At 32.2% G+C, this 71222-nt stretch overlaps 7 protein-coding genes across 11 annotated transcripts; 2 read left to right on the top strand and 5 right to left on the bottom strand.

Annotated features, from left to right (window-relative positions):
- Positions 1–3377: 3377 nt before the first annotated feature.
- On the bottom strand, positions 3378–15000 carry LOC107646887 (sugar transporter ERD6-like 6). Its single transcript, XM_016351030.3, has 18 exons — positions 14866–15000; positions 14012–14074; positions 13810–13899; positions 12470–12529; positions 12295–12360; positions 10777–10842; positions 10590–10665; positions 10355–10419; positions 10184–10276; positions 8939–9019; positions 8699–8783; positions 7827–7873; positions 6986–7048; positions 6823–6882; positions 6171–6236; positions 6007–6066; positions 3690–3804; positions 3378–3493 (listed from the first exon to the last, which is right to left on the bottom strand). The coding sequence occupies exons 1-18, from the start codon at positions 14998–15000 to the stop codon at positions 3378–3380; spliced, it is 1407 nt and encodes a 468-aa protein (XP_016206516.1).
- Positions 15001–23926: 8926 nt separating this feature from the next.
- Positions 23927–29946, bottom strand: LOC107625760 (sugar transporter ERD6-like 6). The gene is made up of 18 exons (XM_016328468.3): positions 29260–29946; positions 29095–29157; positions 28916–29005; positions 28390–28449; positions 28201–28266; positions 28054–28119; positions 27756–27831; positions 27177–27241; positions 26916–27008; positions 26699–26779; positions 26500–26584; positions 25361–25407; positions 25210–25272; positions 25054–25113; positions 24908–24973; positions 24746–24805; positions 24272–24386; positions 23927–24186 (listed from the first exon to the last, which is right to left on the bottom strand). Exons 1-18 carry the CDS (start codon positions 29452–29454, stop codon positions 24074–24076), a joined length of 1464 nt encoding a protein of 487 aa, XP_016183954.1. The 5' UTR covers positions 29455–29946; the 3' UTR covers positions 23927–24073.
- Positions 29947–33137: 3191 nt separating this feature from the next.
- LOC107646870 (uncharacterized) lies at positions 33138–34589 on the bottom strand. Its single transcript, XM_016351016.3, has 3 exons — positions 34343–34589; positions 33665–33831; positions 33138–33539 (listed from the first exon to the last, which is right to left on the bottom strand). Exons 1-3 carry the CDS (start codon positions 34543–34545, stop codon positions 33238–33240), a joined length of 672 nt encoding a protein of 223 aa, XP_016206502.1. The 5' UTR covers positions 34546–34589; the 3' UTR covers positions 33138–33237.
- A 1509-nt stretch (positions 34590–36098) lies between these two features.
- On the bottom strand, positions 36099–41475 carry LOC107625749 (alpha/beta-Hydrolases superfamily protein). Its single transcript, XM_016328457.3, has 7 exons — positions 41123–41475; positions 40916–41023; positions 40338–40476; positions 38620–38790; positions 37953–38193; positions 37633–37724; positions 36099–36733 (listed from the first exon to the last, which is right to left on the bottom strand). Exons 1-7 carry the CDS (start codon positions 41208–41210, stop codon positions 36457–36459), a joined length of 1116 nt encoding a protein of 371 aa, XP_016183943.1. The 5' UTR covers positions 41211–41475; the 3' UTR covers positions 36099–36456.
- Positions 41476–44000: 2525 nt separating this feature from the next.
- LOC107625720 (suppressor of mec-8 and unc-52 protein homolog 1) lies at positions 44001–55814 on the bottom strand. 3 transcript variants are annotated; one of them, XM_021117799.2, is made up of 18 exons: positions 55342–55802; positions 54133–54180; positions 53352–53420; positions 53003–53213; positions 52660–52812; positions 51355–51403; positions 50207–50290; positions 49946–50049; positions 48975–49061; positions 48807–48860; positions 47870–47965; positions 47399–47526; positions 46965–47091; positions 46824–46883; positions 46608–46715; positions 45101–45201; positions 44762–44813; positions 44001–44325 (listed from the first exon to the last, which is right to left on the bottom strand). In XM_021117799.2, the coding sequence occupies exons 3-18, from the start codon at positions 53378–53380 to the stop codon at positions 44227–44229; spliced, it is 1542 nt and encodes a 513-aa protein (XP_020973458.1). In that variant the 5' UTR covers positions 53381–53420; positions 54133–54180; positions 55342–55802; the 3' UTR covers positions 44001–44226. The 3 variants fall into 3 exon arrangements, with proteins under 3 accessions (XP_020973458.1, XP_088357232.1, XP_016183910.1); XM_088501106.1 differs by lacking the exon at positions 54133–54180 and adding an exon at positions 53547–53654 and having other exon boundaries at positions 55342–55785; XM_016328424.3 differs by lacking the exon at positions 54133–54180 and having other exon boundaries at positions 55342–55814.
- Positions 55815–58063: 2249 nt separating this feature from the next.
- On the top strand, positions 58064–60843 carry LOC107625713 (uncharacterized). Of its 3 annotated transcripts, XM_016328412.3 has the most exons (4): positions 58066–58877; positions 59029–60113; positions 60204–60233; positions 60639–60843. In XM_016328412.3, the coding sequence occupies exons 1-3, from the start codon at positions 58176–58178 to the stop codon at positions 60229–60231; spliced, it is 1815 nt and encodes a 604-aa protein (XP_016183898.1). In that variant the 5' UTR covers positions 58066–58175; the 3' UTR covers positions 60232–60233; positions 60639–60843. The 3 variants fall into 3 exon arrangements, with proteins under 3 accessions (XP_088357230.1, XP_016183898.1, XP_088357229.1); XM_088501104.1 differs by lacking the exon at positions 60204–60233 and having other exon boundaries at positions 58064–58877; XM_088501103.1 differs by lacking the exon at positions 60639–60843 and having other exon boundaries at positions 58070–58877; positions 60204–60467.
- A 143-nt stretch (positions 60844–60986) lies between these two features.
- On the top strand, positions 60987–63055 carry LOC148575792 (uncharacterized). Its single transcript, XM_088501105.1, has 3 exons — positions 60987–61347; positions 61658–61920; positions 62697–63055. The coding sequence occupies exons 2-3, from the start codon at positions 61810–61812 to the stop codon at positions 62910–62912; spliced, it is 327 nt and encodes a 108-aa protein (XP_088357231.1). The 5' UTR covers positions 60987–61347; positions 61658–61809; the 3' UTR covers positions 62913–63055.
- The last annotated feature ends 8167 nt before the right edge of the window (positions 63056–71222 follow it).

Raw genomic sequence — 71222 nt, 5'->3', positions numbered from 1 at the left:
GCTGAACAAACCCAATTATTGGAAACAATGATAAAACGAATGGAAGAACTGGTGCTACGTTCACAGCAACCAACACCCGAAGCCGAAGGTGGACAATCACGCAACGACGATCCTGGAGGCAGACGTCGACGACATCCCATTCCGAACAGGGGCGACGGCAATTGCTCTGTGGACATCCCTTCCTTTGATGGGTTGGACCCGAGCGGATGGCTAGTGCAAATGGATCGCTATTTTCGCATCTCGGAAATTCCGGTGGGGGACAAGCTTGAATACGCGGTGCTAGCACTTCATGGAGAAACTTTGACGTGGTTCGAATGGTGGGAATCTCAATCCACTTTTCACACGTGGATCCGCTTCAAACAAGACTTGCTTAAGCGCTTTGAACCTGGCGCGGCGGCCAACCCACTCGCTCCATTACTGCGGGTGAAGCAAACAGGTTCAGCAATGGCATACCGCCGCGATTTCGAACTAGCGGCGCGCTCTCACCGTAGGAGGTGACACCTTATTGTGCATGTTTCATGAAGGTCTCAAATCGACCATCAAATCGGAGTTGAAAGTGGAGGATTTTGAGAACCTCCAGGAGTTAATAGATCGAGCAATGGTTATTGAAGCCAGGAATTTAGCATGGGAAGCAGAAGGAATGCAACCAGGGGGTAGAAAGCAAGATACAACATTACGTTCAGGGTGGGGGGTTTCTAAACACTCTAATTGGGTCAGGCCTAATACTCACTCTCCTCCGGTAGACCAGAGTAAACCCACCATTGTTACTACTTCCAAATCAGACTCAAAGAATGACACTGGCCCCTCTATTGCTTCAAATTCTAGTGGATCCAAGCCTACTTCCCGTTGGATTTTTCATGAAGAATGGAGTGAGCAACAACGGCGAGGACTATGTTTTCGATGTGGTGACAAGTGGAATCCTAGTCACACATGCAAATTCCGCCACCAACAGCTGATCCTTTTGGGTGAGGATGACAACGAACCACAAGACCTTGAGGCAGCTCCTACCATGGCAGAACCTGATATAGTTCTTCGCACACTGTCTCTACACCTCTCGTCCCTTAGCTACTAGGGTCTCACATCCCATCAAACTCTGAAAGTTCGTGGGGTCATCAATGGTAGAAAGGTGGTTATTTTGGTCGACCCAGGTGCTGAGGCTAATTTCATTTCCTCTACTCTAGTCTCCACTTTGGGTTTACCACTGATACGGCTACCTCCGTTCCACATCGAGGTGGGAAATGGCGCGATTGAGCAGGGGTTAGGTGGATGCGAGAACGTCAAAATTCTGGTTCAAGGAATTTCCATCATTGCAAACTTCTTGGTTATGGACTTAGGATGATCCGAAGTAGTTTTGGGTGCTGATTGGGTTGCCAGTCTTGAAAAATTTGAAGGCGACTACAACACTTTATCGCTTAGCTGGGTACAAGATGGTTCGAAGGTTACATTACAGGGTGATCCAATCTTGGAAAGGACTCATGCCAGTAGTAAGGTGACTCTACAAGCCCTGCGAAATGCTAAAGAGGGATTTTTGGTTACTTTGTTATTTCGCCCTGATGCCGATGAAGATTCTGTCACCATCTCTTTCGAGACCACTAAACTCTTGAGCCAATTCGATTATCTATTCCAGTCCCCATCTGGTCTTCCTCCTCAGAGATCACATGACCATGCCATAGTATTAAAAGAGAATTCAGATATTCCCAACATACGCCCTTATCAGTATCCTCACTATCAGAAGGAGGAAATTGAGAAGATAATTGAGGAAATGCTTCAAATAGGAATTATCAGACCTAGTACTAGTCCATTCTCTAGTCCAGTAATTCTTGTGAAGAAAAAGGATGGCGGATGGCGATTTTGTGTTGATTATCGGGCGCTCAATAAAATCATCGTTTCGGACAAATTTTCGATTCCTATAATCGAAGAGTTGTTGGACGAATTGGAGGGGGTTGCGGTTTTCTCCAAACTCGATTTGAAATCAGGATACCATCAGATCCGAATGAAAGAGGAAGATATCCACAAGACCACTTTCCGCACGCACGAGGGGCATTACGAATTCCTAGTAATGCCATTTGGGCTTTCCAACGCACCATCTACTTTTCAGGTGCTAATGAACAATATCCTCAAACCCTTTCTGCGCAAGTTTACATTGGTTTTTTTTTATGACATCCTAATTTACAGCTAGGATGTGGACAGCCATCGCAGACATCTGCTACAAGTGTTGGAACTGTTACGACAAAATCAATTGTTGGTCAACAAAAAGAAATGTTGCTTTGAAAGATCTTGCATTGAATATTTGGGCCACATCATATCATCAAAAGGTGTGGCAGCCGATCCCAAAAAACTCCAGGTTATGTTAGATTGGCCGCGACCTAAGGACTTTAAAGGCTTACGTGGTTTTCTTGGCCTGACGGGATATTATTGAAGATTCGTCAAAGGATATGGTGGCATTGCGTGGCCACTGACCCAGCTACTAAAGAAAGATTGTTTCCACTTGACTGATGAGGCGGAAGGTGCATTTCAACAGCTTAAACAAGCAATGGTTTCAGTACCTGTGTTGGCAGTTCCATGCTTTTCCAAACTACACCATTGCAAGAGTTTAAATTTTTTATTTTTGATTTTGAATGTGTTTTAGAAATATTTTGTGTATCACTTCATAATTTTTAATTGATTATATGTATTACAATTGTTTTTTAATGTTAGATGTGTTACAATTATTTTTTAATGTTTAAATTTAAATTTTAAATTTATGATTTTGGATATGTTTCAAAAATATTTTCTGTATAAGTTAATAATTTTATGTGTTACAATTGAAAAAAAATTACGGCCACTATAAGAAAGAAGCGGAAAAAAAATAGAAAAATAGAAGAAAGAAGAAAATCGTGTTACAGAGAGAAAATAAACGTAAAAAAAAGAATAACTAACTATGAAATGGGTAAAAAGTTAGAGAAATTTTAGTTTTTAAAATTTAAATTAATCTTAATTATAAATGTGTATCTAAAAAATAGAAATATGTTTTAATTAAAAATTAATTAAATAATATTAAAGACTAACCAAACAAGTACAAGTAGCATTTTCCTTTTGCTTAATATGTTAAGTATTTATTTTTGCATTGTTACCATATTGTGATAAAGCTAAGTTAAATTAAACTAGCATCTCAAATAAAATCCACATGTTATGTTAAAAGTTAAAACCTCATGTGTTTTTTTGGAAACAAAATAGAAAGGCTTACCACTAGCAAGTATAACGTTTTTTTTTTTATGTCATAAAGCATAGAAATTTTACTATTCTGTCTAGAATCTCCGGTGCATATAAAATTGAAGCTTACTATACAATAAACAATTAAAATACCATGTATATGTATTTTGTAGTCATCAACATAATTATATATTAAATGATGCCTGAATTTCTTCCAATGTTTTGCCCTTGGTCTCAGGAACCCATAGTATTGCAAAAGCAAGGGTGATGGCAGAAAAGGTTGCATAAATTGTGAATGTTCCTGGTTCAAACAAGATTCTATTAAAAAGTTGTAGCCTCTTCATAAAAAAAGAAATTAAACTTTCCTTCTTTATTATACGAAGGCAACTTAAAAAGAAATGGCCATCGATTATTAAAACGTACATGATTAAAAAGTGAGTTGCAAATAAAGAAAGAAGAAATGTTAAAGTGGGGAAGGGAGGAAAGAGAGAAAATACCTGGATTACTCCATTCTAGAAGCATGTTAGCAGTCAAGGTTACTAGTGAGGCAGTGAACCAATTCATAAACGTAGCTACACTTCCAGCAAGCCCTTTAATATTACTTGGTAGTATCTGAAAAGTACTTTATTTCTTATATTACTTCTTTTTTACAATAGAAACTAATGATGCATGTTGGTGACTAGGACTGAGTTTGTTTTAGCCCAGATTTGACCCTAGATTTTGATCAATTTATTTTATAGATTTGTATTTAGCTCGATGAAATATGACGATTTTGAGGCCAATTTTTTTTTTTATCTACGGCATCTTCCAACCAAATAGGTTAAAGTCTAATCTGTCGCGAATTTAAGCTCAATTTAAGAGTCTGTCGCTACCCAATGAAAACTCCTAAGAAGAGTTATTATAATTTATCTGTAAACTAAGTTAAATCTTTGTTTTATATATTAGATTAGCAAACACAATTTAAGTAGTGCTATATACCTATATACAGCTTGGAACAAGAATCTTATATTTGGAAAAGTTTGTAATTTCATAAAACATACCTATTTACCTTTCAACTTCGTTTCTCAAGCATTTTTAAGCCATTTGATATATTTTATAGATTGTCTCTAAAAAATTTAATATTACTCCGTAGCAAACTCAAACTTCTTGTATCTTTCTCTCAGAGCTTGCGTCAAGCCCTATATACTCTTCTTCAATTAGCACGTATGATCTTTTTGCATTTTTCATGAAACTTTTAGGTTTTTTCATATAAATTTTATCTTTAAGATTATTATTAAAAAATGTAATTTTTATTTTCATATGCTTTATCTCTAAAATAAAACTTGTGATTAGATTCAAAATAGTCCTATTTTTTTATTATTGGTGAAAAAATTTCATTATAGTTAATATCCCTTTTCTTGCATATATAGCCCTTGATCACCAACCTAGTCTTTTATCTTGGAGATAAAAATATTTCAGGTTTTAACCTCTATACCCACTTATTCTACAAAGTATTATTATATTGTTCTCTTTTGGTAACATCCCAAGCTTAATTGTTTGGTTATCATTATACAAGGATTGCATTTTATCTTGTATTGCATCAAATTATTTTTTTTTGTTTTAATTATTTTCTAAATCTACATAACACTCTAATTATCCCTCATCAGTTATAGTCACATACTCATTAAGATCGAGGATACTTAGTTGAAAGTCATCCGTCTTTAATAAATCTCCCAGAATGAAAACCCAATAGATCTTTAAGTAATTCAAGAGCATCAATGTCATCATCAAATGGAGCATCAAACTGTTCTCCATCGTGTGGTCGTCAAGAACTAAATGCTTATTTTGTTACATATAACCCTAAACTTGATTTTATGCTCTTGTAATTGACTCTTCTCAAGTTTGATTTATCATGTTTTGAACGGTCAAGTTTTTAAATAATTTCACATCATAACTTCTTACAAGCTTCTTTATAGTTAGATAAAAAAACCTATAGTCAAACTTAACATGGGTAGGTATACTCCATAAAAATATACTACCTATTCTATCATATATCTTTTGAAACATGAACAAATGTTTAGTGTCTAAAAACTCTCAAATTATCATACGATACATATTTGTCAAAATGAACATTATCTGAAATATCATTATTTAAAACAATTAGGCTGTATATGTTTTGAGGTATTGGGACTAAAAAATTAAAACTCAGAAATGTATCTAGTGACCAAATGTTGAAACTGAAATTTCAATATTAGAACACAAAATTTTAATCTCTTTAATATTTTTAGAAAGTGGGGACACAAAAATTAAAATTTTTGAAAACAAAAACTGAAATTTTATTAATATTTCTTTTCAAAAGAGTAAATCATCAAATTTGTATACGAAATTTTATGAAACTGATAAACATACTCCCGAAAGACGTAAAAAAATAAATTAGCTCCTAAAAAATTTAAAAATTTGACAAAAACATTCAAACACTAATTGATCACGTCCGATCCCTGTTAACAAAAAATGCTTATGTGACTAACAGAATTATTGACTTGATTAACTTCATAGTTACCTCGCATTATTAATTATTTTGAATGGTTGTTTCACAAAATGTTAGATCATATGCATAAGTGGTTTTCATTTGTGAAAAAAACTGATGGTTTTTTTGGTTGTTTTTCCCAAATTAATACTATATTTTTGCATCTTTTTATTATTTTTATTGGGCTTATTTGTGCATTTTTCGGGGTTTTAAGTTTTTGGCTTTTTTGTTAAGAGTAAACTATATTTACTTCAAAAATACGCGCTATGACTTAAGATGAAATGTACTCAATCATTTTTTCTGCATACCTCAGACATTATGATCCAAGGAATTGGTCCAGTGCCTAGTGAGAAACCGATGATCATAGCCTAAACAAAAAAGTTGATAACTAAGCTAATATATGTACCAACTAAATAAATAAATTAAGGCATAAACAAGCATGAAGAAAAATGAAAAGTAAATAAAATGATACCACAATACTAGCAACTGATAGCAGTTCCAAGGTTGTATGAAGATTTGAATCAAATGATACTACTTCCTACGTGGATTCAAACCAACAAAAAATTTCCATATATATTAGTTATGCATATAATGATATAAATAAAATATTGAGATTAAAATGTCTAATTTTAAAAATTTCAGGAATTAATTTGAGTAATTACTTTATAAATAAAGAATTAATAAATTAAATAAGTAAAGAATAATATTCTGGTAATGTTACTACTTTGAATTAAGTGAATATGTCTTTTAAGAAATTCACGTTGAGTATTTTTGTCCTCAAAAAATTTTATTATATTAAGGTTCTTAAATTTTACAAAAGTAAGACATATAAGTCTCTATTTTAGTCAGAGATCTCTCTTGTTTTCACTCTAACAAATAGGTATTTAAAAGTGTGACAAAATGACATATATGTCTTATTTTTATAAAATTTAGGAACCTCAATTAACGTAATAATTTTTTTTAATTTAGGGACAAAAATATTTGACGCAAAATTTTTTAAGAATCTATTTGAATATATACTCTTAAATTAATTGGAGTTTTCTTTCTTTTACTCAAAAATAAAGCAAAAATTGGGTACTAATAACAAACTTAGTTGTTATAATAAATAAAGTTATCTGACTAACCTCTAAATAAAATGTTGTTGCAACAAGGAGTAGGCTAATTGTCATTATAGAGGTTGAGACCTAGAGAAATAAAATCAAGGAAAATTCAACCTCAAATGTTATATATTTCTAAAAGGATTACATTAGGGATATTGGAAAAAAATCATATTCAATTGGTGCTTACTATCAAAAGTAATTTGCGGCCACTTCTATCCAACAACCACACTGTGATTCCAGTCATTGAAACCTTTAAAGTAACACAGTTATCAGTGAGATGAAATTTAATATTTTTTATGTTTACAAAAAATGAATATATTCAGAACTATTATTTGTACACAGCTAATTTTACAAGTACACTTTACATCCATTTATATTTTCTCTCTTTTCAATTTTTCTTCCCACTTTCTTCTCTCTCCCCCACCAACCCACTTTTTTTTTTTTTTTTATCACAATATCCTTCTCAATTTTATAAGTTACCACAATAATTTGTAAAAAATGTACACCGCATTTGGGTCCGACAAAAGAGTGTACATATATATACCAAATACTCATATCTCTACATGGCAAATTATAATGATCTATCGTAAAGATTATTTATACCAAATTTTGTAAAAGCTAAACATCAATAAGATTACAATAATTTGCAAATAAGATTAGCAATAAGATTATTTAATATGTCACGTTAGTAAATTTTAATATCAATAATTTAATATTAGCAAATTTAACATGTCATGCTAACAAATTTTAATATTGTTAGCAAGAGAAATAGCGAAAAGACTAATAAATTAAAATTAACTTAAATTTTTTTAAAGACACATTTAATTAATTTTTTTAAAAAAAATAATTGGAGAGTGAGTAATTTTTTATGAACGAATTTAATTATTTACTCTAATTAAATATATAATTATTTATGTAATTTGTTATAACTTAAACTTTTGAAATAACTAGTTTATAATAATTTATACTTAATGTAAAAGAATTTCTTTATTTATATATAACACTTTAGAACAAGATAGTTTTCTAACCTGGATAGCTCCAAGACCAAATGTAGCTGCATTACTGGAAGATATTCCTATTAAATTTAGATACAAAATTATATAACTTTGTAACTTAAACAAGGTTGATGATAATAAGTAACAAATAGTTTATATGAACATAGCGACTCAAAAATTAATAGTTAATTAATGCAAAATAATGAAGATTTTTGAGCTTTAAAATCTAGAGGTATAGCAAGTTTGCATGGTTTCTATTATTTTTTCCTGTTTTTTCTTTAGTTTGAAAAGCTGAGAAGATTATCTAAAAAAGGTCTCAATCTTTAGTATAGTTTAAGATTGGATTTGGATCTTTGATATAATTTTATTCTAATACTGGCATAAATAAAGAACACGATACGATATTAAACATTCAGACACATAAATTTAAATTTATATATATATATATATATATATATATAAAATGTATTTTTTAGATAAATTATAATGATATTTTGATAATTTATTAATATTAAAAATATAAATTAATTTTTAAACTATTTTTAATGCCTTTTTTATTATATAATTTAAAATATATTGTATTTTAACAAATAATATTATATATTATTTCTAAATTTATTTTAAAAATACATATTAAGAATAATAACATTGGACACACTGGCATGTAGTATTTAAGTATATTTAAACATATTCGGAGAAGAATTTTTTTTTATTAAAACACAGTTAGAGAAGACACACGTGTCAGACGAATGTCGATGAGTGTCATGTCTAAAATGTATCCAATATACAAATACGATAACTCATCAAAGAGTCCGTAACTTCGCAGATTTTATTTCTCTAGTTTGAAGGTTTATTTGTTATTACTTACGGAAAGAAAACTAATGTAAAATTATTTGATCACCTACCTGCCTTATTAAAGATCTCACTAGAATAGAAAAGAACTCCATTGATACCAGAAAGTTGTTGAAGGACGAGTAATCCAATTCCTATCTTCATGATGCATACACAAGATTATTTAATAGAAATAATTAGAATTTAACTCAAACTAGTGTCCAATTAAATAAATGAAAGTTGAATAAATAATGAAAAAGAAGAGAAAATAATGATTAGATGAATTTATTGTATTAATTAAAGGAGAAACATACCCCTAAAGGGAACCAATATCTTCTCCTCTTCAAATCTGCAAATTGTATAGTATCTGATTTGTTGTTTGACATCAAAGAACCCTACATTATGAATATATCACATTTGTTAAACCATATAATCAAATAGTAGCTAGCTATAGAGAATGTTTATATCTATAACAAAGAGATAGAGAAATTGAATGCTTTTGGACATTAAAAGTAGGAGTGAGCACGGGTCGGTTTGGTTTGGGTTTATGGTAAAATTAGAATCGAACCGATCAAAATGTAATTGGTTCGGTTTGGTTCGAATTTGTATTTTTTTGTACATGTATCCGAACCAAACCAAACCGATTAAGAATGGATTGGTTCGGTTCGGGTAATTGGGTACCCGATGACTTTGAAATTCATAAAAAAAAACCAAATTTTTATCTTAAAAATTCAACAAGTACAATAAACATGTAACATCAATAGAAATAATTCAAATATGTTAAACACCAAATACATTAAAAACTAAACTCATTAAAATCCAAACATATTAATAATGAATAATCATTGTCTAGTGGAAAAGTCATATATTTTTTATTTTTTATTTAATTAATATATGATCGGGTTTGCGGGTTGGTTCAGGTTACGCACCCCCAAAACTGATACCCGAACCAATTACTAACAAAAGTCATCGGTTTGGTTTGGGTTGGACCCGATTACCCGTTGGTTTCAGAACCAATTTAATTGGTTCGGTTCGGATTCGGACGGGTAATCGAGTACCCGCTACCCGTGCTCACCCCTAATTAAAAGTTTATGTAGATGGTAAAATTTCATGAACTACCAAATGCAATGATAAATATATTGAGTAATGCTATACATCTAAATTTTTTTATGAAGCAACTCCAATCAAATTAAATAATAGGACTTCAAATAATATTAATTATAACTAATTTTTATTATGTTAAACCAACTTGATTAGATTTGGTTAACAAAAAATTCAGTCGTGTACCATTATTCAAATAGAATTAGGTAAGTGAAAAATTCTTATTTACTAAATTTAAAATTTCAGCATGTAAATCAATGTTTGATATCTTTAAATTTAAAATAGAGAACATAAACTACTATTAGCTACATAATAATCTACATGTTGATCAATGTTTCTTCTTCTTCTTCTTCTTCTTCTTTTTTTTTTTTTTTTTTTGTTATGCAAAGGTGGAAATCCAAACCTAGCTAGAACTTGTTATGATTATATAACATATATATATCGATAAAATGAAATACTTGTATTTCTTGGGCTTCCAATGTTATATCGGTGTTGGGTCCTCGTAAAGCTTGTAAGGAAGTTTCGAATTTTGCTATCATCCCCATTTCAGCCTAAACAAAATAAAAAATAAAATGAATCATATAAAATAGCACATTTAAAAAGCACGTTATTGATATTATGATACATACCAACCATCTTGGGGATTCTGGAATGAAAAATAGTCCTGGTATTAACATTGCACAAGGAATAACTCCTATAAAGAAACCAAAACATATTTTAGTATCTAATTATAAATTTATTTTAATTCATCAGGCTTCTAAACTATAATTATCTTTTAAATGGCAGTTATGTATGTATATATTGAGGCAAAAGTTTTGAATTGTTAAGAGAAAAACTATGAGATAGATGTAGTTAAGACTTTACCTAAAATTGCTAGCATTCTCCATTTAACAAAAAGTGCAGCCAAATAAGCCAACATGATTCCAATGGTGATTGTGAGCTAAAAAAAATAGTGAAATAACTTTACATGTTAGTTGATGTGTATATATAGAAAATTGAAAAAACAAATAACACATGTAAATTAAAGATGTTAAGTAATAACAACACTAACTTGGTTCACTGATCCAAGACTACCTCTCATATCTCGAGGTGATACTTCTGCTATGTAAACGGGCACCTATATGTATATTAAGAAAATTATTATGATGAAAAAATGAATTAAAGAGCATTATGAGAGAATAGCAAAAGGTATATCTTATCGTATTATTGTATGGCCACAAAAAAAGACACTTGAAAGGAAAGCTAATTAATTTGCCACCTAAGCTAATTGAATAAATCAAATTATTATTCATGCATATAGAACTTACTTCACAATAATATTGAACATGAATTTTTATTTCCCTGACTTCAAAGTTCTAGAAAAATCACAACTATATTGAATTTTCATATACTATTTCCCAAATTATTTTAAGCTTACATTGGTGTCATTTTAGGAATAATAGATAATTACAATATTTCATAGCTATATATAATACAATTTTCATTCATTCAGTTGGTAGTTTGAGCGAGGTTGATTATAGTTTGGAGTGTTTATAAAAAAATTCTTAAGTGTAAAATATTATTTTTGTTTCTAATTATTTGGGTAAGTTTTATTTGTGTCCTTAACATTTAAATCGTTTTATTTGTATCTTTAACGTTTATAAAAGTAATTTAATGTTATTCTGCCGTCAATTATATTAATAGATGAGATTGTATTTTTCAATTATTCTCACTTGAATGTATTCATTCTCAATTAAGTTTCAGTTGGATGTGTTCTATTTTAATATTGTATCTACTATTTGTGTTCAGGTTCAATTATGTCGCTAAAAAGGTGAATTATGTAAATATTGTAGGGATTAATTTTAATTTTTGACGAACTATTATCCGGAGTGGATCATCAGTTCTGTCTCAGACATTTGTATTATTCTAATTTCAAGAAGAGATTTTCAGAACTTCAACTAAAGCTCATGAAGTTAATTGACGGCAGGATAACATTGAATCACTTTTATAAACGTTAAAAATACAAATAGAACGATTTAAACGTTAAGAACACAAATAGAACTTACTCCAAACATTAGGAACAAAAACAATACTTTATTCAATTCTTAATAACAGTTATAAGCAATGAGAATGAGTTCAAAATTCAAATAACTCTCATTATAAATTTGGAAGGTATATTTAACGTTATTGTTTTTTCTATATATATTGAAAGGGTTTAAAGCGCAAAGAAAAGAAAAACTAGAAGGCGAAAATTAAATAGAGTAAGGTCGTTTTTCTATAATGATCTTTAAACATAATCTATACTTCTATACTTCTATAATATATATAACGGAAATATAATAAAAAGGACTGGTGTTTATTTTTTCCCCCCCTAAAATATTCTTCATTGTATATAAGGCATAAGAAATACTTTTGTGTTATTTTCAACACTTGAACCTAAAACTTGTTAGCTAAGAAATAGGTTATTTTGCCATTCCAACTATTTTTTAAAATTGTGTGGAATAACTTTAAGAAAAATAAGTTTTTCCGTCACTTAAACTAGTTAGATATTGTTGATATGTATAAATGAAGTACTAGAAAGTGAAATTACCACATAAGATATTATTCCGACACCAAACCCTGTCAACAATCTTCCTATAAATAGAAGAGATGAGTCCTACATATAATATATGGAGTAATAACATAAACGTTAATGTTAGATGTAAGATTTTGTAGTAGTATTCATGACAACAAACCAGACATAATTATAAGTAATTACTACATACATTGGCTACTGAAATGGTGAGCCATCCAATTATATTTGGGACCGCTGCCACTATTAGAGCCTGCAATTTTAAAATTCACCAACAATAAATTGCAATTAAAGTTTCAAAACAAGTAGTTAATCTCATTTTAAACGTTGAAATTAATTAGTCACCAAAAAAACGTTGAAATTAATTAATTTAAAGAGAAATACTAAAAGACCATCAAAATTTATTATTTTTTATTATTACTTTTAGTCATCAACTCAATTTATTTAGTTTAATAATTCAATAATATATTTTGGGTTTGTTTGGATACTATTTTCGAAAAAGATATTTTTTTAAATAATATTTTTTTAAAAGATCTTTTACAAAAGTAAAAGTGATTTTATGTTTGCATATTTCATATAAAAAGATCTTTTTATCTATTAATTATTTGGATAAAATAAGATAAAAGTATTTTTTATTTATTTATTATGTGAAAAATATTTTTTTTAAGAAAAATAAATCTTTTAAAAAAAAGACGTAAATTGTAGCTTCTCAAAAAATTTTTTTATTTTTCTAGTGCTTTTATTTTTATTATTAGAAATTTGTCAAATATACTAAAAAATTAAATTTTTTTTATCAATTTAATGATGTCCAAACAAGCACTTTAGCTTATACTTTTAAACAGATCATTAACTGATGGTCAAAAATAATAAATTTTAATAATTTTCAAGCATTCTTCTAATTAAAAAGTAATATTGGATGTTAGTAATCTTAAAGATATTGTGTTTGTTGTTTCGAATAGAACTTTATTCCAGTTTTTTTTTTGAAACATTTACAAAATATGTAGTAAAGAAAAGATGTAAAAGTTAAAAATATATAATTGGGTGAAACTACTAATTTAAAACCTCCAATATTAGTATTGACAAATGAGTAGTTCTTAAAAGTTAATTGTTCTTAAATGATAGAATCTGTTTTTACTACTTAGTTTTAGTGACCTTTTTGGTATCACAATAGTTTTTTGAGACTATTTTTTGTTCAAAATAATTTTTATGTAGTAATTATCAACATAATAATCCTTTAAGAATCAAATTGGTAATATTTTGGCTATAATATTAATAAGTATGTTCAACAAGTTATTAAAATGGTTAGAGGAAAAAAAGATTCTATCAACCAAAAGTATTTGACTTTCAATCCACTTTGAGGAACCTAGTGATAGTGAAAGAAGAAAGAGTTTTCAACATTTGCATTCAAATATTTCATTGTTAGAAAATAGGTAAGTTAATAAAATAGAAGATTAAAATGAATGCTTTATATTTATAATAAACTAAAGAGAAAATGAAAAATAAATTAAGTTGGAGTATAATGAAAAATAATACCCCTTTACGGCCAAGGTATTCTGCTATGTGACCACTAGCCGTTGCTCCTATCATTGCACCAATGTTGCATAAAGATCCAAAAAGTGAAAACTGTTCCAACAAATCAGAAAATAAATGGCATGTGTACTTGCTTACCCATTTTGGATTTAAGTATTTCAAATAATTATTGAAAACAATATTAGAACTCACTCGCCCAAAGTACCTTTGAAATTGAGAGGTCAAGATCTCGAATCATATCAGATTGTGTAGGAGAGGAATACCCTATCTGTGAACAATGTAATAGAAAAGAAGTACAATTTTAATCATTATAAAATAAATAAAAAGAAAAATTCATGTGCAAGATGAAAAGGAACGTGAAAAAAAATGGTCTGTGCAAGGATTCAAATTTCGGGCGGGCCAGGTCACGCTTCACATGATTTGGCCACAACATTAATTTGGTACTTTTCTAAATCACTTAATTTGAACTAAACTTTAATATTTTAAAAAATAGTATATATTCAAATATGTACTTAAAAAATTTTAGGTCAAATGTTTTCGTTTCTAAAAATTTTATTAATACATTAAAGTTTTTAAATTTTATAAAAGTAAGATATATAAATTTCTACTTTAATCAAAACTGTTATTTTTACTTGAACAAATAAATCATCAAAAGTGTGACAAAAAAACTTATATATCCTTTTTTTATAAAGTTCAAGAATCTCAACGTAATAATTTTTTTTTTGAACAAAAACGTCCAATACAAAATTTTTGAAGAATCTATTTAAATATATACTCTTAAAAAAAATTACACGACAAGGAGCACGATGCATATTGGGGGAAAAAATCCCTAGAAAGAGTAAAGATTTGTAAAGTAATAAAGTAAATAAAATTACCATTAAAATTATAACTTCTATCATGGGTAAGTATCACAATTTTAATTTAAGAATGATTATACTCTTATTTTTTTACTTTACCAATTTGTTTGGATTTAGAAGAGTTGATCTGATATTGTGACTACTAGAAGGGCAATTTAAAATAGTGGTTGTGTGATATAATTGTAGAGAGTGAAAGTATCACCGTGAAACCAAATTGAATAGGACCCAAACAAACGACCAAGACACACAATATAACAAACATGGAGGAGCCATGATTGGCGTTGACGAGTGGCTGCCTAAGGTTTCTAGCATCCTCGGAATCCTCCGCATGAGCCATTATGTTGAAGGTTACTCTAATCTGTTTTGTTAGTTTGAGAAATGCATGTCAAGAAGGTTAAGAATATGAGAAGCTAACAACATACAAGATCCGTATTGCTTCTTAGCTTGTCCGGTTCAATTGGGTATGCGAAAAATGTGATACATGTATTTGTTTTTGTGATTCAAAATAGATACATGTGTAGTGTCAACAGAATCGTTAGTACTGTTAGATAATAATTTTTTTGACTTAAAATGAATATTTTTTCTGCATAAATTTATATCTTCACACTATAATTGTTTATTACGGTACAAATGAACCTGGATGCATATTCTTGTGGATGAGATTAAAAATTTAATTTAATTTTTTTTGTTTACCCAAACGGTATTTCCAACTCGATAGGTTAAGAATTAATCCATCACGGAAGCGTCTGACACCAGCTAATAAGTTGCTGCATGCAGTAGACGGGGTTCAAACTCCCAACACTTGCTTAAGTAGACGAGTGAGCTGACCATTCAACCAACCCAAGTTGGTTAAAATCTAATTTAATTTATTATGTGTATCAGTGATGCAGGTCCATTACTTTATATTTCAGCCCAACACTCAAGCTGCTTCAACAACTTCAAATGTCACAACTTCAATGCTTCAGCCCATTACACTTCAGAAAAAACAATGAGAAACTTGAAACAAAAAAAAAGGTTTAAAAAATTTATGAAGAAAAAAAAAAGTGAAATATTTGGTAGTATTATGGGATAGCAGGAGCACAAGAACACAAAGAAGTAATATTACTCGAAGGACATTAGTAAAATAATATTCAAAAAAGTAAAAAAGTAAAACACAACATGCAAGAGAGAAAAAGTGGTGGAGCAGCTCCTGAAACAATAGAGATAGTGGAGTAGAGTGAAAAAGTATTGCATGTCAAAGAAGACAACTACAACGGAAAGAATGTACCAGGAATTGAAAGAGGCAGTGAAAAAAATTTGAAAAGTAAGCTGCATTCTATAATGCTGGGCTCACAACATCATTTGAAGTAAGGAATAGGGTGTGGCATTTGAGAATCATTTCTCCCACATGAGCAAAAATCATCTTCCTTCAACCTTGAGCTTCATTCGAAATTTTAGTGATATGCCTATCTAATGTTATCTTTCTGTAATTGAAAAAAATGCTTGTTATTGTGAGTAAAAAAATATGAAAAAACCATGAGAGAAGAGGTAAGAGAGATGCATGAAAAAGCCAATATAGTTTCTGTGTAATTTTGGTTTTGTTGAACTAAGGTTTAGTTCCCCTTGCCAAGTTGGGATAACACTTGGTGGCTGATTGAACCAATAAATTTTCTTTTGTCAAGTTGGGATAGCACTTGGTGGTAGCTAGAGTATAAGCTTAGAATTTGATACTAGATGAATTAGGATTGTAATCCATTAGTATTGGTGTATGTAATTTGGTTGATTATAGTGAAAATTTTACTATGGTTGTGGTGGAGACTGGATGTAAGTTTCATGGCACTAGAAAACCGAACCAGGATACATGTTGGCATCATTCTCTTCTTCCCTTCTTTGTTTGTTTCTGGTTTTAGAGACAAAAAGAAAAAATCTCATGCATAATCAGCTTCCACAAAAAATAAAGCAAAAGAAGTTTACTTCTGAATTTAACTTGATTCAACTCCCTTCTCAAGTTCTAGCAGTTCCATCAATTAGTATCAAGAGCAAGGTCTCAAGAAATCAAGCTTTACAACTAGGAATAAAGATCCACCACCAATAATATGGGTGCTAACATCATGGCTTACACACTCACCGAGTCTAACAATCGACCTCCCTACTTCAACGACATCAACTACTCATACTGGAAAGAGAGAATGAGAATTTTCGTGCAGTCAATCGACTACAATATCTGAAAGAGTATTTTCAATGGACCTGACATTCCAACAAAGCAAAATGCTGATGGAGATGTGGTGTCAAAGAAAGACAATGAGTGGATAGAGGAAAATCTTGAGGGGTCTTACTAAGAAGTGGAAAGTAAAAAGCATAGCCATCTTTGAAAGAAATAATGTTGATAAAAATCACCTATGATGAGTTAAGAGACAAGTTGTTGACCTATGAAACTACTCACATGTCTCAAGACAGAGATGACAAAAAGAAAATGCAGCATTAAAATCAAGAATGATAGCCAAAGAAGAGGAATCTGATGACAGTATCTCAGATGAAGAAATGGTGCTCTTTGCAAAAAAATGAGAAGATTAATGAAATTCAAAATTAAAGGCAAAGGAACTACTTCATCCAAAAATTTCAAGAAAGATCAATCCAAGTTTACTTGTCACCACTGCAAGGAAATAGATCACTTTAAGTCCAACTGTCCTCAATTGAAGAAAGACGAAAAATTAAAGAAGGACAAAAAGAAGGTGCTGATGGCAATATGAAAAGACTTGAAAAATGACATTGATTCTGAAGATGAAAAAGATTTTGATCAAGAGACTCAAATGTGCTTGATGGCTGATCACACGGACATGAATAAGATAGATCTTTCTGATTTTTTCATTGATGAATTGCATTATATTATTATAAAAAATTTCACTATGAACTCAAAAAATCTTTCTGATAAATATGTTAAGCGCAAAGAAAATGAGGTATCGAAAGTTGGAAATAAATTTTTATTAGAAAAGGTAAAGGTAACCGAAATTTGTGATGAGAAATCTTTGAAAGAAGAAAATAATGCTTTAAGAGCTAAATTAAACAAATTCAAACTTAAGCATTAGATCTCAGCCTTTACTAATTTAATTGCTAAAAATGAAAGGCTAAATGAGAAAATTAAGAATCTTATTGGAAACTTAGCAAAATTTCTTCGAGATTCACAAAATCTTGACAAATTATTTGTTTGTCAAAGATCCTGTTTTAAAAAATCTGGACTTAAATTCAAAGAAGAAAGTAATTATGTTTACAAACAAACTTTTAAAAAATTTGAGGCTTCCTCTTTCAAGAATGCTAAACCAAAATTTTCTGCAAGCCTCAAAATTCAACAAATAAGAACCATTACTATAAATGCAATAGAAATGGTCATGTTCCTCAATAATGATTCATTTTTCTAAAATCTTTTGGTGATGATAATAAATTGTATAAAATTATTCATAATTATAATGCTATGGGACAACCAAAAGGATTTCACATAAGAGGATCCAAATGGATTTTGATACCTAAGATTAGTTGAAGAACATGTAGGTTTGTCTTACATCCAAGAAGAAAAAGGACATGTGATATCTTAAAAGTGAATGTTCAAGTCATTGACTGGAAATGCTACCTTCTTCATCAAATTCAACAAGTATGATGGAGGTTTGTCACTTTCAAAGATGATGGTGATGGTAAAATAATTGTCATTGGTAAAGTTGGCAAAGACTTTTCTACTTATATAGGTAGTGTCTTTCTAGTAAGGTTGCGAGAACCGGACCGGTCAATGAACCGGTAAGGCGACTGGTTCACTGGTTCAATAGTTCGACCGGAGTTCAACCGGAGTTCAACCGGTTTAATTAAATATTAAATAAAATTATTAAAAAATTAATATATAATTTTAAATATTTAAATTCATTAATTTTTAAATAAAAAAATTTTAATAAAATTTAAGATATAATAAAAATTGAAGATGAAAAGTTCATTGATAATAGTCAGAGTTAAATTTATTGATGACTTTAAAACAACTAACCGAAGCAGAATTTTCACTCAAATTGCAAAAAATTAAAGATCTTGCAGGCTACATTATCAAGCCAAGGCTAATTATTCAACGTCAATTCTCTTATACAATTCAATTGAATAACACATTGATGAAATCTCTTATTGTGCAACAAGCCTCTTATAACTAACCAAACCCTAACTAGGTTCAACAAATTCAATGCTTTTCAACAACAAAAACTCAGAATACAGACAACTCAACCTCCAAATCCAGAAACAAAAAAACTAAGTGAAACAATATAAATTAAATTCAGAATCACATTAAGCAACAACCCAACTCAGAACACAATCCCAATTCAGAATCTAATACAAAAAATCAACTCAGAAGCCAGAATCTTAGAAATCGAAACTAAAGAAGCAGCGGCTTACTAGAGACATGGCGAGGGAGGAACGACGGTGACAATGAACTCAGAAGAGGAAACGACAATGCAGCATTTCAAATCACTCAAACACAATAAGAATTTCACCTAAAAACCATCTGAGCAAAAATGCATACAAATATACACAAAATTGAATCAGAGAAAACAAATCTAGAGAGAAAAAAAGAGGAACCGAATGAAGCCATTATGGATGAGGAAGTTGAAGGTGTGGTTGTTGCAGTTGTAGGTGAACTTGTTGTTGGAGGAAGGAAGCTTCTGGAGGCACTAGAACGACGGCGAGAAGAACAGGGCTGAGTAGACGTTTGTGATGCCAGAAGCTTCAGAGTTCAGAGTTCAAGACGACGACGCCGCTGGCAGCTGCTTCGATCCACGACGGTGGAAGCTACTTCGATCCGCTGACAGAAGCTCTGATTCGGCGTCGATTCTGGTAGTGAGGTGAGGTGAATGGTGACTGGAGAAGGTGGCTGCTAGAGTTTGTTTCAATTCAGTCACCAAAAAAATTCGTTTATAAAGAAAGTGGTGAGGAGGGTGTTGCGTCGTTTTGGGCTTTCCGTTTTTTTTTTCTTCTTCGTAAAATGCTGACGTTTTATGTTAAACAGTGAACTGGGTCTTGAAAAAACAGTCCGGTTTATCCGGTTCACCGGTTACCTATCGGTTTGACCGGTTTTTGATCTACCGATTTTTTGCAGGTCGGTTTTTGAGGATGACCGGACCGGCTAGAGGACTGGTTTCCGGTTAATCCGGTTTTTAGAACCTTGCTTTCTAGTAGATAGGTTAAAGTATGATCTATTGAGCATAAGTCAATTATGTGACATTGGATATGCAGTAATCTTTAGAAAATTAGATTGTAGAGTCATAAATGAAAAAATAGGAGCTATTTTGTTTATTGCAAAAAGATGTGATAATATCTATTATCTCATTCTAGATGATCTTAAGGTTCAAAATATAACTTTTTTTTCAATGAAATCTGAAAAATAGATGTGGCATAAGAGATTAGGATATGTTAGCATGTTCCAAATCTCTAAGCTTGTTAAAAGAGGCTTAGTAAGAGGTCTTTCTAACATTAAGTTTGATAAAGACATCACTTGTGATGCTTGTCAAATGAGTAATAAAAAAAATTCCTTTCAAACCCATGGAAGATGTTTCTATTAAAAAACTATTGGAATTGTTGTATCTTGACCTGTTTGGACCAACTAGAACTCAAAGTCTTGGAGAAAAAAGTTATGGAATGATTATTGTGGATGACTACACTAGATTGGTTGAGTGTTCTTATTAGCTCATAAGCATGAAGCATTTTCTGTTTCTGAAAAATTCAACAAGAAGATTCAAAATGAAAAGAATTTAAAAATTGTCTCAATTCGAACTGATCATCATAAAGAATTTGAAAAGTAACATTTTGAATCTTTTTGTAATAAATATGACATATACACAACTTCTCATGTTCTAGAACACCACAACAAAATGGTGTTGTGGAAAGGAGGAATAGAATTTTATAACCTAGCTTAAAACTCAATTTCAAACTCAAGTTAAGACCATTCACTCGGATAATGATCCTGAGTTTAAAATCACTTTTTACAATTCACATGACATCATTAATCAAACTTCTTGTCTTAAAATGTCCCAAAAAAATGGTATTATTGAGAGAAAATATCAACACATATTAAATATTGCAAGGGATTATTTTTTCAATTTGGTTTACCAAAGTGTTTTTAAAATTATGCCATTGATCAAACTGTACGTTTAATAAATAGATTACCAAGTCTAATTTTAAAAAACCAAACTCTCTTTGCAGTTTTATTTAATAAGAATACTGACATAAATCATCTTAAAATTTTTGGTTTCATAAAGAAGAAAAAAATTTGACTTAAGGACACTAAAAAGTGTATTTCTTGATTATCAAATTGGCACTAAAGGGTATGTTCTATTTGAGATTCACACTAGAAAAACATATTTGTCCATAAATGTAGAATTTTAGGATCATTGTTTTTCATATAAATCCACTCAGACATTTCTTAAAGAAAGTCAATCTAAGTTTGCTCCCATGCATAGCGTTACTTATCATTTTGATGACATTGATCCTTTTGTTGATAATTCATTGAATTTGCAATATCATTCGTCCCGATTACCTTCCTATACATCACATCCGCCACAATTACATGACTTAATATCTTAACATACACATCATGAGCCCACAAATACATCTCATAGTACATCAGTTTCACGTACACTAACTTCTCATCTTCATGCATCTCAACCTAGTTCATCCCATCATGTTCAGGGTCCTAGAAAATTCACTGCATTAGAAAGCCACCTAATTACCTACAAGACTATCATTGCATGTTGGTTAACACAGGTTGCTCTAATATTCAATCATGTTCAAGAAAATATAGACTACTTCAAATGGTGAATTATGGGTCGCTATCCCCATCCATAGAGCTTTTTCCCTTGTTATAACTACTACAGTTGAGTCGATGACTTATGAACAAGCTGTTGTGCATGAGTGTTGGAGAAAAGCAATTAGTGCGGAGTTACTCGCTCTTGAAAAGAACAAAACTTGGACAATTACTTCTTTGCTTCCAAGAAAGCGTGCCATTAGTTGCAAGTGGGTCTTTAAGATTAAATTCAATTCCGATGAGAGTGTTGAAAGGCATAAAGCTTGGCTTGTGGCTCGAGGTTTTAGTCAGCAAGCTAACTATAATTATTTTGATACATTTAGTCCAGTTTAAAACTTACTACATTGAGACTTTTACTCACTTTGGCAGCAGCAAAAGGGTGGAAATTATACCAGCAGGATGTGAATACCGTTTTTTTGCAAGTTACAAGAAGTATACATGCTTCCTCCACAAGGCCTTGTTGTCCCCAATAGTGCAGTTTATCGGCTTGATAAGTCCTTGTATGGTCTCAAACAGGCTAGTCGGCAATGGAATTTACGTCTCACTGGTTTTCTTCAGCAGCATGGCTTCATCAAATCAAGCCATGATCATTCTTTCTTCACCAAACAAATAATGGCTTAGCTGTAATTCTTGTATATGTGGATGATTTAGTCTTATCTGGAGACAATTTGGTTGAAATTGAGACTATCAAGAAAGCATTGGATGCTGAATTTAGCGTCAAAGATTTGGAAAAGCTAAAATTTTTTCTTTGTATAGAAGTGGCACGTAGTTTTCAAGGTATTGCCTTATATCAACGTAAGTACACACTTGACTTACTTGAGGAGTGTGGGATGTTAGAGGCAAAACCAGCCAGTGTAGCGTTCCTATGCTTTATAATGATAAAATTTCTAAAGATAATGGCACGAGACTTGAGGACCTGACATGTTTTCAAAGGTTACTTGAAAGGTTATTATATTTGACTAATACACGACGAGATATTGTATTTGCTGTGGGAAAGCTTAGTCAACTTTTTTATTGTGCTACCGATGAACACTACAAGGCTGCTGTACATATCCTTCGTTACATCAAACAAGCTCTTGCGAAAGGGTTGTTTTTCTCATGCCAAAATGTTATTCGCCTCTTTGGTTTTGTTGATTCAAATTGGACAACTTGTGCTGATTCTAGGAAATCAGTGTCAGATTATTGGTTTTTCTTGGAATCTTCTCATTTCTTGGAAGAGTAAGAAGTAGACGACTGTGGCTTGTTCTTCTTCGGAAGCAAAGTATCTAGCCATGACTCAAGCAACAAAAGAGGGTCAATAGTTATTGTATTTGCTGCATGATTACCAACTTCCTCATCCGTAGTCTATTAATTTCTATTGTGATAATCAATCAACCATGTACATTGTTGCCAATCTAGTGTTTTATGAGCGCACCAAACATATTGAAGTGGATTGTCACCTTGTAAGAGAAAAGATGCAAGTTGGCATATTGAAGTTGCTGCCCATTAACTCAGCTAATCAAACAGTTGATCTTCTCACCAAAGCTTTGGCACCCGAACCTTTTCAAGCACTCACTTCTAAGCTAGGCATGTTGGATTTGCATACCCCACTTGAGGGAAGATCTGAACAGAGGATAGATTTCAAGTGCTTCCAACTTGAGGTAGGATGATGGAGATGAAAATATGGACAAGTTTTAAGTGCTTCCAACTTGAAGGAGAATGATAAAGATGAAAATGCATTCAGTTATGATGGCAAGTTGAAACTGATTGTATAACAAATTTGTAAAACAGTTATATATAATATATTTGATAAATTATACTGCTACTATTATTTTATTTAGCTCTTGCATCCAAACAAACTCATAAATTTACTAAAAGGAAAAACCTCATAAATTTCATTGCATTTCAACTTTTTTTTTTCTCTTTGCTCGTTTTCTTTTCTCTAATCCGTACCATCAGCACTTTTTTTCCCCTACCAATACTAAAATCCATCAAAACTAGTAACATAATGGGATCACAAGAGAAAGAACACTACATATCGCTCGCAAGGTCTTATTCTAGTAGTCATCTTCTGTGCATTACAATGAATGCATCCGAATTCAAAATTTGGCTGATATTAAGTAAAGGATAGAATTATTAATATTGTATGGGTGAGTGTGGTGTGAGTGAGCATATAATGCCTGGGATTGAGAGCTGTCAAATCTATCCGAACTAAAAAAAAAAAAAAACACAACATATCATGTGGACCTAACTACCCTACATAACCCTAAGTCCCCAACACTTGGCACCCAAACTGGCCTCTCATTACAAACATGACATCCCTTAGGAAGGCCAATAAGAACCTACTCACTCGTGGCACCTTCATTAGATATGATTGTTTGCTTTCGGACAAGCACCTTGACGACCATCGTTATGTGGAAGGACTTCAAGTTATAGTGTATCTGTGTAAAAGCAGCTAGTACACTTATTTCACAAAAGAGACAAATGGATGAGCAAATCTTTCCCTTTGAAACAACTTACATAATACATGATGATGATTCCACAGGGCTACAGAAATACATTATGCTCAACAAAATATAATTTTCAAAGAATACACACTACCGCCCCATGTTCTCTCCACAGCACACATCTATCTAAAGGAAGACTGAATTTCTTCTAATGTTCTTCCCTTGGTTTCGGGTACCCACAATGCCGTAAAGAAAACGGTGAAGGCAGTTACCACCATGTAAATTGTGAATGTCCCTGTAAAAAGTCAACAGTCAGCAAGCAAGACATGGGAGAGTAGACATTAAACATGGAAACATGAACACGTGTGAGCGTAACACACCTCCGCTACTCCAACTCAAAAGCAAGTTCGCCGTCATTGTGATCCCCCATGCAGTCAACCAGTTTGTCATGGTGGCTACACTACCAGCAAGGCTCTTTATATTCACTGGAAGTATCTGAAAAACAAGAAACAGATTATGCTGCAGGTCAGCGATCATTAATTCCATGTCAAGAAGTAGGAATACTTTCAAGTATTTTTCATTTTTGGTGCCTACTCATCCAGAAAAAAAAAATGTGTAGAGAATACAGAGAGGATAAGAATGAATGACAAGTTATGCAAGTCCCACCACTTTTTGTTTAAATAAAGTATGGTCTCACCACCAAATATGCCTACTCTCAGTATCCTATGTATTGGCCTTAATTTTTTGGTCTATATCACACACATGCACCCCAGGATAGAGTGTGAGGGATTTATGTGGTATCAAACCCGTGACCTTGTAGAGTACTTTTTGTTTTGAGTAATTAAAGTAAATACCTCTGACATTATAAGCCATGGGATTGGTCCCAGCCCCAGGGAGAACCCAATTACCATAACCTACAAAGAAGCAGTTGCTCAAAGTGTTGAATGCTAAAATTCATAGATCACAGAAATAAATAAATAAATAACTTGTTCAGCCAACTAGATCCAATATCGTACCACAAGTCCAACAACAGAAACAGTTGCCAAAATGTTTTGCAGATGAGAATCTGCAGATACAACTCCCTGGTATCATTGAAATATACCAGTTAGAAGCATAGCTAAGGCATGGAAATTGAATCAAGCTGTTAATTACCATTACCTACCTCCAGATAGAACGCTACAGAAACAACGAGAAGACTAACTGTCATTAGAGATGACGATATCTGCAGAAGAGAAAACCAATCTCAATATTATAGAACTCCATATACATTATTTAGTAAGATAAGTCGTGCAGAAAATCAATTTTGCTTAATACTCACAATTAGAAGTAGTCTTCTTCCACTTTTGTCCACCAGCCATGTAGTGATTCCAGTTGCTATGACCTGGAAAAGAAAGGATGATTATGAGAACGGAATTCTATATTATATTAGCATGAAATCCGATATGTACTCGATGCTTTATTGTCCAAACCTGAATAGCTCCAAGTCCAACTGTAGCAGCACTGCTGGATTGAATTCCTGTTACAATACTGAGGTCAAATACCAACACAAGTGCTACCTTGATAAATCCAAAGCTTGTTTAGGACCTCAAAATAATTACTATTACCATGTGCGGAAATGCAAACTAATGAAAAATATATAATTACTGTAAATTATAGAACAGCACAACTACCTTCATATTCCTTTTCATTTAATGACTATTATCACAATCAAAAAGCTCACATGATTATGAAATATAATACAAATAACTGGAGATTACTGCCTCGTAGGGGTGCCATTTCCATCCCATATCTACTATCTCAAATCTCAATCCATTCAAATCATAGCTCAGAGTTTAGAATGGGATTAAAGTTTAGAATTGGAATCGCAATTGGTGACCCCCACAATAACTTCTTGTTTTCATCTCAAATTAAGCATTGGATTAGAGTTTACAATTGGCATTGGGCTCTTCAATTCCAACTTTCATGTTTCCAGTTTCGTATAGGGTTGTAATTATGATTCCATAGTCCACATACCAATTTTATGCAAACGATGAGTTTCCTCAATTCTTAAAGACAACATAAGAATTACCAATTCCAACACTTATGTCTCTCGCCTTATCGTACTTGGTGTTTGAACTTAACAATAATGTCTACTTTAGTAATTAAATGCAACACTATAATTATTAATAATTAAATATTCTTTCTTAAAAAATCATTTTACAAATATCTATTTATAGGATTTAGCTAAAGAGTGTGCTAAAGACATTGATCAAGAGTACGAAAGAGAAAAATTTACATTTTTATTCCATCAAAAAATTTTATTTGTAGTATATCCTTAGGAAAACTCTGATTTATAATAAAATAATTTGTAGTGATAAGTATGTTTTTTATGTTTTATTTGTCTCAATTTCATTCATAACATTTCAAATATATTTCAATTTTGATCCTAGTATTGTCACGTTAACATCTCCACATGGATGAAGATTAAAACTTATTTGAAATATTCGTGATAAAACTTATTCAAATCTTCGTTATTCTCTCTTTCCTAAACTCCGACCAGCATCACCCTGCCCCCAAATAATAATAATAATGATGATGATGAAATTTAACTTAACAATTGATAAGTTACCTGCATTCTGAAAGATGATCGTTGCATAGAACAAAACTCCATTGATACCGCTCAATTGCTGAAGTGCAAGTAATCCAATTCCAATCTGGAGTTGCCGAATTAGCAAAAGTTTGCAGGTGAGTTTTCATATAAATAACAAAGGAAATGCTAGTTATGTTACAGTGTATAAGCTTGAAACTAGAAAAAGATAACAGTGTACCGTTAAAGGGAACCAATATCTTTTCCTCTTGAGATCTGCAAACCGTATTGTTACTCTTTTTCCTGATGATGCCACAGATCTCTATAGAAAGCAGATTGATAATCAGTTTATGGTTGTTAACACATGTTATTAAACTATTCTGTAACAGAACTTTGATGCTTATTCTCATGCAAGTGACTTGGTTAGCAAAAGTCACAAAACAACATGAGTGAAATACCTTAATTTCTTGTACTTCAAGAGATATATCAGTATCAAATCCTCGAAGTACTTGCAAAGAAGTTTCAAACTCATCTGTCATCCCCATCTTGGCCTATACTTCCCCAAGTCCAACCAACAAAGGAAGGAAAATTGAAAGAAAGGGAGAAAACGAAGAGAGAAAATCAGCAAATAGCAGAATGTCTTACAAACATTTTACTTAAGATATGAGCATATTAACAAAGTTGAAGGTTCAAGATATCTTGTAAACATATGATCATACCAACCATCGGGGAGATTCTGGTATGAAAAATAATCCGGGAATTAGTACTGTACAAGGCAAAATTCCTGAAATAGGATAGAACAAGGTATATTGTTATTATATCAGTTGCAGAAATTCTGTAATGGTTTGATCTGCAGACTAATATTTCAAACCAAGTCCTAAGTATGTATTGTTCTGTCAATTGTTTGATGTTAAGCAGGAAAGTTACTCAAAATCATGATTATAATATTGTCATTAGAGCATTCTGTTTTATGAGCCTTAAGTTTGATGTGTATGATTAGGCCATCGCATGGATGCTCTTTCAAATGTTCAGAACCTCTTGCTTAACTTTAATATGAAATAACTTTCCACTTTTTAAGAGCAGCTATAGGTAAAATACACACATTTTTTGTGTACAGATAGACATAATATTCTATTGTCATACAAATTTGACCTATGTACGCACAAACACCAAACATGTTCCTTGTGTTCCTTTCAGTAAAACTTAAATGTAATACGTAGTTAACTAAGGATATTAAGAGTTCCATATGTGATATGTCCATTGACAAACATTGAATCAATAAATAATTAGGATTTTACCTAAAATTGCAAGCACTCTCCAGTTGACAAAAAGGCCAAGCAGATATGCCAGCATTATTCCAATCGTAACAGATAGCTAAGCCAAAAAATATATTACATGAATGACAAATCTTAATTTCAAATACAATGAAAAGGAAACAAAGTATGTATGTAGCTTTGTTTTGATTTCCTAATCACTACTACTTTTTACCAATTCTTGAGAAGAAATTGGAGATTAGAAAAAATTGTGGCACTATTATAATTAAAACTAAAATTAGGAAATTAAAGCAGAAACCAAAAGTGAGTGTAGGCTTACTACCTGGTTAACTGATCCAAGGCTGCCTCGCATGTTTTGAGGTGCTATCTCAGCTATATAAACAGGCACCTAAATAGTATCAGATAGACTAGGTTAACTCTGTAAGTCCAACCCAACAAATGAGAGACATAAGGGAGAAACTAATTTTACCACATAAGATATAATCCCAACGCCAAAACCTTCCAATAATCTCCCCATAAATAAAAACGAGGAATCCTATTGGAAGCAACAAAATAGAAATACAATGCGTCAGGCGACAAAAGGGTTACAAATAACAGATGAGGATAGTGTGAATATTAGTACTCAAAAGGCAACATACTAGTACTTGATAGCACCTACTTTGGCAAAAGATATGGCGAGCCACCCTATTATATTCGGTATTGCAGCAATCATCAATGACTGAAACATCATTCAAAACATGCAAAAACCATCACCACTCCGATCACATTCATAGTTATTCCTTCAAAGCAGCTCAGATTAGACCGACAAGGAAAGGGCAAAAAAGGGCAAACTAATATTTGGCATCCAAAAGATTCTAATTCCCACAAAATAGCTAGATAAATGAGGCAAAGGTAATCCTGCCTGTGGCCCCATTGGTAAAGCTTATCAAAGTTTTATGACTTTTAAGGGGTCATGGGTACCTTCATTTCATTCTGAGGATATTTTGTTGAAACTAAAATCTTGTGGGCATCAAAATGGTGGTTTAAATTTTACCCAATCGTATAGCCACATTTGTTTTTTTGAATGATCATTTTCAGAATCTATGTAAAAAATAGTGATTTTTGTTCAAGTGGCGTTACGTATGCATGTATAAAATTATTTTTAAATTGAGAGAGAATCAAAATTTAATTCTAAAAGTAATTACCCCTTTGCGACCAATATACTCTGCTATCTGACCACTTGCAATAGCTCCAACCATGGCACCCACGTTGGACAGAGATCCAAACACTGAGAACTGCACCCAAAAGATTCAACGTAAACTCCAAGAAAAAGAGTAACTCAACCAAATCCAACCATAAATAAATAAAAAATAAAAAACTAAACCTCGGAAAGTGAGAGCTTTAGATCTTTGATTATGGCTTCCTGCGTTGGCGAAGAATACCCACACTATGCCCAATAAAGAAACAGACCCAATTCATCAAAATAACGATAATCAAGATAATAAACGAGCGTTGGGTAAAGATCGAAACAAGGAGAACGGAGGCAAACCGTGAAACCGAATTGGATGGGACCCAAGGCGGCGACGAGAACGCAGAAAAGGACCGAAACGGCACCGTCGCGCATGACCTGTGCAGATGAGCCCATGGTGCTGGACGTCCTTGAACCCATCTTGTACCAGCTCCCTGTGTGGAGGAACGGTTTCTGAAGGTCCCTCCCTACCGCTTCCTCGTCCCTGAAACTCATCTTTTCGCTGATGATTCAGAACAGAACCCCCTCCCCTCCCTCTTGCGTTCTACGTGTTCGTGAAAATGTCACACAGAAAAAGAGATTTCAGTCTTGACTGGTAGCAGCTCACTGCTGAGCTGTGATTAATTGACACGTTAGAAATTGTTGTTGTTGTTCGTCAGATTTGAACAAGAGGACAAGATGTTTCAAGTGAATTTTGTCTGCTTTGGGAATCGAAGCTAGGAATTTGTTGGGAAAATATAAAATATTCGGATTGGTTTAGATTTTGCGTTGTTGGTGTGGTGAGGGAGTGAAGTGCGTGCACTACTCATTCAATCATGCTTATCTCACTCTCAAGTGGTGGATTATTATTATTGTTGTTAGTTATTATGTGTGGGGGTCTGAATCTCAATTCTGAAGCTTCAATAATTGTCGCGTGTTTGATGCTACATTTGGTAATCAAACCTGAAAGCCTCACGAGGGATATGGCACCTGTTCTGCTATTCGCACGCATCAAGGGAAATAATGTAATAATAATGCATTAATAGATTAGGTTACGTGATTAATTAACTGGTGGATGTCATGTCCAATTATGGACCATTGTCCGCCAGTTATATTCCTTCCAACTTACATTTCCATTATTTTCACTTATTTCTCAATTATTTTTAATTATTATAACACTCTTGAGTTTCGGTCATGAATTTTATATTCTCACACGTAAATATAGGATTAACATATTTCGGTATTAAGAACTAGTAATCAGGGGGCGGAGCTAGACTCCGTAGGGATAATAATTACTATTAATATAATATAAACAATAATGTACGGTTACTAAAACAAAATTAACAATATATAAAAATAGATTTAATTTTAATATAATATCAGTATAAAATAATTTTACACATATATTCAATTAAATGGTATTATATCAATAAAATAGTTATTTTTTATATTTATTATTTATATAATCATCTAAAAAAACGAATATAAGTGAATGACGGTATAAAATATTTTATGCTGTAAATATATTAAAATTAAGTTCATAAAAATAAAATAAATATTTAGTTATCAAAATGAGAGACACTCCGATAAAGATGCTTAAAACGTCTTTTTTTAAAGATGTTTGTTATTAACTAAAATTTAATACATATAATTAATTAGATTATATTATTTTTGTTAAAATTAAATAAGACAAATTAATTTAGTCAAAAAATCGGTAAACCAAACCTTGAACCTATTTAAATTAATATTATTTTTTTTATAGAAAATAACTATAATAACCTTATTATAAAAAATGAGTAAAATATTTTTATTATATTTTTTTTAATTTTAAAAATCTTAAATTCTAACTCTATAACCACACAAAGAAAAAAAAGTGTTAGAATTTAGGATTTTTAAAATATATATAAAAGAATATTTTAATCATTTTTTATAATAAAAATATTGTAATTATTTTTTATAAAAAAATATTAATTTAGACCGGATCAAGGTATAGTTTATCGATTTTTTGGCTAAATCAATTTATCTGATCTAATTTTAATAAAAATAACATAGTTTAATTAATTATATGTATTGAATTTTAATTATTTAAAAACATCTTTATAAAAAGACGTTTTAAACGTCTTTATTCCCTATCAAAACATCTAACTAAGCAATAAATGTATTTAATTTTGTAAAAATTTTATGACAACTAGCTTCAAATATTAACATTGTAGTTTGTAATATAGCATTAAATTTTTTTTTTTTGGCAAAATAAATAATTTGCATTAAGACATATCATAACCTATGAAAGTAAAAGAGAAAAAATTATAAGGACTCATGGCAAAACTTGAATGATTTTTAAAGACTATAACTTACAATTGGTTTTGTCGAAAATGTGATCCACACGTTTTTAGTAACTCAAGGTCATTAATTATAGAATCTGACTAAAAATAGCAGCAAACTCTTTCTCAGTATAAATAACTAAGTTATCTGCAAGGAACTCACTTTATTTTATTGTTTTGTTTTGATCATTTTTATTATGAGAAAGCTCTTCTTGTTTTTGTTGATGTTGATACTAAAAGAATTAAAATAGGTAATTGTTACGATGGTTAAAAGTGTTTGTCTAATTTATAAAAAAAATTAAAAATTAATATTTAATTTTTAAAGTATAAAAATAAATAATTATTAAATATTCAAAATTTATCATAAAAAATAAGTTAAATAAAAATTAGACATCAAATTATAAACACCATAAAATTTATTATCAAAATAATGTATATCTATCGGTCAACTAAGTGATAAGATTTTTATTTTCATGTTTCTTTTAATATCATCTATAACTCAAAAATGTTACAACATCTTTGACAAAATTTGGCACATCAATCTCATAATCTTGTAGTTAGAACTTCAAAAGAAGTAATTCATGTTCAAGAAAAGAAAAAATTATAAGGATTCAAGACAAAATTTAAATGATTTTTAAAAATTATAACTTACAATTAATTTTGCTGAAATTGTGATCGGCACTTCTTTAATGATTCAAGATCCTAAAATTGTGATCGGCACTTCTTTGATGATTTAAGATAATTTATTATAAAATCTTACTAAAAATAGCAGCAATTGTTTTTCTTCTTAATATTAATAACTAAGTTGGTTGTATCTTTGGTGGCTACAATTTTAATGGCTAGCTGTAACTATTGTTACGTTGACCAACGAATGAAAAGGTAACATGTGGACGTGCGTTAGTGTCTTTAAGCGCATAATTAAGAGGCTAAAAGTGATAACATTTTATTGAAATTGTTTAACATAACAAATCAAATTATACCATCAATTATCTTTTAACTGCCAAAAAGGTAAACATCTTAAAATGGTTGTATGTGATGCTTAAGAAAGAATATTAGCATGTTAGGCCAATCGTAGAAAGCTCTCAACTATCGGAGAGTCTTTAAGAAAAAATCAAACAAGATAATATAAGATGAGAAGACACCACATTCAACTCAAAATATTAAGATAGTAAGTTATTGGGTCTCTCATTTTATAAACTCCTCACTCTTTTTTACTTTTTTTGATATAGGACTAACTTCATATACTCCTCACACTTACAACATTAACAAATTAATTTTGTTCAGGTGTAACATCAAAACATATTCAAATCAGAATAATACCTTACTAACACCATAAACATTGTCTTTTTTAGAAATAAGTTTCTCCATCTTCAATAATATTTTAAGAATAGTACTTACAACAAAAAAACATTTTTATCAAGCTGCAATTAGAGTTATTAAAATAATAGCTCCATCTAATATATGCAACTCTTTACAAAATGTCCATTTAATTTGCTCTTTTACTTGTCTCAAGTTCATAAAAAACAATCATATTTATAATTTCAATTGGTTGAGTATTTTATAATTCATCATTACTCTTACAAAAAAAAGTACAAATAATATTGACCATACCAGTCAATTATGTAAAAAATTTATAAATTTAAAGTACTTGTTTTGAAACTACAACCAGTGCTAATTGCCATAATTTTTTTAATGTTATTGATTTTTATTTTTTCGCATATAATTTTGGTAAAAATTCAGGTGCAGCCAACTTAATGTAAAATTAATAGTTGAGAGCCATTAAATAAAAGTTAATTAAATTATTCAAATTATTTAAATTAATTGTACATGAATTTTCACGGTACACTTAATACATAATAGGGTCCTAAAATATCCAACACTACAGCGATGCCCTAATTACTAAGGCTATCTTTATTTTGTTTGTTTCCCTAATTTTAGTTCCAAAATTTGTTATGCATTGCAAAGCTTAGGTATGAAGTCATGGTTTCTTAGCAGAAGCATATGCTTCAGCGACTTTGTGTTTAGCTTGGTCATAAGTGGCTGATGTTTTATCTTTAGCGGTCATAACGGTTTCTCCGATAGCATTGGAGGCTTTGTTTGCTTGCTTCTTAGTTCCTTCGTACGCACCAGAGGCTTTATCTTTTCCGTATTCCACTGCGCCTGCGGTTTTGTCTTTTCCATATGCCACTGCGCCTGCGGCTTTATCTTTTCCATATGCCGCTGCGCCTTTTACTTTCTTTGACGCACTTGAAGCCGTTTCTGAAGCGTACTGGGATGCATCTACACAACACACAATCATCAATTTTTCGAAAAATAATACTCAAACTTCTAATTAGGGCTTTAATGTTTTATATATAATAATCAATTCTTGGCATAATTTCTTGTTTGATCTTAAAGACACTCACCCGATGCTGCAGATTTAACTTTTTCCGTGGCATTGGAGGCTGCTTCTTTAGCTTCAATCTTTACGTTCTGTGCTATTTTGGCTTTTTCACTGCTTAACCTTTTCTGCACTTGGTCATCATGTATGTTCTGCTGTTTTTGCGCCTCATTACTGTTCATTCTCAAACCACTGCCCCAAAAGTTTTAAATAATTGAACAATATGATACAACGTATAAAACATTAGAAAATTTCCAGGTATTCCAGAAATAGTGATTTTAGTAGTTGATTATAATTGAGATCAATGACTAAAATCATTAGAATATTAATATTTTTAAAAGAATTTAATTTTAATATAATAATAATTTTACACGTATATTATTTAATTACGTAAAATCTATTAGTAAAAATAATTAACTTTTATATTAATGGTGCTAATAGTCATTTAAAAGAACAAAACAAAAGTTTTACACTACTACCAGTACATCAAAATTAAAATCATCCATTGGCATTGTGAACTGAGATTATTTCTTTGGCATGTGCTAGCTTATAACGTTTTCAATGAAAAAAATCTAATAGAAAGACTTGTATGCATGTTTTTAGAAAAATAATATCCACTAAATCTTATTTTTCAATATAGTTTTTAACTCTTATAAATAAAAATGTATGCTTGGAAGTGCTCTTGAAACAAATGTAGTTGTACCTTTTGATTTTGTCATAAGCCCAAGTAGCAGCCGATTCAGTCTTTTCCTTGGCCTTTTCGGCGGCGGCGGCAGCACTATCCTTGGCTTCCACGGCCGTTTCTTTGGTACCTTCAGCCACTTTCTCACCCCATGGTCTACACATGCCCACACACATTGCTAGGAACAACACCAACACGAAAAGCTTTGTGGTTGCGGCCGCCATCTTTAACTTCTCTTTACTATTTATATATATTCCTTGCTGTTTTGTTTGAAATGAAAATAATTCGTCTTAGAGGTATATATATATATATATGCACACATTAATTAGTTCCGGGAGAAAACATGGTGACTATAAATGGATGGTGTTTTGTGAATATAGAGTGTTTTAAGGAAGATAAGGCTTCAAGGTTTGGCCATGTGTTTGGATAGACATGAAATATAGCGAATCACGTGCATGAAGAGTTGAAGACCAATGTTGATTCATGTATGGGATAGCTAGCCATCCTACGCAAATATGGTGATGCATGCAAGACCCTTTAGTATTTGTGGAGAGAAATTCTCACGCTTTTGCAAAGTTACAGTGAAATTTAGAGCTAGCTAGAGAATGATGACATGTATGTATTTGAAATTCTTTTTTTGTTTTTGCTCAAAATTATCTGCCATATTAGTGATCTTTTCGAATAAAAAAGGAAAGTAATATGATAGAACAAAGGAGCATTTATTTCAAAGATAAAAGGTAAATTCTCAAGTAAAAAAATTTGTTTATTTACTATTTTGAATTATGTAGTTTGTATTCATATTTGTGGGAATTCTCAATTTTAAAAATATTTCCAATATCAATAAAAGAAAAAGCTTTAAGTTCAGAAATATAATGATTGAGAGATATATTATATGTAATAGTTTTATATTTTAATTTTTATTTCCTTGACATAGGAACATTAAATATCCATTCTTTGAGATGGCGGGAATATAAATTTCATATTTAATTTGTAGGAATAAATTCTTCATGGGAATAACTTAAAAATTTCTTATAATAAACACACAAGTAATAAGTAATTAATTATAATTAATCTTAAGTACCGTAAAAATAAACATATGTGAATATCAAAATTAGTTTTTACAAACTAAGGAGCCAGATTATAATTTATCAAAAAAATTACATTCTTATTTTAGGTAAAGATACTAGAAATATTCAAGATAAATTCTTAATTTCTTTTACTGTATCCTTTTTCTTAAAATACAATAAACCTTAAAGAGGTCTCAAAAAATTTCATACAAGATACTTTAGTTTCAAACAAAATTTTATTCACTAAAAATTTTTGAGAATTATTTTGGTTAGACACCTTGAATCCTTTGTAGCTTTCAAACAAGTTTTTAACATGCATGTTGGAAAAACAAATTCCTAACAAGTTTATTATAAGACAATTAAATTCTAAAAAATAATAATTTAAGACAAATTAACCCCTTTTTAAAATGACGTAAAAACTAATGTGTTCAATGTGAGTATTGTTTAAAGACTTATAAAACGGTAAAAATTTATTAGAGATCAAACGTTTGATATATAATTTAGTGGAGACCAATTTTGATTTTTATTCTTTAAAATATATCAACTTTAAGTATATGCCAATTATATTTTTATTTTTTAATTTTGTGTAATATGCCAATTTTAAGAGTGTTCTACTCATCCTCTCAAATGCTCCTATATTTCTAAGACATTCAACAAAATAAGTGATTTAAAATTACTTTCAAAAAAACAAAATACAAAACAAAACAAACTAATTGAAGGAGAAATGAGTTGTATTATCCAATGAGAAGGGGATTGAAGGAAATAATAACCAGCATAAAAATCTGTTGGCTAGTGATTGAAGGGGGCAACATAATACAAACGTATAACAATATTGATTAAGAAATGAAAAATGCAGTTGAGAGAAATGACTGCATACATGTTTAAAAATGTGTGACTATTACTAACTATATGCAAAACCGGTGATAAAAATTTCAATTCTTTCTCTCATTTTTATCCCTCCTATCCCCTGACCAGCTTTTACTATATACAACAAATGTAATGAAACTGAGAACCTTGAACCTCAGCTTGGTCAAGATTGATTAACTTCGTGAATTTCTTTTCACATGTTCAAACTGTTTGGAGGGATGCTTCTTCAGGATAGAGAGTCGACAACCAATCTAGTAAGGCCTTGTTCACGAGCTCCGGAATCTCGTCATGTGGGCAGTGCCCAGCCTGCAAGTTTACGAGAGTTGTTTTTGGATAGAACTCTTTGATTCGGTTAGCTTTGGCAGGACCAACCCATGGATCAAGGTCACCCCAGATCAGAAGTAAGGGGCAAGAGAGTTCGCTCAAGACAGCATCTAGCGTATACTTGCTCTGATTCGTCATGAAGCGTGTCATTAACCTGTAGATAACAATTGATTTGAATTAGTACGTGGATGACCGAATCGGATGGTGCAGTAAATACGAATACAATAACAAAGTATCGTCCCACTAAGTGAGATCAGCTAAATGGATTAAACAACACCATTGCGCCTTGTTGTTAATCATGCTTTACCTTGGCACATTCATGCTTAGATCTCTTTTGATCAACACATTATGGGAAGAGACAAATAAAGAGGAATAACTAGGAAAATAAACTATCATAACTCCATCTAGAGACTGATTTATTTGGTTTATAGAGGCTGATTTATTTGGTTTAGTCACCAAAAATTCCTTTCTTCTGCAATGTTGTATAGCTTTTGTACAAAATCTACATTGAAGGTACTTGATGTCTAATTTTTTTTTTCTCTTCAATTTTACCCTCTTAACTTTCCCACTAACAAACTATCTATGCGGACTTTTTTTTCTCTTCAGCTTTACCCTTAAAAAAAAAACTGTTTTCAGTTATCTCAGTATTTTTCTATTCTATAACCATTATGCAAACCAAAAAGGTAGAGCCTGGTGTCTATGGTTATAGTGGCTATCATGGCTATACAACTTTAGCATTGCTTAGAAGTGTTGTTTTAATTTTAATAACATTTTTTAAGCGTTGCTAAAGTTGTATAGCTACCATAGCCACTATAACTTTAAGTACGACAGCATTCACCAATAAGAAAAACATTACAAAAGTATATTTATTTTATATATTAATAATTAAGATATAAATAACTACTTAATAAGCACTATTAAGATGTTAAACCAATACTAATATACATGTTACACCTCAGAGAGAGCTTGTTAGTTACCATATATACCAAGATGTAAATTAAATTTAAAATTTCATAACAAAGAAAGCTTGAATAAATTGCAAATATCATGTACCTATAATAAACTTCTCCTGCATTGGGATCTGCAGCTGGTCTTGTAATAGATTCCACTAGATAGTCGTCAACATTCGAAGAATTTACATAAACCTGCATTGACAAACCATTCTCTCAAAAACAATATTTACAACACCTAAGCCGTTCAGACTAGATGATGTCATTTGCATGGATCAATCGACATAGTAACCTCCTAATATGAATTATGTCTGCATTCAGACTATTAAAATCTTAATCTCTTTTAATAGTTTCATCAATTGTTTCAATGTTTTCAGTTAGTGGTTATTTATTGGGTTAGAGAACTCCAGTTCATAAACGTACACTTTTCAAGACTGACACAATTCGAGCAGGTTGCTTTGCCTGCCAGAAAAGAAATCCAAGAACTACTCGCTGGAAAGCCTCCTTCAAGGGTTTTAAGACGAACTTTGCTAGAGGTGTTTCTTTAGAACTTTCACTTTGCTTATTTCCGTCCCCGAATTGTCCGGCAGAGTTTAGTAGAACAACTCCACTGACAAGCTCCTGTAACGCAGCTGCTGAAACCAAAGCAGTGAATCCTCCAAGGCTGAAAATTTTATCAAAGTTGAAATAAGAATTACAGTACATTCTATTTTTAGTAAGTACGAAGAAAAATTACATTGCCTCGAAAAACAAAATTTATAATGAGCTACAACATAACATATTAACATGTAAATTAAGATGCTGGACAGCTCATCAAATAATTTGACAATTCAGAAGGAAAAGAATGTTAAATGTAGGAGCAGCTTAATTTGATAACATAGTACTTGACAACTAAGTTTTTAATGATAATCATGCAAATTTGTTTTTCATTAATGACATGCACTATCCGTGTTGAAGAGGGGGAAAAAACTCAATTTTCGAGGGCATCTCTCGAAAGTGAGGTACCTAGTACATGATTAACAAAATGTCTTCTTAAAATTTAGACGTAATCCACCAAAAGAAAATAGATATAGGTATTATAGTCATTTACCTATTTCCAACTAAAACGGATGGTTCTTTAACTATTTCCTTCACGAAGTCTACCACTTGATCCCTCCATACCATAGCATCATACTCGATAAGTGCTTTGTCACTCCAGCCAAATCCAAGCAAGTCTAAGGCATAAACCTTGTGTCTTTTCGCCAATTCTGGTATGTTGTACCTAAAGAAATGTTGAAAGCAAATATATGATTATCTACATAAGAAACAAAATTATTATTTACACACGCAATCAAATGTATATTTTAGACACTTCTTAAATCCAATGGTTGAGAAAGTGCACAAATAATATGAGTAAAGTTCACAATTTAATCTATCGATGAAAAAGTTGGTGCCTAAATAACCGATGTGCAAATAAGGAGAATTTTGTTTTCATTTGACTTGGAGCCATTGCAACAAAAACTGTAACCTAACCTACAATGCATACTCACAAGGACAAAAAAGATCACTGAGGCTTCTATATAAAAATAAGGTTTAATTATTCTGTTAGTCCCTATAATTTTACCAAATTTTCAATTAGATCCCTATACTTTTTTTTCCTTTCAATTGGATCCCTACACTGTTTTTAATTTTTATAATTAGGTCCTTCTTAGTGTAAAAAATGTTAGAATTAACTAAATATTTCTTTGCAAATTGAAGGTATTTATAATTAAAAACCTAACTAGATCTTTGACTGCATGTATTTTGGGAAAAATATTCTAGTAATTTTAATGTTTTTTATATGAAAAGAACTTACTTATAAAATTAAAAGTATTGTAGGGATCCAATTGAGAATAAAAAAAGTATAAGGACCTAATTAAAAATTTGGTAAAACTATAGAGACTAACAAAGTAATTAAACCTAAAAACAAAGCATTGAAGTGACAGCATCAATAAGTTGGCAGTATCAGAAATCATATATGTGAATACTTTACCAACACAAGGAGACTGACTTTTGGCAAGTACAATTTAAGCAAAGAACAAGGAAGCAAGAAAGTAGTAAAATTGATGGGTGAACCACCAAAGAAAGAAACATCCCAACCAATTAGAAACTAGGGACTGAAATGAAAGTTACTGCACCACTAGGTTAGGAGGTTTGTAACTAACTCTGCCGACAAAGCAGAGTACTGGAATGAAGAGGAATGTGTTACATGGAGAGGAGAAAGGGTATTTAGGGAGGTGGGAGACGCTGCGAGGGGACTACTTCAGACTTGTTGGGAATTAGACTTGGGACTTGGGAGAGAATCAACCCTCTCGAAAAGCTTGGTACTATCACTGTTTTGTTTTTTATTTCAGAAAAAATACCAAACACCCGAGGGAAGGGAAAACATGATACCAACGTGTCACTTGATACGACATGGACACATCAAATTTTTAAAATGACAAGACATGACAGAATATACTTGTGTGTACTTTCAATTTCCATACCATAGAAGATCATTATCAAACTATCAGTATTTACTACTATCAATATTAACAAGACGTTTGCATTTAGCTTGTGTTGTACGAGTGTCTTTTTAGATACACAAACACCTCACTTAGCTAATGTATACATGCTTCATAGACTACTCCCGCCTCAATTTCTGCTATGGTTTTAAGGACTTCTTATCTTCACTAGATAACAGCTCTCACACAATGCATTAAGCCATTTGCAAGGGCCTACTTGATTAGCTTTTATTATTATTATTTTAAGAAAACCCTGTAAATAAAGGGATATAAATAAAATAAAAACCTCCAATGAAATGCAGAAGCCCCAAAACCATGGATTAGGACAATAGGAGAGCCTTCCCCTTGCACTACGTAGTGTATCTTATGACCCCTCCAAGTCCAATAATTGTAGCCTTCAGGTTTGTACGGCAATCTTCCAACACCTGACTCAAAATTCGTGTCTCAAAAATACATTCAAGAGAAACTAGCACAACCAAGAATTAACTATCTTAGCCCAAGTACAAATAAAGGACAAATAGGCCACCGATCATTTTTCTGGCAAGGACCCAAAATTGCATATAGCTCTTTCACAATTGAAAACATGTCTCTCTTTGCGAATGGTCAAGGAACTACTTGCCCTTTCTTTGCTGAATTATGTAATGAATACAATCAGGCTATGTTGAGTACAATTGGGCCAATAGAAATAGGTTTGAATATTAAATACAACTAGAAGTAATATAAACAAGTGTATCAGAAATTGTAATAGGAGAGTGAATATGAAAATTGTGAAATGTCTTAAGACATTTATTTCTCTTTGATTTTCTCTTTTCTATCCCTAATCCTCAAATTGTTTTCTGGAAGTACTGGCTACTAAGTACTAACCTTGAGATGGCTGTGCTTCTGCAGTCAAAGTGGAAGCCATGGATGAAACACCGGAAGCCACAATCCCTTTCAGCGCAAAACTCCTCCTGCTCATTTCACATTTGCTTCCTTCAAATATAAAAAAAGAAAACATGCATCCCACAAAATCAGCAACTAATTTTGCTACAAAATAATAAGAACGCAGGCATTAAAGAGATTGAGACTCACGGTGATAGTAAGGGAACGGAGCAAGGAGAGTAGTGTTAGTGAGGTGTAATCGGAGAGAAGGGGAAAGAAGGGATATAGAAGAAGCCATTTAAACGGAGCAGTACACAGAGGTTCGAGAAAAATCGAGAGCTTTAAGGAGTTTGAAGAAAATAGATAGAATAAAATGAACGACGACGTTTGCATGTTTGTGGTGGGTATCTGTTTGAGTGTTGTGGCGGACTCCGAGCCAGAGACTCCAAAGACTAGCATCATTTCCCCTTCTCATTTTGTGTGTTTAAGGTACTGTTTCGACGGAGAAGAAAAAAGAATAAAGACAAATCATAAATTACAAGAAGCCTCAAGCTAGTCAAAATTAGGGTGAAAACTCAACTACAATCAACTTTACATGCATTTGATAGATGATAGTTGATAGTTAAAAGTAGTTAAATAATTTAAATAATTTGACTAAATTTTTAATTAATAATTTTTAATTATCAATTTTATATGAAATTGATTGCATTTGAATTTTTAAAATTTTTCAAAAATTTTTTAATTATTTTATTTATTTTTGTCATTTAATATTTTTATATATTTATTTTTAGTTTATTTAAAAAAATATATGATAAAAATTTGACAACATAATTGAAAGAAAAACAATTAAAGAATCTATTCCCCTAACATCTCGTAATTTATTTCAAAAATTTATTCAATACTTTTTTATAGTCACATTTTTTATTCTACTAGATATTTTCACTTAAAATACAAATACTATATTTTAAAAACAAACAAATATTCTACATCTAGCTAGAGAAAGACATAATAAATCACTTAAAATATAAATACATATAGTTTAAATACAAACAGATATTCTACATCTACAAAAAAGACATAATAAAACAGAGATATAAGTGTGTTTGATTTACGTTTTTATTTTTAATATATATTTTTTTAAATAAAAATGATAAAATTTATTTTTTATTTTTTATTTTTACTTCTTGTTTTTATTTTTTTATAAAATTTAAAAAATAAATAATCTAATAAAAAAATAAAAAATAAAAACATACACTAAAACATCCTAAATTTCGCACCATACTAAGGCATTTTTTTTTTGGACAAGAAAATTTGAAAGTATTTAGAATTAACAAGCTGGAAGAGTCTTCCCTTTCAGGCATTAATAACTCCAGAATAAGTTGAATTAAAAAAAAAAAAAACTCCAGAATAAGTTGAAACCTAACGTTGAGACCCGGATTCGAACTTCTAAATAGTTTCCGATGCGAATTGAAAAATGAAAATCATATGTAACATATAGATGAGTAATTCAAAGGATAAAAAGAAAGATAAAAGAACTTATTAGATATTTTTCTTGATTGCAATTTTTAGAATTTAAACTCGTGACCTTTGAAATGGGGAGAGAAAGATATACTATGTGAGTTAAGGTTTATTGACCATGTATCCCCTTATCTTGCACCATATTGGACATTTTTGGTTAATGCATTCAAAAGGTAAAGAAAAAAAAAGGACAAAGATTAAGTGGAGAAATGATTTTTTTTTTTTTTATTAAACACATATACCAATTTTACAAAAACAAAAAGGCAAAGATAAAATGGAGAAATGAATTTTTTTTTTGAATATATATATGGTAACTTCACGATACGTGTCATTAACTATAAACCGTTTTTTATTAAATAATGTTGTAAATTAGTTTAAACTCGAATTATATATTATGTATTATTATTATTTATGAAATTATAAAATTTTTTTGAATATTAATTTTTTATAATAGTGATTTTTTTAATTTACAAATTTTAATAATATTATTATAAAAAAATTATAACTATATTAATTTTAGTAATTTTATTTAATTGAGACCACAATAAAAATTAAACTTAATTCTTTCTAATGGAAAAGAGATAAATACTTTAAATTTTTATTTATTATTTGTAATAAAAACTAATGTAAAATTATTTTTTATGACAAATAAATCATAAATAGAAATTGGAATAAATTACCCACTCGAGTTGATCTTACATTATAAGTTTCACCACTTTTTTTTTTTTGGTGACGGAAAAGATCAAAAGACAAAAAAATAAAACACAAGTCAAGCTAAACTAGCTAGAACCGATAGCATCCTACACTAGGATTTACTCCAAGTGTACACCAAGCTTGATCCAAAAAATATGAGCTGAATCACTTCTTGCTCCAGATTTAGTCAACCAATCAGCAACACCGTTAGCGTTTCTTCAAATCAGAAACAATTAAGTCCACAAACTTATCTAAAAGAGACCATTGATCATAAACACAAGGATTAATCCAAAGTACCACAGCACCACACACACAAAAAAAACCCTCTTTCAAGCTATTGAACACTTTGATCACATTTTTCCAAACATAAAAAGCCCAACATCTACAAAACCTTTACCAACATCAACAAAACCTTTCCCAACGAACAAATACTTTAGTTAAGAATTATACTTATAATTTCTCTTTGCAGTGAAGAAATTGCCAAACAAACTTCTCCCAAAAAACAATGTTAACACACCTAGAGTCTCTCACCCTTAGGCCTCCGTGTTTTCTCGGAGCCACAACTTAGTCCAATTCACAAGGGTTAGTTCCCACGTCATCAAATCAATTTTTTCACAAACATAGGACAGGAAGAAGGCTACTTGCATATTATACAATGAAATGGAAGTCAACACCGACTTAACCAAACATAACCTTGCATTGTTAAGCATCCTACCTTTTCAGCTAACAAACCTCCCTTGAACCTTGTCAATAACCTCCTGCCCCGTCCTTTTCGCCACTCTATCATGGCCAATGTTTTGGATAATTGGAAACATATATTTGTAATGAGTTGAGTTTTTTGTTTGATGTGTAATCTCTAAATAAAAAGTTCCAGGGATTTTAATTTCAATTTTTTTTTCCTTTAATTTTAACAAGACGATAAACCATAAATCATAAATAAAAGTACAATCTCACCTACAATTCCCACTGGCAGCGTACGAATTAAGAAGCTACAAAATGGAAATAAGAGAAAGAAAAAACATTGTACAGCTACAAACGAGAAACATGTATTCATATGATTTTCGTTTGTGCTTATGGAGGTCACAATAGAGGGAAGACGAAGATCAAGGCTTCCATAACTTCATTGTGCAGTCTTCACTATAAGTTGCAACAAGATTCCTATGGGGATGATGGGTGACGCCTATAACTTCCTTCTCATGGACCTATCATTAACCAGAGAGAATATCATTAACCGTGAATATGTTGTATATCAAGAGATAAACATAAGTTGTGTTAGTGGTGGAGAAAACACAACATATAGAATAAGTAGCTTGAATATCATTTGGATTGGTTATTTTAATGGAAAAAGTACCATATTATTATTAAAAAAAAAAAAAAGTATTCTATAAAATTCTAAAGAATAAAGATATTTGTATACAATTTAAAAAAAAAAAGTTTTTATTTTATCGAGTGCTTGGATTGGCTCGACTCCAAGATACAGCTGGAAGATACAAGTATAAAAAATATGCTAGCTTATAGATCAACTAACACAATGGTACCTTATATAAACAATATCACAATGTTATATTGTTTCTGGAAAATGAAATTAATTTGAGAGAAATTTATAAATCTAATGTCAGGCTATCTCAAGCAACATACCTTCATCAGATGCTCTAATTTGCCAGATTGGTGACTGAAGCAGTACATATTCCTGCATTTAATTTTCAAATCTCCCAAAGAATTAACATAACAATTTGGAAGTAAAACTAAGGAGGATTAATTCAAATAAAAATTTAATTACAAATTGGAAAATCTCGTGAAAATCATTTTCTGAAGTTTATTAAGGATTAAGCTAAGCTCTTTATTTTCAAAAACCGAAAATATAGCAAGCACAAAAGTCTGAGTAATAAGGCTAAGGCATGGTATAACATCTTTGTCTTCCATCTTGCATGAAGAGACAATATTATAGAACAAAATAAGAAGTATAAATCTATATACCTGTCTTCACCGACGCAATAAATCCATTCTCCTTTAGGTGAAACACAAGCAGCAATGAAGTCGCCACCCTCTCTTTTACCAGATGAGAAGCTCTTAACAACCTAACATGTTTGACACAGAAAAACACGCTTAGAATATAGGACCAGAAATGTTCACAGAATAGGACCACTTATATCAGATAGCATTCACAGAAATGTTCTAACATACTTGGGCACCAACTTGCCTAAAATCCAGTAGTTAACACGCTCTCTCTTATCATAGTTTGAAGAATAATGATTCAATTTCATAACTCATGCAGTATGGGAATCTCATTTTTTATCTTAATAGCACCTACTACAAGTACATATGTATTATTGTTGATTTTCAACAAAAATCAAAATCCACTTCAACCATTCAATTGTACAGTTAGATTTTCTGATCCCATCACAACATCACAATTTATGACTATATGCTTTTATATCCCATTGAGAATTGAATAAAACCACAATCACAATGCCTGCAACATCCATTACATGCATTTTAGTCTCAATCTTTAAATATTGTAAACATGTAATATAGTGTTATCTTCAACAACATACAATAATAACTGAATCTTAAAAATACATATCATTTAGAAAATAAAACAAAACAAAGCTTCAAAATTCAATTACCTTGGTAAAAAAAATTAAGTTACAATTTCCAAAACTTGCAGCATTATTATATTTAAATTACATGAAAACTGAATTTCATTAGTATAGAAAAGGAGAGGGAGAAAAGAAATATGGTGATAATCTATCAACAAGATGATGAATAAAATGGTTGCACAATTGCACCATCAAACTGTTACAAGGAAAACTACATAAATGTAGTAGATTGATATATTTATACTAGAAAGTATAAGAAACCTTTATCACTCCAAACCTATGAGTTTCATACTATGACATTTAGAACCAATCCTAAACTAAAGCTGGTTGGTCAATCCCAAGCCCCGATAAAGAGGATTGTGGTTGGTCATCAACAGCTAACATTAAAAATTTGTCAAATCTTTATGACATGGATCATGGACAGGATGGTGATTTTAGGTTATTGCCAAGAAATGTATTGGAACACTCAGTACATTGTCAAATATTAATAGCTTAAACATGGATATTATAGAGCACTATCCATGACCCCATATGATATGACAATGCTTAGTTGTTATTAGAACTAATAAAAAGTGGAGAGGTAAGACATCATATGAAGCAAGTACCTTCTGACTCCAATATAGTAATGTAATGACTATTAATTCTTAAATATGAAAAATTTCAAAATAATTAAAAGGCAGAGAAACAAATACAACAAGACTATAGAGAATTTGTGTATCTCAGTAAATTCCCCAATTTCACCCCATGTATATGCAGAAATAGATATTTTCAACAGAAACCATGAACATTAAGGAAAATACTTTTGCAGCCACATTAATCTTCATAGCAATATCCCCCTAAATCAAGTATAAAAAATGACAAGTCATCCACTATATAATATTTACCTGTCCTTGTAGTGTCATGATGTATATTGATGATGTTTTATTACAAACAATAATGTGGTCAGTAGTCTTGGGGAAAATATGAACAGAGTTGACAGAAGCATCACCTCCCTAAAAATTCAAAAGAAGCAAAAATTAGGCAGAACAACAAATTTAGAGAGATGCGATAGTAGATTGAAGTTTCTATGCAGTAATAATGGAAAGTTATTAAATACACACTCTTAAAGGAGGTGGCGGCTTAAAAGTTTGTATGCAGTCTGTTGTCTTCACATCCCAGACCTACAATTAGTAGAGGGAAAAGAATTATTATGAATATCCAAGAATTATTATGCGACACATATATGTTGCTGAATAACTGACCTTCACTGTACAATCACTAGATGCAGTAATGATACGACTACCATCAGTTGTGAAAATTGCATCGTTCACATAAGATGTATGCCCACGGAATTCTTTCAACATCTTTCCAGATTTGAGACCATGGATTCTATATTACATCACGAGAAACAATTGCATTAGCAATTACTAACATTTTATTAAAGAAATTATAATAAAATATCAAATAGCTCTAGAGTCAAAGATTATAATAAGTTGTGTAAAATATAAATAGTTGCACCCAATTTAGCAAATTTTACTAGCAATCCCTGCAGTGTAAATAATAGTACCATCTAAAGCTCTTACTCCCTAATAAGCATTTCCCTTCCTTACCAAGTCCCTAACATATTCCATGAAGGCTCTAGGCTCATAAATGGTTATTGAAATATGGACATCAAACAAGTTAATCGAGAAAAAACCTTGCTGTGCTGTCAAATGATGTACTCAATAATTGGCTTCCATCACGAGAGAAGGAAAGGCTTGTCACACCTTGGGAATGTGCACGTTCAAGACGCCGCAAGCATTGACCAGTCCTTATACGCCAGACCTGAAATGAACGACCAATTATACAGATTAAAGTTCCACTTATTAACAGATCAGGTGAACAATGTTATCACACTATGAATTTACAGCAATTGCGGCACAGATAAAAGATGATGAAACATATTGGAATAACCATAAACCATATAGAGTGGCATACAATTAACTAGGAGGACTAGATATGGTAATGAACAAAAAGCTTCATTTAGAAACAAAGCATAAAGACAAAGATAGTAAAAATTTGCAATAGTATTATGATCAGTTGCTATTTAATTCCTCTTATTTTCATTTTAGAATTTCATCAAAGGGATAGTTCAAACAACCATAAAAGGCAGACAATTTACACTCACTTTGATCTTTCCATCTTGTGATCCAGATGCAAGCATCTCTGAATCTCTGCTAAAGTCTACACAAAGCACGGCATCCTCATGCATCATGAACACTTCCTGTAAGTTCATAGAATCAGACAAGGTGCAATGCAAAAAATGACTAGACTTACTGTACACAATACTATACGAAATTCCCTTCCATAAAGCACAAACATATTATTTCAATGTGCAACTACTTTGTTCCAGAAGGTAAGCATGTCTTGTTAGTATTGATAGTTTTAAAACTCGGCTACGTGAATCACGATGTTTTCATGCAAAACAACTCAACAGGAAAGCTCTGATGAAGGTCTAATCCGTGTACTACATCACAAAACAACCCCCATGCATACTAAAGTTACAAGGAAATGGCAAAAATAAATAAATAAATCATTTCTGCATTTATGGCAGTAGTTCCAAATTGGCAACCAAGACTAATCATTATTTTTTCCACAGCTTCCAGTGAATCAATAAATGCAAAGGTGCAAGGGACACTAAAGGTTTGAGAGATATTTGAGGCTCAGAAAATTCCACTTTTTCTTTTGGATGGAGTAATTAAAGAGGGCTAAGTAATTTTAGAGAGAATTTGAAATCTCATGGTAAAATATTGTACTTGCAGATATATATGAAGGGATATACAAATTTCAAGGGATTTTAAGAAGGAAATTGAAGTACCTAAAAGTAACAAAGAGGAAAGTCAGTCATATTAAATGCAAGTAATATATTTATTTCATCCAAATAAGAAATTGTGCAATTGAAGGGAATTTAATCGAACCCTTTGAATTTCCATGTATTCCCTGAAATTTTAGAATACTTCATCCAAACACAACCTAAGGAAACGTATTAGCCAAATTGCTATTTCAAAATTCATCAAAATACATTATACTTAGTCTCAAAAAATTTCAAATACAAACTCACTTACATCTGCCTGGTACTGAAGATCTTTCTTTAGTTTTCCACTTAAGTAATCCCAGACCTGGAAATTTGTCCGCAAATTAAGAAAGAAGCTCATAAAAATTCTAAAGAAATTAAAATATTTCAATATTTGTTTTCCTATCCCAAAAACATTAAATATTCTAATCTTGCATACCTCGATAAACCCATCAACCGAGCAAGATACAAGAAACTGCCCATCTGGTGAAAAGCAAGCGCATTCTGCATGACTTTTTGTCCCAAACTAAACAAGCATACAGGAAAAACACAAGCTATAAGGGTCAGATTCTGCACCGTCCACCATCATTATACAAAAAGGAGCTAGTAAGGAATAACGACTTTTACTATGGAAGTATGGATGACAAATAGAGAAACAAACTAGAAGCACAAGGCAACCTCTAAAATGCGACATAAATACAAGGTCAAACAACCGTGACTTTTCAAGAGATAAATAATGATGAAGTAGGAATGACCATCGTATACCAATTAGCAATACTAAAACAGATTGTAGTTCAAAGGCTTTAAGGATGGCATAACTACCCTAATAACTACAAAACCAACATCTACTAGAAACCTGCCAAATTAGATAATCAGTGCCAGATTATCAGGACCCATGTACATCTTTGGACAATACCCCTTAGCGACCACAGCAACAAGTGCATAAACAAGTGATGGTTAAAGCTTGAACACCAGAAAACAAAACAGCTCCTCCTTCTTCCCCATCACCTCACCTTCCTAAAACTAATCTCCTACCAAGTGTCATATAACCTATAGCTCAATAGAGGTTAATGTATGTTTCTACAGTTCCTGTATAATAAATAAAAATACCTAACCTCAAACAGGGTTAGTGTGTTACTCATGTTTATAACAGAATATTCATTCTTGAAACTAAAAGGAAGAAAAAATGTTATATAGATAATACTTTAAACAAACCCAAAAAAAAAAAAAAACATAACCCTTGTTTGTGCCATCAGTCCTATCTTTGCAGCATTACATGAAAACTTCCTTGGCACAAATTTGCAGGAAATCATGTAGCCTTGCAGATTTGTTTCTTTATATCTCTAATGATGTTCACATCCATTTAAGAATATAACTAAAACAATTGATTAAAACATATATTAATCATGCCTTTATTGTGTGTGAGAGATTTGTCGGGTACATGTCATCTACATCTTGTTTCATAGCAGCTGTTCCACGGAACAAATCAAATTGTGTTCCAGGAGGTAGTAACCCTGAAAGATCCCAAAGGAAAACACCGCATCAATGAGTTGAAGAAAAGTAGAATAGTTGATGTCCTGCACTGAACTGAAACAAAAACAAAATTGCAAATAGTGAATCGGATACAAATGCACACTTCAAAGTGACATCAACATATTACTGGGTGATTACCTTGATGCTGCTGCCACTTCAAAGCCTGACCAATTAGAGCCATTAGTCGAGACGGAGGGACTACAGTAACTTCAGCAGCAAGAGCTGAAAATGCAAAATGCAAGTTAGTTCCAGTTTTCAAGCAATATAAAATGGCACAATGTACTTATACAATCATAAATGGAAAAAATAAACCCACAATAATAAGAACCACCTTGGTGGTTATGAACTTGAGCCATTGAATTATATTAGAATGAACTTTTCTTTTGTGTATGGTTCGATGCTTGTATACAATTTACCTGGGGCAGATTAATATTAGAGTAATTAAAACAATCCTGATTTCAGTCATGTTTAGACTAAAATCTCAATACCTTCTACATTTTTTTACAGAATTAGTAAACTAAATTTGAGACTCGAGTTTGAGTTAGGAACTTGAACAGTTGAACGTTCACTGAATGCTGCCATGCCCACAATCTTACAACACACTTATAGCAAGAATATTGAATTTTATTTAATTAATGATTATTATAGTGTATAGCATAATTAGAATGCTAGTATTCTACTACAGTATTATATAGCTGTGGAAAAGGTAGGAGTATAAGCAACGTTTGTATACACAATACCATAAGAAAATTATCTCCGGGGCACATATTTGAGTGTAAACATATTATACAACAAACGGTATTTTATCTCTTCTATTATCTTTTGCAAAGTTTCTCAATCCTCACAGGAACCCATATCAAAATGCTAGAAAAAACACAATTCATTCAACAAGAAAAAATGAAAAGGGAAGCTGGACAGCCCGTCACCAAAAGAGAAAAAGGAAAGGAGTCCACCAGTTCAAATGATAAGGAATTCTCCAAACCATTACATCCTTAAAAGAAACAATCCTAGAATTATCCTATAAGGGATCTTACAAATGAAAGAATTCCAACTAAACAAAATTGATAACAGGGTATAAAAATGGAATTGGTTTCCTCAAACCTAACAGACCACAAATTTTTCACATCATCACTTTTAACAAAACAAAACGAAAACAGAAAACAAAACTCTAGCAACAAACTGGTTCTCTATCAATCAGAGGAGGGTTCATTTTAAAATTCCAACCAAGACAGAAATATTCATTACAATCAGATACAGCAACTACCAGTAAAGTAGAAGGAAAAAACCTTGGGCAATTAGCGCACGCCGCTTCTCTTTTGTTGAGTCTTGATAAGCCTGTCAGATAGATCACAATTCAGACCTATTCATTTTTCAAGAAAACATGACAATAATACATGAAGATTGTGGTATTTATTTTACAATAAAACATGAGAAAGAAATCAAATCGTTGTATTTAGTATGCTAGCCATATTAGCACTTCACTAGTTGCTTAATAGTCACTACTGAGCCTCGTTTTTTTTTAATTATTAATATTTTTCATAGAATTTATAATATATCGAATCGAACAATATATTTATTATAATTTTAATAATATTTTTTAATAGCTTTTTTATTTACATAGTAATTACAATAAAGAAGACATAATAATGTCTATGAGAAATATATTCTATTTTTTTCTTAAAAAATAAAAAATAAAAAAAGCTGCACTCCTCTAGCAAATTATTATCAAAATATTCAAAACCTCTTCCTCTCTTATCTCTACATAATGTAATAGTCATAAATAAGCTTAACTATAGCTTAATTATGTGAAGCTTGTTGAAAACTTTTTACATAGCCAATCTCAAGTGTAGACAAAAGAAGTGGTTTATGTTAGGCCCTCAATAACCAACATAAATGTTTGCCAAATCCCAATGACATTGAACACACTCCCCCGCACATAAGAGTCTCTATAGATTTGACGGTTAGACTACAAAAAACCACCCTACGTTGGGCTAAATTTTAGCTTCTAGTTAGACGAATGGGGTCAAATAGGGATCCAATCTTGATCATAGTAACCAAGTTGGGTTGGTCTAGTGGTTAGCTCACTAGTCCGCTTAAGCAAGTGTCGGGGATTCGAATCCCACCTTGTGCATGCAGCAACCCATTGGCCAGCGGCAAACCCTTAAATGGAGCTCAGTACCGCGACGAATTAGTCCTTGACCTGTCGGGTTGGGGGATACCGTGGGAAACCAAAAAAAAACTAGTACCTCCAAATGCTAGAGTTGCGTAGAAACATGTGAATAGTTCTATACCTTAACATCATCAAACATCACTAAGTGTCAATTATTTTTCAGGTTTGTCTATCCAAACTTCGAATGCACACATGCCTCATTTAAGAGCAATCCACTTTCCCCGACATAGGAACACTATATACTACCAACCTAAAACAAACAAAAAAATCTAGGAACTTATCATGCATAAAAAGTCACAAACTCACAATTGACCATGACACAGTCTAAGCAGAAAATTAAAAAAAGTAGAAAAAGAAATTAGCAAAACATTGATTGATTTGGAGAGCAGGCAATTGCAAAAATGTAAATAGCGATCAGTACCTCATTCGGGTCAAAATAAGTTCTGACCAAGAGATGTTCAAGACGCAAATATCTTTCAGGTTGCTCCTGTTTCATGACACCCATCACCTGTGTTTGCCTTAAAATTGCACGGGCAGTATCCAATTCTCGAAGTTCAATCATTTCTAATACAATCTGCAACCATTTGAATGAAGCTTCAAATGAATTCAACATACTAGTAACATGACTAACATAAATAACATTTTTAGAGTGTTGATGTTTTGAGCATCACAAAAATGTAGAGTAGAAGGCAAAATTTTAATATTAAAAAAAATATTTCTATATAGAATGCATACCATGAATGGAAGTGATTAAAGAGAAATACCTGCTCATACAGATCCTCCAATTTATTCCTTGGAAGCTTCAATTGAGAAACTTGAGGCAATATTGCATCCCATCTTCCACTATTAATATCAGCAACAAAGGTTTCAATGCTATCCACAGTGTTCAACGAAACCTGGCACTCGTTCTGAAGTGTCTGAAATGTCTGATGCAAGGAATTTTCTTTGCAAAACTGAAGCACAATTTTGATGACACTGAAAATGACAACAAAAATCAATCATCAAAGGATAAAGTATATTACAACTAGACAGTACATATGTACAGATTAAAAAATTTAAACTTTAATTTTTTTTTTTAAATTTAAGGAATAAACGAGAAATAAGGGAACTTACTCTCGAGCTTCAATTTCTACCGTAGACATCGCTTCTTATTCTATTGGACTTGGATAATTAGAGTTTGCACTGAAAGATAGAAGGAGCTTAGGGTTTTAGTGTTCTTAATTGATATACATGCGAAAAACGGTTAAACGGGAGAATAATAAACGGAGAAGTAAGTTTGGTGCCGCATTGAACTCAAAAGGTTTGGACCTTTCCGGCGAGGGGGTACTCGCCTGCTCCGTCCGGCGAGAGTGCGGCGAAGCGAGCGAGACTGACTGAAGGAGAGCGTACGTAGTGTAGTTGAGTTCACCGAGTTTACTGAGTTTAGGGTTCACAAAGGGCCATTGTAAAGAACTAAAGATTAAACGGTAAAATACGCTTCTATCCCTAACCAAGTAACCATCATCAATTAAAATTTGAAACAATTAAATAGGGTTTGCGTCAACCGCCATAGTGAAAGAGTGTTATAATCAAGGTTCAGAAAACCGGACCGGTCATCAAACCACTCTAGTTAGTGGTTCATTAATTCATTGGTTCAACCGTGATTCAACCAGAAAAACTGTTTTATAATAAACACCTGATTCTATAAAAATTCAATGAATAAAGCAACGGGTTCTAAACACTCTTCTACTGCATTTTTTTACTTCAAAAGGGGATCATAAACAACTAGTTCTATGAATAAACAAACTACAATGATATTCAATGCCAAAAATAGGCCAATGATAAAATAATAAAGGGTTTCTCTCTTCAATTCTATGTTCAAACTTGTAGCATACCAGAATCAACATAATAATACCGTTAAAATAGTATTCCTTCTTAATTCTTATATACCTCAAAGAATTTCCTACAAAATGAAAATTGAACACAACACAACTTTAAAACAAAAACAAAACAACACTAAGAAATCAATCACCTCTTCTAAACTCAGCCTTAAAACAAAACAGAACAACATTCAGAGTATGAGCATTAATCACAAAAAATTGATTTCTGAAACAACAAAAACAGCAGAACAACATTCAGAGTTTGAGCATTGATCACAAAATATTGATTTATGAAACAAAACAAAAACAGAAGAACAACATTCAGAGTTTGAGCATTGATAACAAAAAATTGATTTCTGAAACAAAACAAACACTGCAAAACCAACAGAACAGCATTTAGAGTTTGAGCATTGATCACAAAAAATTAATTTCTGAAACAAAACAAACAATCAACAAAACAATGAAAACAGAATTTTTTTTCCTTCAGAAGAAGAAAACAATGAAAACATGAAGAATATAATAAATCAATAATCACCAATATCCAGCAAGAATCTCAAAGACAAGAATAAATACACAACAACAATTTAGCAAATAAACAAGAACAAGACCTAAATAGAAAATCCAACAAATTAAATCACAGAAACCTAACAATTTAGCAAATTAAAGCAACAGCAGCCCAACAATTTAGCAAATTATCAACTTAACAGGTTCAAGAACAGAAAATCACAACAACAAAAAATAAAATAAAAATAACAGAAGAACAACAGAACAACAACACAAGAACAATTAGCAAATTAACAAGTTCACACTAACCGTTAACATTTACCAGAAGAACACTAATACAAGTGGAATCATCATGCTAATATGTTTTATACAAAGATGCTATTTGTGCAGCTAAAATTTCCTAATTACTAAGATCCAATTATTCTAATTTCACATGCAATCAACTAAGTTTCTAAAAGCTAGAAATGATAAAACCAACCCGAAACATGGTTAAGGCATTTCATCAAACATGTTGAGTGCGGTAAACTTGAAACGAAATAAGAGAATTCAAAGCTTAGTATCAATCTGATAGAGAAGAGAACATAACTATTGTATACTTTAATTCAGTCTATGAAAAAAATCCAAACCACTGCCAAATCAAATAGTTACTTATTGTAATAGAAATAAGAAGTTGCAGAGTTTCAAGCAGAGTATTGGTGTTGTGTGAGTGTATTGTCTGGTGGTGGGTTTAGGGAACTCACTGCGGCGACAAAAGAGAGCAGTTCGACGGCTAGGTGGAGCGCGCGGGTTGGTCGCAGAGTTTGAAGCAGGGCAACGTGGCTTCCAGACGAACGCGAACCCGAACGGTGAACAGCGAGTGAACGCGAACGGTGAACGCCGAGCAAACTTGAACGGCGAAGAACGCGAACGAAGGAAGTATGCCGAGCTCAAACTTGAGCGCAAACTTGAGCGCGGCTGAGCATACAAAGACGACGGACGCCGAGCTCGAGGAAGCAGCTGCGATCGGTGACAACGAACGGGGGTTGAAGACTCGGAGCACGAGGGAAGCTAGATAGACGGACGGACGGCGGCAGTATGCCACTCCTTGCGGCGGCGGTGGTGTAGGCTTATAGTGCTAGGGTTTTTTGGCTGAGTTTCTGTGAAATGTGAATGAAAGAAACGGAGGGAGAAAGGGAGAAAGAAACGGAGGAGCTTCCGAACCAACAGGGAAAGTAAGCAAATTTAGCAAAAACGACGCCGTTTCTTTTAAACCGGTCGGTTCTCTGTCCGATTCAACTGACCGGAAACCGGCCGGTTCGATGGTTCTCCTCCGGTTTTAAAGGTGCACTTTCTTAAATTTGGAAGACCAAATTGTGGTAATTGGGAAGTCAATACACCTAGTATGGCATGTGTCACTTGACGTATAAAAAATTTATTTATAATCAAAATAATCACTAAAAGTTTAGACGTAAATTATTTTTATTCTTAAAATTTTAAAAATTAATCAAATTAGTCTTTATATAATTTTTTTTTATTTTTTCTTCATAATATTAAATTTGAAGTATTATTTTATAGTAATAATTTTAATATTATTTTTTAGACCTTAATAAATAAATTTTTTTATATAAAATAATAAAAATAATTAAATTATTATAAAGTTATTTTGTCATTTGTATTTTAAATTTTATATTTTTAAATTGTAATTTTTTATAGTGACTTTTTTTTATTTAAACGAGTTTATCAAATTATTATTGATTATATATTTAAAAATTTAATATTTTAAGTTTACAATTTTTTTAAATAACTACTATATTTATTTAGTGACATATAAAAGATTAAAATATTTAAAATAACTATTATATTTATTTACTGAAATTTAAAATATTAAAATTCTAGTTTTTTAATATTTTAAAATAACTACTATATTTATTTAGTGAAATATAAAAGATTAGAACATTTAAAATAACAACTATATTTATTTAGTGAAATTCAAAATATTAAAACTATATTTTAGATTTCACTAAATAAATATAGTAGTTATTTTAAATATTTTAATCTTTTATATCTCACTCTATAAATATAGTAGTTATTTTAAAAAAATATATTAAAATATTAAGATTCAACAAATGATCCCACAATTCGGTTTTTTAATTATTGAGTTCTATCATATATGTTAAATAATAATAAAAATTATAATTTTAAAATAAATATTATATTATATAATAAGATTTAAAATATTAAATTTTTAAATATAGAATCAACAATAATTTGATAAATTTGTTTAAATAAAAAAATTTGCTATAAAAATTATAATTTAAAAATATAAAATTTAAAATAAAAATGACAAAATAACTTTATAATAATTTAAATTATTTTTATTATTTTATGTAAATAAAAGTTTATTTATTAAGGAATAATATTAAAGTTAGTACTATTAAAAATACTTTAAATTTAATATTATGAAAAAATAAAAAAAATTATATGAGGACTAATTTGATTAATTTTTAAAATTTTAAAAATGAAAATGACTTACGTTTAAATTTTCAAAAACTATTTTGATTATAAATAATTTTTTTACACGTCAAGTGACACGTGGCATGTTAGGTGTCACTGACCTGACACATCAACCAATGATATTGTGACACGTGATATTAACCTACCACGTCATCATGCCACGTGGCACTTAATATAACATGTCATCAGCCGTTATCATCTAACTAATGAAAAGACCAATTTGACTTACGTTTTGAGGACTAATTTGAAGAATGTGTGATTTTTCAAAGACGAATTTAACTATTAACTCATTTGATCGAACATAAATTGTTAAATGGTCTGATATTTTAAAAAAATAAACAAATAAAATTAAAGATGTTAAAAAATAAAAAAGATATATGTAATTAAAAAAAGTAGTTTAGTCAAAAAAATATTTAAATATCATAAAAGATACAAATTTAAATCTTCATTATAACATTTTTAGATTAAATTACCATTTTTATTAAAAATATTTAAAATATTGATAAATTTATTAAGGAAAACTAACTTTATAGTCATAAATAATAGATTTTCGTTCACAAAATTATCCAAAATTTTTAAATTATCATTTAATTATTATATTGATTATCAAAAAATTCTTTTCTTTATTAATATTAAAAATATTTTGAAAAGTCAATTTTATAATATCTTTCATTTGGTGTTTAATTTATTTTTTATAGTAATCTTTAAATTTAAAAGTAATTTTTTTTTAATAATTAAATAATAACTTTTAAACACTATAACAATGAGCAAATATTATTTTAAAAATTAAGAACTTATTCCAAGAATATGCATAATGATAAAACATATTTTTAATTTATTCTCAATAATATTAAGATCAATTCTCAACCATTTATATATTACAAAATAAATATTTTTTTATAATGTTTAGATTTAGATAATCGGCTTCGGATATATATATATATAAAGGCATATTAACGAACACCGCCTTGGATATAGATATAAGGCGTATTACTGGTGTCATGCTTCACACACCGACTCTCTTCAGCAGCTGGAAAAAAAGAAGAGGGGTGGTGGAAACCCTCTGAAACAGAAAAGAAATATGGCAATACTTTCGTTGTTGTCGTCGTCAGAAGCAGATATTTCTGTACCCTTGCTCTTGTCCACCGTGACCGTGGTCTCGGCCACTGCCACAACCTTGTTATTAATCTGCAAGCCTCGCCTCATGCGCCTCTACTCCCACAAAAAGAACCTCATAAGACTCCATCATGAAAAACCTAAAAGCAATCCAACTGGCAAGATTCTATTTGTTTCCCAAATCGGAACCTCAAAAGCCCTAGCTTCGTGCCTCTGCCATTTGTTCGAGTCGTTCGGCGTCGTTACGGAGCTCGTAGATGCCAGGGATTACGTGCCCGAAGCCCTACCCAAGGAGAACCTTGTCGTCCTCGTTGCTTCAACTTCGGAAGTTTGGAACCAATTTCTCGGACAAGATTTCATCCCCACTGACAACCGTTCTCTCGGAGCACAGATGTTCGCCGGTCGGATCGTCAATTACGCGGAGGGCTATAAGTTTGGATCGTTAGTTGTGAATGCTTACGGTTTCAGTGCGTTTGTCGCCGGCAAAGGGGCTTCTGGAGATGACACGAATTTGATGGCTAAGGCTGCCAATCATATTAGGGATTTGGGGGACACTGCTGAATTGAACGCGGATTTTGCCAGCTGGTGGGGAAGTGTTGTTGGGGTTTTGCAAGGTGCTGTTTCGGGAGGTGCTGCTGATGCCATGTGCGGGGAATATGATCCTGAGGTCCTCTTATCCTTATAAACTTAACTGGATAAGTATGACGTTTCAATTTATCATCAACACACTGCAAAGCTTTCTATTTAATAGTTAATTGCTGTAAACTTATGGTGATTTGATTCTGTCGTAGATAATATGATTGTTTCCCTAATTCCAGGATGTTGGTTCTTCTGATCCAAAGCTATCCATGACGCAGCGCTTATACCTGTTTGTGGAAAATATAAATCTTGAAAGAGATCATGTTGGGAAATCAGCCATCACGCGCAGGATGTTAACTATAACTGAGGCCAACTTTATTAAGAATGGCACTGTTGATCTTGAAGATGGAGGTCATGTAACTGCCAAATGGCCTCTTAGAGATGGTCTATTGGTCGATTGTCCATTACCATATATGCAAGGAGTTTGTTCTGTCGGTCACAGCTTCTTCTTTGCTGGTGGTGGTGGTGACCTGAATATTATTGACCCAGAATTGTGTTTGAATTGGGATGATCATTACCCCTCAAGGATGTGGTGCCTCAAGTATGAGGGTTCTAATTGGAGTTGGAAGTTTTGTGGAAGCATGTTCTGCTGCCGATATAGACCCTTAGTAGTCCCCTATGATGGCAAATTGTACATCTTTGGGGGTACTGGAAGTGCAAATTGCTGGGTTGATATTTACAGCCTAAAATCAGGTCTATGGGAAACAAGGGAAGTGCCCGAAAGTGCTCTCTTGTCATATTGCATGGACCCTGACTCTTACTTTCTGTGGGAGGACAGCACCAAGCCTCACAAGAAGACCCACATTGTATTGTATTCTTGTGGTGATAAACATCAAGGGCTCATGTCATATGACGTCAAGGCTAACAATTGGGAATACCTTGATTGGAATTTTCCGCCAGTTCCTGAATCTTGTCCAAGGAAACTTGTTCGTTTGGGATGCAGTCATTATCTTCTGATTGTTGACTTCGCTCCAATGTGGCGTATTTATGATTTATCTAAGATGAATGTTGTGGCAACGGTGGGGGTGGATGGTTTGGACAAGACCGCAGAAGTAACGTATATTTTTTGTTGCCACAACACTAGCGATGAAAGTTTAATTTATATGTTCATGGAACCTGGAAATGTTTTCGAGGGAGAGCCATCTACTAACTCTGGTTCTGGGGTTGTTTCTTATGCCAGAGTCAAGCTCCAACTCAAAACTTTTTCTGCCAAGATTGAATCCAAGGGTAATCTTAACCTTGGTGATTATGTAAATCTTTATATGTGAGTATGCCCCTCTTTCTCTCTTTAAACTTCTTGACCGTGTTCATTGAGCTTTGATATTACTTCTTTATCTCTGTGGACACTGGACAGGTTTGCTGTTGGAGATGAAGACCAATAATTGTAAGAAATTCTTTGTTTAAGACGTTGAAATTAAAGAAGAATATTTGCACAGTATCCTAAAATTGAAAACTCCCAAATCCTGAAAGAAAAATTACACCTTGAATGGCCATTATTTTTTAATATTTTAACTAATGAATATACTCACCATAAAATTGTCAGAATCTAGCAACAAATAAATGTATATTCAACAAAATTAATGCTATCCAATTTTATTGAAAATGTGCTTAAATTTAATGATAGGTCTGCTCATCTTCGCTTATTGGTTTTACTGATCTGTATATTTTTGCACTTGGTTCCAATATTCCATTATGTTTGAGGGTGCTTCTTGTTGGTGGCACTCATGCCTCTGAAGAAGGAAGGAATGCAAATTAATTTGTTAATTGCTATTGTACTCTTGATTTTCAGGTTTCAATCTTGACCTCCAAACTATCAATGATGATGGGGAGTTAGAAAGCGACCAAGATTAATTGTGTTAAATTTGTTTAGTGACTAGACATTGGTTTTTATTTCTTTCTTTTTTATCTTGTTTGACATTGTATGTTTCTTGTGTTTTTAGTTTATGTTCAGACGTGATCATAGTTGTATAAATTTTAAAAATTAATCTTGTTTGTTAGATTCGAATAGTTATCAGGGTGGGGTTTTATACTTCTTAAAGAAGGGCGGGTCAAGTGGGGGAAAAACAGTTATCAGAACCGACCCGGCAATCGACCCGGCCAGGTCACTGGGTCACTGGTTCAACCGATGGGTCACAGGTTCAACCGGTTAATCCGGTCATAATATTTCGTCTTTTCCTTTGCCGAGGTGGCTAATGTTGGGACATATTTCGTTAACTGTCTGCATGACACGCTATCAAAATGACGCCATTTAGGACTGATTCAAAACGTTGCAAAGCATTACCCCCTCTGTTAACAACCATCTCTCTCTGTTTCGCTCCAAAACATATCGTCTCCCTCAAGTTATGCCCTAAGCCTTTGACCCAACATTTAAACCATGCCATCAACCTTCGTCAGTGTTGGAAGACAATTAAAACAGAAGAGGTATCGATACTGAATACAGAGCTGATCATCTCCTGGAGCAACATCGATAGTGGAGGAAGCCATCGCGACGATTAGAGGTAAAGATGAAACCTTTTTCTTGTTTTTTGAGTTATTATGTGGCTTGATGTCTTCCTAGTGGCGTGACTCATGTGTTCCTCTGAGTATGGGTAGGGTTTGGGGTGACTAACGGTTTGTATGACTGTTCTTATATAATATGAGTGGGTCAGAATGTTTTGCTTTTATTGGCTTTGTGATGATTTTTTAGGTAGGGATGTTTCATTTTAGTGATAGTTTTATTCGTTTGTTGCGTGTTTGTTTTGGGTTTAGGGTATGTTTTGGTATGTTTTCCTATGTTTGTTAATGAAATTTTCGTCAATGTTATTGTAGATGGAGGGTCCTCCCATGATTTTTGTGTTTCATCATGGTGGAATGTTTAAAAACTCTGTTGATGAAAACATGATATATGAACATGACAAAGTCACTCTGAGCAGTTTAGGAGGGTTGCTAATTTCTATTTCTTGGTCATTGGTGTCTTGGCAATGACAAAGCTTGCTCCATACACTGCTGTCAGCGCAATCGTTCCTCTCTGGGTCATCGTTGGGGTGACCATGGTCAAAGAGGGTATCGAAGATTGGCGTCGCAAGATACAGGTGCTCTGTTACCCTATTGTGATTGTGAATTTTATTTTATAACGTCAATAACAATTACAATTCCTTCAGTTTGTTGTCTTAAATCCTGCTGTGGAAGTTTGTATTAGATTCAAACTGAATCATGGTCTCTTTTGTGTGTTTATATTTACTATTTATTTGTAGTTTAGAGTCCCTGTAAAATCTATGGACTATAGGACATTTAACTCTTGAATTGAAGATTACCAGGAACTTTTACAAAGATTATGGAATATTTCGGTTATAAGAACTGAAAGATTCTATTTGACCTTAGTACTAATGAAATTGGTGAGAGAAATGAAATGGTCAATTTAGATGAGTCATGATCTACGATGGACAGCTTATTCAATATAATAAATTCTAATATCTTTTAGATAATCTCTTGGATTCAGTCTTGTACAGTTTTCTATAAAAAAATTGTGGTAAGCAACATTACCTGCCAAAACAGTGTCTATATATATTTTTATTAGGCCATGATATGTATCCTTAAGTTCAGTGCAAATTTAGTCATGATTTATTTAATTTTTTTTACTTGTGTAATATAATATTTATAATGGAATCAAACAACTATGAAACGGGATAAACAACTAGACATGTTGCTTGAGGATCATTTAGCATTTAACTAAAGATTATAATTTCTGCATTGTCTGTCTGATGATCATTATGCGGTATGGTTTGGGAATAGGAAAAAAGTTAGTGTTTATGGCATTATGGCAAGCTATCAAGTTGATATATAATTTGGCTAATGGTTAATTTTGCAGGATGAAGTTGTAGCTACGCCACCTAAATTACAGGTGATTAAAGCGAAAGTAAGAGCTAGATTCTCCCCTAAACTTACTGCAGCTACACCAGTGGCTATCTCAGCTGAGACCATCAAAGAGACAAGTTCTATAACTGCTAAGAAGTTGGCCAACTTTATGATTTTTGTGCCTATTCCAAGCTTTAAGAACCCAAGAAAGAATGATAAACTACTTTGATTAGAAAGTAATGTATGGGGCTGCTTTGTTTTTTTTTTTTTTTTTTTTTTTTGTACAGGACAAATGAAGTACCATATTAAATATTGTGGTTATTGTGGTTATGTGTAATTTGAAAGTTGTATATACCATTCTTTTTTGGTGTAGCCTTCATTTTTAAGATTGGATACTTTATAAATTTGCTGTGGTACTTATCTTTAAGACAAACAACAACAACAACAACAAAGTCTTGTCCCACTAAGTGGGGTCGGCTACATGAATCAAACGACGCCATTGTGTTCTGTCATGTATCATGTCTACAGAAAGACCGTTTACATGTAGATCTCATTTGACCACCTCATGGATGGTCTTCTTAGGTCTTCCTCTGCCTTTCGCCCCTTGTTCATCTTCCATCTCATCCACCCTCCTGACTGGATGTTCTATCGGTCTTTTTCTCACATGTCCAAACCACCTGAGACGCGATTCAACCATCTTTTCCACAATGAGTGCTACTCCAACTCTCTCCCTTATATCTTCGTTCTTTATTTTATCCAATCGCGTATGACCATTCATCCATCTCAACATCTTCATCTCTGCCACACTCAACTTATGTTCGTGCTCCCCTTTAGCCGCCTAACACTCCGCACCATAAAGCATAGCCGATCTTATAGCGGTGCGATAAAATTTATCTTTAAGTTTTAAAGACACTTTTTTGTCGCATATAAAACCAGATGTACTCCGTCATTTTGACCAACCTGCTTGGATCCTATGATTTACATCCTGTTTAATCTCTCTATTATCCTGTATGATGCACCCAAGATACTTAAAACTTTTAACTTTTGGTAGGATGTTTTCTCCAATCTTCACCTCTATATTAGGGTTTTCCCTTCTCGGATTGAACTTACATTTCATATATTCCGTCTTGCTACGGCTTATATGCAGACCATACACTTCTAGAGCTTCTCTCCACAACTCCAACTTCTTATTTAGGTCTTCTCTTGACTCTCCCATAAGGACAATATCATTGGCAAAAAGCATGCACCATGGTACTTATCTTTAAGACAATGTGACAATTAGCCTTCAATAGCAGCACAATGTTATAACTACTTACTTTGATTACTTACTCTGTTTATGGTTTAATCTTATAGCAACAGTGATAGTAATTAATTTGCAATATTCCACAATGCCAGTAATTGAGAGTTTGGAGTTAATCTTAAACAACACTAATCAAACATCTATTCTCATTCAATCCATCACACTCAATACACCATTACATTTCAACAGAATTGTGTTTACTTGGAAATACATATCAAACAACAAAGGATCACATTAATTATAACTATCACAAACATGAAAATTATTAACAGTTTCAAAGATCTAACTTCATCTTTTAAACTACCCAATCTCCATGCCACCTTCACCCTCCATTCATCATAGTCACTTTCAACTTGCAAATCAGTTCTAGAATCTTTCTTTGCATCACCTTCAACCACTGCTTGATAGTCATCATCATCAATCCACTTAAAGTAATTACAGTGACTGTCCTTTTGCAAATTGATAAATCAGAGAAGAAAACAATGAAAAAACACCCAATAACACATAACAAGATGGAAAACTTTGAACTTTTTCAACACCACTCACCCGGTACCTTGGACATGCATGGAATAATCTATCTGGGTTCTCTGCTATCCCAGATTTTTTTATCACAGCCTTCAACCCGCAGAAACATGATTCCTCATGAGTCTTCCTCCTCATTCGCATTGAAGCGCTGGAACCATTGCTGTCGTGCGACGGAAACAACACACCACCACTACGACCTCCATTTCCCGTCTCCATCCTCCCGGCGACACAACAATTCCAAGTTCTACCCAACTATATGGCCATATGATTGTTGACCGTGACTTATTTATCATCAATTTTAGGATTAGGGTTCATCATCCAAGGGATTAATTTGAATTGTTTTCACATACTTACCTTGTCAGCAACAATAGCGTACACGTAGGCGTCGTCCACGTGGGTAGTTAACGAAACACGTCACCCAATGTTAGCCACATCAGTGAAGGAGATGACGGAAGGACAAACGTGGTCATGTCCGTCATCTTTCGAGGACGATTTTGATTAACTTTATCTTTCAGGGATGAATATGGAGATCGGGGTATCTTTCAGGGACGATTTTGACTATTAACTCATAAAATAACATAACAAATTTTGGACTCTTGGTCGATGATTATAATTCGGTGATAGTATTTTCTTAATGTTACGAATTTTCTTTATCTTCTTAGAGGTTGGTTTTCGTTTTCTCTTTTTTGTGATTTCTCATTTTTGTTTGCCTGGGACTGCTGGTTGTTTCTTCTAAGATTTTTTTATCTTGGTCTTTCGAAGAATTTTGCTTTTGCCAGCGTGAAAAGGATCGTCCGCGTTTTTGCTGTTTAGACGTGCTCTCCCTTTTTTCACAATTTTCTTCGAGGTTGGTTTTCGTTTTCTCTTTTTCGTGAACTCTCGTTTCTGTTTACCTGGGACTGCTGGTTGTCTTTATTGAGGTTTTACCTCCACTATCATTGTCCTTTTTCCGTTTTGTTGAAAAAGGTTTTCTTTTTGACTTTCTTGCGAGTTTGATGCTTGAAACGTTTAAGAAAGTTTAATGATGAAAGATCCTACAAGACTTCTCTTTATTATTGTGGCTGTTACCTTTTTGTTTATGTATTGTACTGCCCCTAATGATGTTGCTTTAATGCAGTGATGGTGCATAAGAGAGGCACTATTTGGCTGCACTGTAGAAAAAAATTTTGGAAAGAGCAGCTTTCTTTTGGTTTGGTTGATTTACTCGACCTGCTGTGTACGAGGTTCGACCTCTTATAGTAACGATTTTCTTTTCTTTTCCATTTGTAGGTGTAGCCTTTATGTCTCGTAGACTTGTACTATTCTTACGAGTATGTCAACCAAAGTCTCCCTTAGTCTTCGAGTTTAAGTAGACATCACTGTTCTTTCTTGTGTTCCTGTGACTGATAGGGAGTATTGTGAGAAATTTTATAGGCATCATAGCATATATGAGAATAAGGAGGATGAGAGGAACTATGAATTAGAAGCCCCCTGTAAGAACCAAGAATTAATTAATCATTTAATTAAAATAAAATAAAAATATGATTTAGGTGCCTGGATTAGGTTCGAAATTTAGAGATATTAATTAGAAAATATAAAGATAAAATTTGGATTCAGTGAATTTTTCGAGCGGGAGAAAATACTTTTCAGCTGAAAGATACGTAAAAACGCGTATCGATTTAATTGGACTGGCACTGTGAGTAAGAAAACAAATTTAATTATGAGTAAATAAATTTAGGAAATTCAATTATTAATTTGAAAGATAAAAATAGATTAGAGTTGCAAATCGGGCACTAATTCTAAAAGTTCTGTCTAAAGTTAGGCCAAACGGACAAAAAACACTAACGAGTTGAATCGGGCCTAAGTTGGGCCAAACCCAACTTATAAACACACATTAAATGAGCATTTCAGCTCATTCACTCACCAAAGAGGGTGAGGGCACACTGAAATTAGAAGGAAGGGGGGGGGGGAGGAGAGAGCTCCATGTCACTATTCATTTTCTCCTTCAAAACTCCATAACTTTTGATCCGGAACTCCGATTGATGAGCCATTTGCGACCACACGAATTTCTCATTAGACTCTTCATTTCTAGCTAAACAAAGTTGATAAGAACTCAAATCTCACACTCCAATTTTTTGCCCTATGTAATTCTGTGATTTTGGGTTTTGATTTTGAGAAAATTTTATGATTTTGGTTGTTTATGTGTGATCTAGTTGCGGGTTATTGTTGAATTTTATCCCAATTCACAATGGGTAAGGTAAGAAAGCTTTATACCTTTGTCATTTGTGTATTTGGAAATTCTAGGTATTGATCTTTATGAATTAATTGTGTATAGCTTGATAATTGTGATATTGGGAGCAAGTGGAATTTAGTTGGTGGCCTGATTGAGCTTGGTTGTAATCAATTGGTAATTTTTGTACATATTGGGAATGGGCCAAAGTATAGTTTCAGTTTTCTTTATGTAATATGTAATATTTCGTGACACTTAGGATAGTGGCTTTAAGATAAGATTGAATGATGTGGTTGTATGATTAATTGCATGTAAATGTTATGGTTGATGATGATTTTGATGAAGGTTAAAGAAGTTGTATACGGTGGAGTATGAATATTGATTATTATGATGATTGTGATAATTGGACAAATTATGATGTTAATAATGGGTAATTATTGATATGTTGATGATTGATGATGTTGCTATTGATAGATGATGAGAAATTAGAGAATTTATGATGATAAATTGATGATTGAGGTAAAGGATTGATTGAGCATGGCTCATGTGGTTGTGAAATGTTGAATGTTGTTTTGTGCATGTGAATTGATGTGGTGAGTGAGAGTTGTAGTTGTAAAATGTTAGTTGTTGTTATGTGTATGTGAATTGATGTGGTGAATGGGACTTTATGATGGGAATTATGAAATTAAATGCATAAGATAGTTTTGGTATGTGAGTGGAATTGTTTAAAAGTGAGAATTGTTATATTGAGGTTTGGTTTAGTCCAAAAAAAAATTGAGTTTTGCAAAATTCTACATAAACAGATTTTCTTGCAGCAACTTTGAAAGCTTTTTGAGAATGATCTAACCATCACAATTCAATGGGATTCGTTTTTATTGACTCTTTGTGATGTGTAATCAATCTTACAAAATTTGGTTAACTTTTAACGGTTAGATTAGGAGATATGAGTTTTTGAAGTTTGTTTCTTCAATGCTGATTTTCTGCTACTGCATAATCAAACCAGCAACTTTCCAAGCTTATATCTCCCAATCCTGAGTACATTTTTGAGTGGAACCAAAATGAAATTGAAACTGAACCTATTTTCTTGTTTATATAAAAATTTCAGATTTTAATAAATTTTGTAGAAGTTGTGCTTGTTTTAAAAATAGAGCTCTTAGTTGTGTTGACAGCAAAATTAGTTTTTGAAAGCAAACTTGTAATTAGTATAACTCTTTCCAGAAAAATGATTTTTTTATGGGACTTGATGTGATTTAAAACTCTATAAGTCCAATTTATTTCTGGAAAATTTCAGATTCATCAAGTGAAAATATGATTTTTGGTGAATTTTCTAAGAACAGGATAGCGTGCTTTCTTGGTGCAGAAATTTTTCAAACCTGAAACCCTTGTTTTGCTGAAAAATGGTTTTCTTCACTTTTTCAAGGATTCTCTAGCTTTCTAAATTTATTTAATTAATGTTTAAGATTTCTATCTAGTAATTAGATCCTAAGACTATTAGAGGTGAGTTAGTAAATTAAATTGATGAATTTCTGTTATAAGTTTAGAAGACGGTGATTAGGTGGTACACGAAATTGACTCCGCAATATTCGCACAGATAGACCGGCAAGTGCACCGCGTCGTCCAAGTAATACCTCAGGTGAGTGATGGTTGATCCCACGGAGATTGTTGGTTTGAACAAGCTGTGGCTAGCTTGTAGATCTTAGTCAGACGGATAGAAAAGATGATTGTTGTTGTAGAAAACACATAAAATAGAATTAAATAAATAAAACGTTACTAGATAGATGCGAAAGCAGTGATGAGAGAATGGTTGAGGCTTCGAAGATGCTTCTTCCTTCTGGATCAACTTTTCTCACTGTCTACTCCAACTTTTGATGATTCATTCTATGGCAGGCTGTAGATGACTAACGCCAGGTCAGTGGTCATTAGCCTCCTCTGCTTCAGATCAAATGCCGCGTCAGCGGTCATCCAATCTGAACGGGGGTGAAGCTCCTGCAGTCCATTTCCTTGGTGATCCTACTCAAAACACCACAGACAAGGTCGAATTTTCTGGATCAGGGAATGCTGCTTCTTGGTTCTAGCCTATACCACACAGGTCCTAATCGCCCCGCACCTCGGCTGCATAGATGTCTCCAAGTACCCAACAAAGCCGTGGTTTATTCGTCTAAGAGATGTATAATCAAGCTTGTGGTTCAATACTATCCCGTCATGGACTTGCAAGAACCCATGTAGAATAAGGATGATTGTCACCAGTCATCCCATTCATAAGGTTGAAGAACGAAGATACATATTAGAATAGAATCAAGACATGATTGAAATAGAACAATGATATTATTAATCCATAAAAGTTAGCAGAGCTCCTAACCTTAACTTAGGAGGTTAGTGACTCATAGCTTACAAAAAGTAATGTAAATGAAAATATGGCATAAGGTAGAAGATCCTAAACATGGTTGATCTTCTCCTATATATACTAATCTAATAACTAGGAAGTACAAAAATATGATGGAATGGTTTTGTAGTGCAAAAATTCACTTCTGGGGCCCACTTGGTGAGTGTTTGGGCTAAGCTAAGGGTGTCTCCACGTCCTAGGGTCCTTCTTGGGCGTTGAACGCCAGGTTTGGACTCCCTTTTGGGCGTTGGACGCCAGCTGCTTCCTTTTGGGCATCCAATGCCAGGAATGGGGTGAAGAGCTGGCGTTGAATACCAGCTTTGAGCCTTCATTTCCAGAGCAAAGTATGGACTATTATATATTGCAGGAAAGCCTTGGATGTTAGCTTTCTAATGCCGTTGAGAGCGCGCTATTTGGATATCTGTAGCTCCAAAATTTTTCTTCGAGTGCACGGAGGTCAGATCTTGACAGCATCTGCAGTCCTTTCTCTGTCTCTGACTCTGACTTTTCCAAACCTCTCCAATTTCAGCCAACATTTACTTGAAATCATCATAAAATGCACAAGCTCAAAGTAGAATCCAAAAATGTGAATTTTGCACTAAAACCTATGAAAATATAATAAAACTTAAACAAAACATAATGAAAACTATATGAAAATGATGCCAAAAAGCATATAAAATATTCGCTCATCATAACACCAAACTTAAAATATTGCTTGTCCCCAGGCAATAAAAAAAAGAGAAGGATACAATAAATCTCAGAGTTTTCAATGAGGCTCCCCGGGTGGACGCAAGGGTTGTGGTTTCGCCCCACTTGTCCTGAGTTATGATGAGTGATGTATAAAATGTGCAATTATGTGATGTATAGGTGATGATATGGTCATAATGAATGATTATGGAATGTTATGAATGAATATTAAATGACTATCTGAGATACGAGTTTTCCTGTGTGAAAGCAGTGGCTAGCCACCACGTGCTCCAGGTTGAGACTCGATACTCTATTGACCCTATGTAGTAAGTATGGCCGAATACTGTGAAAGTTCTAGATGAGCTCGCCCCCGTGGATAAACACCAGTGTGAGTGTTGTATGATTATGATTATGTTTATGATTGAGAATTACTTGAGTTAGGGATGCACGACAGAGGGACGGCCCAATGGTTAGCTACCAGGACTTGTCGGGTTGGCTTTATAACTGACAGATGAGACTCATCAGCCACTAGGACAGGCATGTATCATATGCATCTATATGTCTTGTTTGGATTGCCTAAGTGATTGCATAACTAAATGCTACTTGATTATCTGCTATATTTGAATCCTATTTATGATTTTTCTGTTTGTAATAATTGTGTTTGTTGCATTTGGTTCTGCTATATTTTTGTTTTTATTTTATTTATTAATTATTTTTTAAAATTAAGTTAATTAATTTAAAAAGATTTAAAATTTAAATGTTATATTTTCAAAAATAAAAGAGAGAGAAGAAGAAGAAGTTTTCAAAAATTAAGAGAGAATAGAGTTAGTTAGGAAGTTTTGAAAAAGAAGAGAGAGAAGATAAGATATTAATTAAGAAAAGATTTGAATTTAAAATAAAAAAAGAAATAAGATCAGAAAAGATTTGAAATTAAAATTTGAAATTAGAAAAAAGATAAGATAAGAAACTAAAAAGATTTGAAAAAGATTGAATTTTAAAATTTGTAGTTAGAAAAGATAAGATAAGAAATTATAAAGATTTGAAAAAGATTTTAAAAAGATAAGATTTTGAAATTTGATTTTGAAAAAGATTTGATTTTTAAAATTTGAAATTTGAAAAAGATAAGATAAGATTTTTAAATTTTGAAAAAGATAAGAAAAAGATAAGATTTTTGAAAAAGATGAGATTTTTAATTTTGAAAAGATTTGATTTTTGAATTTTGAAACTAAGATATGATAAGATAAAAATTTAAAATTGAAATCTGAATTTTTAATTAAAAATTTCGAAAGATAAGATAATGAAGTTGAATGAGATATTGATTTCAATTCAACATTTTCAATTCCTAGTATAGTTTCGATTTCTAAAATCAAATTTGGTTGTAGTTCAGATTCTTCATGTATTTCCATTCCTAGGACTAATGTTGTTGACCAATCTT

The sequence above is a fragment of the Arachis ipaensis genome, chromosome B1 (assembly GCF_059453495.1).
Source record: "Arachis ipaensis isolate K30076 ecotype BB chromosome B1, ASM5945349v1, whole genome shotgun sequence".
Classification (NCBI taxonomy): domain Eukaryota; kingdom Viridiplantae; phylum Streptophyta; class Magnoliopsida; order Fabales; family Fabaceae; genus Arachis; species Arachis ipaensis.
This window is presented reverse-complemented; position numbering and strand designations above follow the sequence as displayed.

Bases quoted from the DNA above. Each gene is read 5' to 3' on its own strand.
- LOC107646887 (XM_016351030.3), bottom strand. From the start codon at position 15,000: ATGGCTCATGCGGAGGATTCCGAGGATGCTAGAAACCTTAGGCAGCCA. The intron at 7,874-8,698 runs GTAGGTGATCAA...TAAATTTAATAG, and splicing joins TGAGATCTTTAATAAGGCAG to GAATATCTTCCAGTAATGCA. The intron at 6,067-6,170 runs GTATCATTTTAT...TTTTTTGTTTAG, and splicing joins TATCAGTTGCTAGTATTGTG to GCTATGATCATCGGTTTCTC.
- LOC107625760 (XM_016328468.3), bottom strand. From the start codon at position 29,454: ATGAGTTTCAGGGACGAGGAAGCGGTAGGGAGGGACCTTCAGAAACCG. The intron at 29,158-29,259 runs GTTTGCCTCCGT...TATTGGGCATAG, and splicing joins CCATCCAATTCGGTTTCACG to TGTGGGTATTCTTCGCCAAC. The intron at 24,387-24,745 runs GTATTTACTTTA...CTTGTTTTTCAG, and splicing joins CATGGCTTATAATGTCAGAG to ATACTTCCAGTGAATATAAA.
- LOC107646870 (XM_016351016.3), bottom strand. From the start codon at position 34,545: ATGGCGGCCGCAACCACAAAGCTTTTCGTGTTGGTGTTGTTCCTAGCA. The intron at 33,832-34,342 runs GTACAACTACAT...CTTTTGGGGCAG, and splicing joins GCTTATGACAAAATCAAAAG to TGGTTTGAGAATGAACAGTA. The intron at 33,540-33,664 runs GTGAGTGTCTTT...TGTGTTGTGTAG, and splicing joins AGTTAAATCTGCAGCATCGG to ATGCATCCCAGTACGCTTCA.
- LOC107625749 (XM_016328457.3), bottom strand. From the start codon at position 41,210: ATGGCTTCTTCTATATCCCTTCTTTCCCCTTCTCTCCGATTACACCTC. The intron at 41,024-41,122 runs GTGAGTCTCAAT...TTATATTTGAAG, and splicing joins TCCGTTCCCTTACTATCACC to GAAGCAAATGTGAAATGAGC. The intron at 40,477-40,915 runs GTTAGTACTTAG...ATTTTGAGTCAG, and splicing joins AGAAGCACAGCCATCTCAAG to GTGTTGGAAGATTGCCGTAC.
- LOC107625720 (XM_016328424.3), bottom strand. From the start codon at position 53,380: ATGTCTACGGTAGAAATTGAAGCTCGAGA. The intron at 48,861-48,974 runs GTATGCAAGATT...ACAAATTTCCAG, and splicing joins CGGTTGATGGGTTTATCGAG to GTCTGGGATTACTTAAGTGG. The intron at 44,326-44,761 runs GTATGTTGCTTG...GGTTAATGATAG, and splicing joins AATTAGAGCATCTGATGAAG to GTCCATGAGAAGGAAGTTAT.
- LOC107625713 (XM_016328412.3), top strand. From the start codon at position 58,176: ATGGCAATACTTTCGTTGTTGTCGTCGTCAGAAGCAGATATTTCTGTA. The intron at 58,878-59,028 runs GTCCTCTTATCC...CCCTAATTCCAG, and splicing joins GCGGGGAATATGATCCTGAG to GATGTTGGTTCTTCTGATCC. The intron at 60,114-60,203 runs GTGAGTATGCCC...GACACTGGACAG, and splicing joins GATTATGTAAATCTTTATAT to GTTTGCTGTTGGAGATGAAG.
- LOC148575792 (XM_088501105.1), top strand. From the start codon at position 61,810: ATGACAAAGCTTGCTCCATACACTGCTGTCAGCGCAATCGTTCCTCTC. The intron at 61,921-62,696 runs GTGCTCTGTTAC...TTAATTTTGCAG, and splicing joins ATTGGCGTCGCAAGATACAG to GATGAAGTTGTAGCTACGCC.